The following is a 72,089-nucleotide window of genomic DNA, read 5'->3' as shown; positions in this document are numbered from 1 at the left end:
CCGATTTGTGGCCAAGGAATATTCACAAGTCGAAGGTTTGGAATTCGGTGAAACCTATGCACCCGTAGCTAGGCTTGAGTCAATTCGTATATTATTGGCCTATGCTACTTACCATGGCTTCAAGCTTTATCAAATGGACGTGAAAAGTGCCTTCCTCAATGGACCAATCAAGGAAGAAGTCTATGTTGAGCAACCTCCCGGCTTTGAAGATAGTGAGTATCCTAACCATGTATATAAACTCTCTAAGGCGCTTTATGGGCTCAAGCAAGCCCCAAGAGCATGATATGAATGCCTTAGAGATTTCCTTATCACTAATGGATTCAAAGTCGGAAAGGCCGATCCTACACTCTTTACCAAAACACTTGAAAATGATTTGTTTGTATGCCAAATTTATGTTGATGATATTATATTTGGGTCTACTAACGAATCTACATGTGAAGAGTTTAGTAGGATTATGACACAAAAATTCGAGATGTCAATGATGGGGGAGTTGAAGTATTTCTTGGGATTTCAAGTAAAGCAACTCCAAGAGGGCACCTTCATTAGCCAAACAAAGTACACTCAAGACATCCTAAGCAAGTTTGGGATGAAGGATGCCAAGCCCATCAAGACTCCCATGGGAACCAATGGGCATCTCGACCTCGACACGGAAGGTAAATCCGTCGATCAAAAGGTATACCGGTCGATGATAGGCTCTTTACTCTACTTATGTGCATCTCGACCGGATATTATGCTTTCCGTATGCATGTGTGCAAGATTCCAAGCCGACCCTAAGGAAGCTCACCTTATGGCCGTAAAACGAATCTTGAGATATTTAGTTTATACTCCTAAGTTTGGGCTTTGGTATCCTAGGGGATCCACATTTGATTTAATTGGTTATTCGGATGCCGATTGGGCGGGGTGTAAAATAAATAGAAAGAGCACATCGGGGACTTGCCAGTTCTTGGGAAGATCCTTGGTGTCTTGGGCTTCAAAGAAGCAAAATTCTGTAGCTCTTTCTACCGCCGAAGCCGAGTATATTGCCGCAAGCCATTGTTGCGAGCAACTACTTTGGATGAGGCAAACCCTTAGGGACTACAGTTACAAATTAACCAAAGTTCCTCTTCTATGTGATAATGAGAGTGCAATCCGCATGGCGGATAATCCCGTTGAGCATAGCCGCACTAAACACATAGCCATTCGGTATCATTTCTTAATGGATCACCAACAAAAGGGAGATATCGAGATTGCATACATTAATACTAAAGATCAATTAGCTGATATCTTTACCAAGCCACTAGATGAACAAACCTTTAACAAACTTAGGCATGAGCTAAATATTCTTGATTCTAGGAATTTCTTTTGATGTCTTGCATACACAGCTCATAAATATACCTTTGATCATGTCTCTTTTATATGTTATGACTAATGTATTTTTCAAGAAAATTTCAAAACAAGTCATAGGTGTATTGAAAGGAAATTGGAGTCTTCGGCAAAGACAAAGGCTTCCACTCCGTAACTCATCCTTCGCCGTCGCTCCGAGCATCTCTCCATCTTTGGTATAATCTTCACTCATGTTTTATTTGCCAAAGGGGAGAAAGTAGATAGAAAAAGGGCTTATATTTCACTCAAAGTATCCGTTTTTGGCGATTCATGCCAAAGGGGGAGAAAGTATTAGCCCAAAGCAAAAGGACCGCACCACCACCTAATTTTAAAAACTAATGATTTTCAATTGGTAAATTTCAAATTGGTATCTTATTGTGTTCAAGAGGGGGAGAAAGTAGTATTTTCAAAATCGATATCTTAAAACCCTCTTGAACACTAAGAGGAGAATTTCATTGAGGGGGAGTTTTGTTTAGTCAAAGGAAAAGCATTTGAACAGGGGGAGAAAATTTCAAATCTTGAAAATGCTTCGCAAAATCTTATTCATTTACCTTTAACTATTTGCAAAAGAACTTTGAAAAGGATTTTCAAAAGAATTTGCAAAAACAAAACATGTGGTGCAAGTGTGGTCCAAAATGTTAAAAATGAAGAAACAATCCATGCGTATCCTATAAGTATTTATATTGGCTCAATTTCAAGTAACCTTTGCACTTACAATTATGCAAACTAGTTCAATTATGCACTTCTATACTTGCTTTGGTTTGTGTTGGCATCAATCACCAAAAAGGGGGAGATTGAAAGGGAATTAGGCTTACACCTATTTCCTAATTGATTTTGGTGGTTGAATTGCCCAACACAAATAATTGGACTAACTAGTTTGCTCTAGTCTATAAGTTATACAGGTGCCAAAGGTTCACACTAAGCCAATAAAAAGACCAAGAAAAGGGTTCAAACAAAGAGAGCAAGGGATAACAGAAAGCACCCTGGTCTGGCGCACCGGACTGTCCGGTGTGCCACTGGACAATGTCCGGTGCACCACCGGACAGTGTCCGGTGCACCAGAGGACTCCAAGCTGAACTCCTCACCTTCGGGAAATCTCAGAGGCGCTCCACTATAATTCACCGGACTGTCTGGTGCACCACCGGACAGTGTTCAGTGCCCCAAGGAAGAGCAACTCTGAACTCGCCAGCATCGGGAATCCGCTCCGCTATAATTCACCGGACATGTCCGGTGCACACCGGACTGTCCGGTGAGCCAGCGGAGCAACGACTACTTCGCGCGCAACGGTCGACTGCAACGCATTAAATGCGCGACTGCGCGCGCAGAGGACAGAGCACGCGCGGGTGGCACACCGGACAGTCTACAGGACTTGTCCGGTGCGCCACCGGACAGCCAGGCGGGCCCACAAGACAGAGCTCCAACGGTCGGAACCCAACGGCCAGGTGACGTGGCTGGCACACCGGAAAGTGTCCGGTGGCGCACCGGACTGTCCGGTGCACCATGCGACAGCAGCCTCCACCAAACGGCTAGTTTGGTGGTTGGGGCTATAAATACCCCAACCACCTCCACATTCAAGTCATCCAAGTTTTCCACCTTCCAACTACTTACAAGAGCTCTAGCATTCAATTCTAGACACACCCAAGTGATCAAATCCTCTCCCAACTCCACACAAAGCTTTAGTGATAAGTGAGAGAGATTTGTTGTGTTCTTTTGAGCTCTTGCGCTTGGATTGCTTCTTTCTCTCATTCTTTCTTGCGATCAACTTAATTGTAACCGAGGCAAGAGACACCAATTGTGTGGTGGTCTTTGCGGGGAAGTTTGATTCCCGTTTGATTGAGAAGAGAAGCTCACTCGGTCCGAGGGACCGTTTGAGAGAGGGAAAGGGTTGAAAGAGACCCGGTCTTTGTGACCACCTCAACGGGGAGTAGGTTTGCGAGAACCGAACCTCGGTAAAACAAATCCGCGTGTCACACTCTTTATTTGCTTGCGATTTGTTTTGCACCCTCTCTCTCGGACTCGATTATATTTCTAACGCTAACCCGGCTTGTAGTTGTGATTAAGTTTGTAAATTTCAGATTCGCCCTATTCACCCCCCCTCTAGGCGACTTTCACTAACCCGAAGTATGTGCTACTGATTCTGTTAAGCGTGTGATTCACACAAACATGTGAAGAGATTATACCTGAACAAGTTTATCTTATAGTGCCATGTACTTGCCTTGTGTGTCCCACAAAACTGAGCTGTCGATGGACGAAAAGTAGAATAAGAGGTGCCACTGTAGCAATATGGTACCACAGTTTGTTGTTTTGAAAATTTGTAAGTTAACTCTCCCGCGTCTGGAATGATTTAACCTGTGTGCTTTGGACTGATGGCCAAAGTATGCATATGTTGTGTTTGCTGACTTTTTGCCCCCATTGTTTGGATAACACAGTGATCAGTGATATCGTGCCCCAATGGGACCAACGCAGCCACATTAGAAGGCAGTACATGTATTCGACAGAACATGTGAAGAATGGTATTGTTTGCAGGACTTCGATAGGCATGCCTAAACTTGCTATGCATTGCCACTGTATTTGGCATGCCTATAACTACTACACAAAACTTGTTGTGTATTTTGTCTAAAAAACTATATCTTTGATATATGCTTGCTTGATCTATTTTTTTCTGCTCTTCTATTTTTGTGTGGGTCTATCAAGAATGAGGCAATTAGATAAGGATATATGTGTTGTCAATATTGTCTGAGTCTTTGAGCGTAGCAGCAAAAGACTTGGCACACCATTGTTTTAGTTATTATGATCTGAATAACCCATTTTATATATGGAGCTTGTGGCAATGGCAGGCCCCCAATAGGACAATGGAACTCGTGGCGTCGAGTGGTGGCGTGCTCGGGCTTGCGCTCCTCTGCAACAAGGCACTATTCCTTGTGAGGGTTCCTATCACCATTGTACTCACATCACTCGTCGCTAGGGCCCTGAGCCGTTGGAGGCTCGTCAATTTGTGTTCCGTGGCATCGCACGAGCACATACCTAGCAACAACTATGCATCTATATCAATAGTCCAATACTACATAAAATTTCCTCCATGTCAACTCATATTTCATGGACGCCTTTGAAGCCATCTGGGTACAATGATGTTGGGGACCTTCGGCGTCCGAAGGTCCTCAAAAACAGGATCTAATAGTATTTCTGTAGTATAATGTGTGAACAGGTACCCTCAGACTAAAGTCGGCATTGCAGCAGACCGGAATAATACGAAGCTTGATACAGAGCCGAAGGTGTTGAGCAGGAAAGCTTCGGCGTAACAGCAAAGAGTGGAACCGACTTAAAGATGAAAAGGCTATTTAGACCTCGATAGACTACTATAGAGTTATTATCAAATGTAAAGGGCATGAATGTAATTTTGTAAGGGCTGTGTCCCGTGTCTATAAATAGGTGAACAGTATCCCCGTACTGGACACGCTGACTTGGCATTCGCTTTTTGCGTCACGCTTGTACTATCATTTCCTTCCGATTGAAGGTACACTTATGGTTCAATAATATTTTTGTTTATGTTCAATAATAATAAACGATTGTTCATGTGTTCTTTTACATTCTTTATATTTTATCCTTCGTCATTGTTTGATGAATTTATGAAGGTATGTCCTTCATAACCTTCGTCCGCAAGTCATTATAGCCTAAGGGAAATAATGCTTCGGAGGACGAAGGGCGTTAACGATTAACATTTTCTATGTTGCCTTGTTCTTAACTCTTAGCACTTGAGAACAAGTCCCCAACATTGGCGCCCACCTCCGGTGAACTCACTTCCATTTCTTGAGCTTTTCAACATCTTCGGCAAGCATCACCTTCGTCATGCCGCCGAAGAAGGCTTCAGCACCAGGGGCTGGCACGCTGCAGCCGCTGGACCCCAATCAAGACGTCCTTTCTCTTAGAGAGGCACGAAGCCAGAAGAGGAAAGCTACCAGTCCAACACCTCCGGAGGATGATCTAGATCAGGAGATTCAAAATCTGGAAATCCTTCAGCAGCAGGTTCAACGCAAGAAGGAGAAGATGGCCAGGCTAGCTGAACTGCAGAGGCAGATAGACGAAGCCTCTGAAGAAGTTCGCCATCTTGCTCAGGATGAGCAACACCGAAGGCCTCAGCATCAAGACCTTCATCAGGAGGGCTTTCCCAACGAAGATGACTGGTATGACAATTTCCATCATGGGAATTTTGTTTTTGATGATGCTTCTCCCCTGTCCGCTGAGCTGCAGGCTACACCTTGGCCTCCGTCCTACAAGCCGCCTCAGCTCCCTGTATTTGATGGCCACTCAGACCCGAAGCAGTTTTTGATGAGCTACGAAGCAACAGTGTCTTCGTACGGTGGCAATGCTTCAGTCATGGCCAAATCTTTCGTTATGGCTGTCAGAAGTGTTGCTCAAACCTGGTATTCCTCCCTTCGTCCAGGAACGATCACTTCATGGCAGAAGCTGAAGGACCTGTTGTTAACTAGCTTTCAAGGATTTCAGACGAAACCGGTCACTGCTCAGGCTCTCTTCCAATGTACCCAGGACCATGAAGAGTATCTTCAGGCATATGTCCGAAGGTTTCTACGATTGAGGGCACAGGCGCCAACAGTGCCCAATGAGATTGTCATTGAGGCTATGATCAAGGGGCTTCGGCCAGGGCCGTCAGCACAGTATTTTGCCAGGAAGCCACCACAAACACTGGAAAAGCTGCTCCAGAAGATGGACGAATACATTCGAGCTGACAATGACTTTCGTCAAAGAAGGGAGGAGGCTTTCAGATTTTCTGAAATGACTAGGGGCTTCGGAGGAAGGTTTTACCCGAGGCATGTCAGGTCAATTCACAGTTCTACCCAGAATGATGATAAAGGGAGTCAGCAACAAAGGCCACAATACTCCTCACAGGCTTCAGGGCAACAACAAAGTTCCTTCCGACCTCCAGCTCCAAGAGGCAGAGGCGCCAGGGGCTTCGGAGGAAGATTTGGCGATCAACCGAGAAGAATCTTTTGCTTATTCTGCGGTGAAAACAAAGGCCATACTACCAGGATGTGCCATGTTACTATTCAGAAGCAAAAGGAAATAGCTGAAGCAGCAGCACAACAGGCTCAGCCGAAGCAGGTCATGCATACAGCTTCGTATCATTCGCCCTACATCCCAGAATATGTGGGTAATCATCCTGCAGTTTCTGTTGCTTCGGCGAGTCAGCCTCAAGCTTCCTGGCAACAGCCTCCGCCTCCACCTCCGTTGCAACAAGGCCAGCAGCCAGAAGGGAGCCAGTATACTCCACACCAGAGGGACTTCAGAGAGCAGTCCGAAGCTCGTACAGTCAATAGCACTGTGCCAGAGTCAAAGCACATCTATTGACTAATATCCTACCTTAATAGCAATCTTTTTCATTCAGTTTTATTTTCTGTAATAAAGGACATTGTTTAGGTTTCGTGTAATTAGTTTCGTTAATTCCTACAAAAAATATGTTGTTTTCTCCACAGGCTTAAATTGATCGAAATTCAAAGACTTGTGATAATAAGAAGGACTTTCGAACTATCCAAAATTCTTCGAAGCAACAAAAAGTCGTTCTAACGAACGCAGAGTAAGTTTGACGAAGTCACAAAAAGCCGCTCCGAAGGGAGCGCAGTGTAAGTTTTCTGCTCCAAAGTCGTTCCAAAAGGAATGCAGAGCATACAGCGAAAAGTCAACGCTGATACCGCCTAAGTAAAAGGCGAAGAAGCTCCAAAGACGTTCCTAAGGGAATGCAGAGCTTACAGCGAAAAGTCAATGCTGATTCCGCTGAAGTAAAAGGCGAAGAAGCTCCTAAGGGAGGCTTATAGCGAAAAGTCAACGCTGATTCACAAAAAGATTATGTGTTTTATCGCGCAGATATGCGTGTACCTTCGGAATATCACCTTACATAGCATAACATCATCACATCATCTTTGCATAACATAAGCATCATACATCATATTGCATGTGGCATAAGAAAGAAATATGATATCAATCTTCGGGAAAACGCTTTGAAAAAGGGGCAAATCATGCCAAGTCACAAGGAGCAACAATATTGATTTCTGAGGTATAGTCTTGAAGCATGTTTCTACGAAGCTTCAACACTCTTTCAGGATACTTCGGATATTGTTGTGATAAATGGTAATTTTTCTTCACGAAGCATGAAAAGAAGGGAAGGTGTTTTTTCGCCAAAGACTCAAAAACGGTACGTGTGTAAAGTTTCATGCATCGTAAAGAATTGAGTAACAGAAATAGATATATTACATTCGGGGTTACAAAATGTTACGCTATATTACATTTCAGAAGTTTTTTACAAAAATGTTTACTCCTCTCTCAAAACGACTTCTGTAGCCTCATTCAGGAGCCGATTGACGACTTCGTCCATAATATCTTCGGCCATCTTTTTAATTTCGTCGTCCCCCTTCGGCTGAGGGTCCGAAGGCGCTTTAGTCGGATCTGAAGCAGGATACAGCTACATTGCTATTACAAATCGCAAACAGATCTTAAAAGCCTAAAGATTACAACACGATAAAAACTATTATTTAGTACCTAATTGACCTTCGGCTTCTGCGCTCTTGACAGCAGCCTCAGCTACTTCTCTAGCATCGTGAATGCCCTTTTCACTTCTTCGAATAATTTCTCCGGACATTTCTCGGCCACCATTATCCCAGATATCGGTAAAAAACTTTCCACCAATTATGCTAGCTTCGGCCGAAGGATCTTTTGTATCTTCAAAGGACAAAGCAGCTTCGGACTGTGCTAAAATTTTTACATGTTCGCAGCCCTTCTTCTCTAAAATGGTGGCAATCCCTCTGGCGCCAGAAAAGGCGCATATATCTCCTCGGCTATTTAAAATTTCTTCAAAGGCTTCAGCTTCGTGGTCAATCCATTCAATGACACCTTCGGGATTGCCTCTCGAAAAGTTTTCCTCACTTGAGAATGCGCCGACCTTGGCGAAGCTAGCCTTTAATTTTTTAACACAATCTATAGATTTATTGTAGCATCTCTTTTTGGATGAACGAAGCTCTTCAACAGTCACTTCTAGGTGATCTGCCCATTGATCGCTGAGTTCACGCTTTGTTTCTTCAAGTATACGTTCTTCTTTGGCTCTGGCCAGTTGTTTCCGAAGGTCTTCAATTTCGCGTTTCTGAGCTTCAGCTTGACTTTTAAAAGTAGCTTCGTTCTCCTTTATTTTATCTATCAATGAGTATAATATTTTGTCTTTTTCGAGACCTTCGTTCCTCAGTTCAATTACTTCGGAACGAAGGTTGCTCAGGGCTATAGTGCAACCTTCGTCTTCAGCATCTTTTTGTGCCCTAAGGGCATTGCTGAGTATCAGGCCCTGCAAACAGGAACATGTCTGTGTCAATAGTTTTAAGCAAACGAAAAATTTTGAATTCGACAAAAAACACAAGAATTCCATTTGTCGCACCTTTAAACTGTTGTAAGCTAGGCTGTCAGCCAGATCGTTTTTTGACAGCACCGAAAGTCCGTCTTCTAAAGTTGGGAATCCGAAGCTTCTGCTCATCTCTCGACAGACAGAAATTTCCTTGCTGTCGGGGAGACAATACAAGAAATCTTCTTCTCCACTGCCATTAAATATCAACGCCCCCTTCGGATATTTCAACTTTTGGGCATAGTGCTGGGCCTCTTGTTCTTCTTTTTCTGATAATTTTTTCCCCGAAGCATGACGAAAAATATAATCACGAATTTTGGGGGATGCTTCGGGGGTAACAACACCAGTTTCTTCAGCAAAGGCTGGCTTTGTTATTTTTTCTGCCTCACTTTCCAAGGCTTTTTCCTTTGCGGGCTCTGAGGGTCCAGCTTCGGCTTCAATTTCTTGCTCTGGAGCTGTAGAACCAGAAATTTCAGTTGTTGTTTCAGAGGCAACAGCAGCCTTCTTCGGAGGTGTGCTTGAAGATTTGATTGTTTCCAGTACATCTAGCACATTGGCCATCCTCTTTCTTTTCGGAGTCATGGCTGGCACTTTTTGATTCTTTACTGTCTCAATGTTTGCTGCAGGACTCAAAACTCCGGATGTTTTGGAGCCCTCAGTTGCTTCTTTTACCTCTTCAATTTTTTCTGTGGACGCCGCTTCGGCTTTCTCTTTTATTTCTGACAACAAAATGTTTGATTGTTCCGATTCTATCTTTGGTGGCACTTCGGCCGTTTCTACGATCTCTGGCAACAAGGCTGGCTCGGTTGGTTTTTCAGCTTCGGTGGCCGAAGAAGTTTTTCCGGTAAACTCGGGCACCGAAGCTGGTTCAATATAACGCGGCCGATGCGTAAGAACCTTTATCTTTTTCCTTTTCGGTTCTGGCTCGCTAGGAGCAGCTGCGGCTTCTTCTTTTGCAGAGGTTGTGTTTTTTCTCTTCTGCCTTCGAATGGGATAGCAATAGTCAGGGTAGACAAACCCGATGGCATCAAATACCCGATTCAGTCTCTTCTTTTTTCGGCCTCCGAAGGCTGCTGACATTGCATTATCTTCGGCCTTCGAGTAGGTCCCGAGCAGCTCATCACTTAAATTGTCAATGCTTTTCAACCACTCATCATCTGGCTCAATAAATTTATCTCCAAATTTAAAAGTGTACTTAAACCTTATAAGTCCACCTTCGTCGGCCTCTTTAATGGTTTCTTGTGGCATTTCCCATTTCTCCGCAAGCGGCCACACCCTGAAGGCGATATGCTCTTGTACTAAGTCCCTTGTTCCTATAAAAGAACAGACAACGCCGAAGGCTCTTTGGCACTCTTCGGCGGCTTCATTCATTTCAACCTTCGGCCTCCGAAGGCCGAAGCTTTGCCAAATAGGACGCATGATTATACCTTTGATGTCTTCCCGTGCTTTCAGATCATTTTTTACATAAAACCATTCTGTCATCCAGCCGCTAGGCCACCTCTTCCGAAAAGTTGGCACGGGGCAGCTTGACCCAGACCGAGAAACAAAACTGTAGCAGCCAAAGTTATTGTGATACTGTTCCTTACCCCAAGGTATTGTCTCGTATGATAATTCGTGCATATTGCAAAAACTTTTTGCATCAGGCTTCAGACCTTGGCTTCACACGGCCCACACGAAGATGTTCAGCCTTATGATTGCCTCCGGGGTAAGTTGGTGAAGATAGACTTCAAAAATCTTCAGCACCTCCACGACGAAGCTGCTCAGGGGCAATCGCAGCCCAGCCTTCAAAAAGCTTCGGAACACTACGACTTCATTCTCTTCAGGGTGTGGGCAAGTCTTCTCCCCTTCGTCGGCCCTCACAACGGACAAATCCCGGAAATACCTTCCTCTCATGTTAACAAGATGATTCTCTTTGATAGTTGATTTACCATAAACTGAATGGCTTGGTCGCCAGGGGCGATCTTCGGAGTCTTCGCCACCGCTGTCCACATCATAACTTTCACTGTCACCAGTATCTTCAGACAGCCCTTCCAGAATCTCCTTGGTGATTTTTTCTGTATTGGTCTTTGACATCGCTATAAGAAATCCTAAGTTCTTCTCTTCATCAAGACTCAGCTTCATCTCAGCAGCAGCCTTCTTAGCAGCTTCAGACATCTTCGGAAACACTAAAAAACTGTTTTCAAAGCCGAAGCTTCAAAGCTAAAAGCTTAGCAAATCACAGTGCACAAGAGCTAAAAATTGAGTGAGCGGGAGTGGTTGGCCAGAAAGCGTGCAAAATGAGTTTGCGGTATGGCCGTATTTATACGCTCGGTACGTTGAAAGTTGAAAGACCCCACTTGTCATTGAATGTTGCTATTCTAGCAGAGGGAAGGTGTTTTTTCGGACCTTCGGCGTAAAGCCTTCGTCCATATCGCAATCTAAATTTATTATTTCAAACAAATTAATATTGCGAGGGGCTACTGTTGGGGACCTTCGGCGTCCGAAGATCCTCAAAAACAGGATCTAATAGTATTTCTGTAGTATAATTGTGTGAACAGGTACCCTCAGACTAAAGTCGGCATTGCAGCAGACCGGAATAATACGAAGCTTGATACAGAGCCGAAGGTGTTGAGCAGGAAAGCTTCGGCGTAACAGCAAAGAGTGGAACCGACTTAAAGATGAAAAGGCTATTTAGACCTCGATAGACTACTATAGAGTTATTATCAAATGTAAAGGGCATGAATGTAATTTTGTAAGGGCTGTGTCCCGTGTCTATAAATAGGTGAACAGTATCCCCGTACTGGACACGCTGACTTGGCATTCGCTTTTTGCGTCACGCTTGTACTATCATTTCCTTCCGATTGAAGGTACACTTATGGTTCAATAATATTTTTGTTTATGTTCAATAATAATAAACGATTGTTCATGTGTTCTTTTACATTCTTTATATTTTATCCTTCGTCATTGTTTGATGAATTTATGAAGGTATGTCCTTCATAACCTTCGTCCGCAAGTCATTATAGCCTAAGGGAAATAATGCTTCGGAGGACGAAGGGCGTTAACGATTAACATTTTCTATGTTGCCTTGTTCTTAACTCTTAGCACTTGAGAACAAGTCCCCAACAAATGAGGGAAGATCATAACCACCAGCATCAGGCATCGGTATATTGCCTGAACAAAAGACGACAGTCCTTCTGAACCGCTTTATGCTTGATTGCATAAGCTGATAAGCATCTTACCACCACAACTATCACCCATAGGAGTAGCCACAGCTAGGGCTGCCCATAGTTCTTTTTAACATGCCCAATAGTTGACAGACTGACTCCGACTTAAATGTAACAGGTCTAAGGCTACTTATTGTTTCACTCTTGCTAACATATACTGTGTGTAAAACAACTTAATATAAGATCCGATCAGATATGTGACGATGCTCATCCCAGCGTACTCCCGTTGCAACGCACGGGCACACACCTAGTTATTTTTTAAAATATCTAGATGTCGTTCACATACATAACGAACTTTGGAAATCGTTCGCGAATAAATTAACAAAGTAGTACGTATTATGAAGATTTCCATGGGTCGCTGCTGCCTCGCCTGGAACGAGCGTCTGGTCGAGTAACGCGCATAGGGAAGTCGCCCATGGCGCCAGGACGAACTGGAGGGGGCGTGTTATCGCCGCCGATTAGATTTGTGTGGATCTCGTCTCCTGCGTCGGGAACTACTCCATGGACCTGGCCACGCCCGTTGTCGCCGGTGGGCTGGCCGCGGAGCTCTGCATTGTTGACGTTCCCATAGCCAGGGATGCGATGGCTGCTGCCGCCGGTGGGATGGTAGCCGTCAACTCTGTCCGCCATCGTGAAGGCTCGTACACGATATCTGTGTGAATGTGTGAAAGAATGGAGAAGATAACGATTTATAGATTTGGTGGGTATGGTTTTTTATAAAAATAACATGATCCGACTCTAAGTTTTATACTATAAAATTTAAGTATCGGTTCAAATTAGGATTTTGCTCTATTTCTATTTTAAACTAAAATATTTAAGGGCCACAATGAATTGTGAAAAAATATTTTAGATCGTGATTCATTACCATCCCTATCTAAAGTTGTGCAAGCCACTTTTGGCTTCACCAATCCACTAGGTATATGCATGTAGGTTGCTACAGAATCAATATGATAAAATACAATAGTACACAAAAACATTAATTGTTATTCTGTAATTTTGTTAGCATCACTAAAAGTGGATGCTTACATGATATAGTAAAATGCATGTGCGTTAATAAAGAAATCAAAAAACTTAGTGACGCATGAACACCTTATTATATCTTTTAAAGTATGTAAACATTCATTTTTAATGACGTTAACAAAAGTATAGAATAATAATTAATGTTTATGTATATCATTGTGTTTTATCATATTGACTCTATAGAGGGCATATATAAACTAACACCAGAAGATCAAACATAAAGGAAATAAGAATGATTACCACCACTTTTGCAAACTGAAAATATTTGCAGGGAATGTTCCTAAGAGTGGCATAAAGAATAAGTTGTATGTCTGCGGTTTTCAGGGCCATAAGAGCAAGACGTTTCACACAGTAGTAAAACTACATGGTTGTCCTATTTGAAAACGATATTATTACATTTGTAATCTATGCAAAGAATTGTGCAAAAACTATAACGATATCTCATTAGAGCCAAAACTGATTCCCATTAATTTCCCACGAAAAATGCCCAGAAACCACTAATACTGCTGCTGTTCGTCCACCCCCTAAAATTCTGGACAACCCTTCTACCAAATCGCATACGCAACAACTAATCAATTGGATTGCAGCACAAATGAACAAGAGATAAACACAAAAATCACCTTGGATTCTCCCCCTTTCCTTCCTCCCTTCTTCCCTCCACCGAAAACAATTGGAGATTTGCACCACGCGACGTAGATCCGAGCGGCAAGTAATGGCACCTTGGTAGGAGGAGATGGGGAGGGGCGGCTAGGGTTAGGTGTAGGGATGGCAATTGGGCGGGTAGTACACGGATATATAGTTCACGAATCCATACCCACGAGACAAAACTCAACTCATACTTGTACCCATAAACGTTCGTAGGTATGGATCTGTATCCATACCTGTACCCGCCGGGTATCCGCTATCCAGTGGATACCCGTTACCCGCCCGCCCACTACAATTTTAGCATTAAACACCAAACAACAATTTTATTACATTTCAAAATAATTATCATTCCAATAGCATTAAATGATAATTTCAGCACCAAACAACATGTTATGGATAAAAATTGAAAAATAAGAATTTACGATAATATATAAATCCGGATGGCCCACATGTTAGATATCCATTGGGTAACGGGTATGGATACTGGATATCCATACCCGCGAAAAAATATCCGCGGATACCTTATTATATCCATAACTGTACCCGTGGATATTAAATTCCACCATACCCGTATCCAATGGATAATTATCCACGGTTATTTACCCATACCCGTACCCATAGCCATCCCTAGTTAGGTGGGGTTTGAGGGAGGAGGAGATGGGAGGGGGCTGCACAAAGGAAGGGGGGTTAGGGGGGAGGGCGGCTAGGGTTAGGGGAGGTTAGTGGGCCGAATCAAGATTCGCGACCCAACTCGCCCACGCGACAGCTCCCGATCCCGTTGCAAGCGCCTAACCAAATTCTACTGCCCTACTGGTGAATGTTTTCCACAAATTCCAAATCCCCAAAAATGCATCAAATGAATGGGAAAAAACAAAAAATAGAATAACCTCCAACTTCTCTTCTTTGCAAACCGGGTATCACACTCTACCCCCCTTAAAAAGAATTCGACCTCAAGTTCTGACGCTTCTATCGGAACGACAAAAGGAAAGATTAAAGAATCAACAACACTTACCCACAACGAAAAGTTCCGGATACTTCTGCCGCATCAGGTCCTCAAGTTCCCACGTAGCCTCGCGCTCAGACTGATTAGTCCATAAGACCTTGACATACTTAATTGATCTCTTCCTCAATACACGCTCCGAGAATTCCAATATACGCACCAGACGACACTCCAAAGTCAGATCCTGCTGCACAGCAATTGGTTCCATCTCAATCTGATGGTCCGGATCCCGCAAGAACTTCCTCAACATAGAGACATGAAAAACCGGGTGTACCCCTGCCATGGAATCCGGCAGCAGCAAGCGATAAGCTAGGCTGCCCACTCGGGCCAAGATAGGGAACCGTCCAATGTATCTCGGGCTGAGCTTTCCAGAGACACCGAACCGAACAACTCCTTTAGTAGGTGATACCCTGAGAAGGACTTGGTCACCCACTGCAAATTCCAAATCCCGCCTCCTCACATCAGCATAACTCTTCTGACGGCTCTGAGCTGCCAAAATATTCTGACGAATTTCCCGAACCTTTTCAGAAGTCTGCTGAACCCAATCAGGACCAACCAGGGATCTCTCTCCCAAAGTCTCCCAGCACAGAGGGGAGATACACCGCCTGCCATACAAAGCCTCAAATGGTGCCATCTTGATGCTAGTCTGGTAGCTATTGTTATAAGCAAACTCTGCCAATGCAAGATGATCCTCCCAGCTACCCTTCCATGACAGAACACAAGCACGCAACATATCTTCCAAGGTTTGGATCGTTCGCTCTGACTGACCATCAGTCTGAGGGTGAAAAGCGACACTAAGTGAAAGCTTGGTGCCCAATGCACTATGAAGACTCTCCCAGAATTTGGATACAAATTTGGAGTCTCGATCAGAAACAATGGACTTAGGTACCCCGTGAAGCCTGACTACTTCCTTCATATACAAGGGAACCAAATCTGAAGCTGAATTTGTGGTCTTCATGGGAATAAAATGTGCAGACTTAGTCAAGCGATCCACTACCACCCATATAGCATCCCTGCCCCGAGGGGAACGAGGTAGACCCACCACAAAATCCATGGTGATATGCTCCCATTTCCACTCTGGAATTTCTAATGGCTTCAGTAAACCTGCAGGCCGCTTATGCTCGGCCTTCACGCGTTGACATACTTCACAGGCGGCCACATACTTAGAAACGTCAACCTTCATCCGCTTCCACCAGAAGTTTTGCTTCAAATCTCGGTACATTTTGGTTTCGCCAGGGTGAACGGTGTAAGGCGTTTTATGAGCTTCTCTCAAGATATCCATCTTCACCTCTAATTTCTAAGGCACACAAAGATGGCCCCTGAAACGAACCAAATCATTCTCATCAATGGTGAACTCCCGTGGTTTACCATCACCAACCCTCTTTCGAGCTTCCTGCAATAGACGATCCTGCTGCTGAGCCGCACGCACTCTCTCCATGAGGGAGGATTGAATAAGCATCCGAGTCTCCTCGCTAGCGGTGCCGACATAACACAAAGCGATCCCCAAACGGTCCAGATCAACGATCAACGACAAGGCCACTTTTGGAACCCCGGACCTGCTAAGGGCATCAGCCACTACATTAGCCTTCCCCGTGTGATAATGAATGGACAAATCATAATCTTTAATCAATTCAAGCCACCGACGCTGCCTCAAATTCAGCTCCTTCTGAGTAAAAATATACTTGAGACTTTTATGATCGGTGTAAATGTCACAAGCCTCGCCATAAAGATAATGCCTCCACGACTTTAGAGAAAAAACCACCGCGACCAATTCAAGATCATGAGTTGGGTAATTCCCCTCATGCTTCCTCAACTGCCTTGAGCCATAAGCAATCACCCTGCCTTCCTGCATCAACACACAACCAAGACCAATACGCGAAGCATCCGTATAAACTGTGAAACGCTTACCGCTCTCAGGGTAGGGGCGTCCACCAACTTGCTCTTCAATGTCTGATAACTAACCTCGCAATCGCCGGACCAGATGAAGAGAACACCCTTCTCCAAGAGTCTAGTCAGAGGCTTAGCAATGCTGGAAAAATTTGGTACGAAGCGCCGATAATATCCAGCGAGCCCCAGGAAACTTCGGATTTCAGAGACACTAGAGGGTCTCTTCCACTCCACCATAGCCGCAACATTCTTGGGATCAACCGCAATGCCCTGTTGATTAATCACGTGCCCTAGGAAAGCCACTTCGGACAGCCAAAAGGCACACTTCTTCAACTTGCCATAGAACTAATTCTTCCTTGGGGCACCCAGAACGAGACGGAGATGCTGCTCATGCTCGGCCTCGGTCTTTGAATAAATCAGAATATCATCCAAGAACACGACCACAAAGTCATCCAGGAATTCATGCAACATCCTATTCATTGCTTCCATAAAAGCAGCAGGGGCATTAGTTAAGCCAAAAGACATGACTATGAACTCATAATGCCCATACCTGGTGCAAAAAGCGGTCTTCTCAATATCCTCCTCACGAATCCTCAATTGATGATAACCCAAGTTCAAATCAATTTTGGAGAACACCTGGGCACCCCTCAACTGTTCAAAGAGGACCTCAATACGGGGAAGCGGATATTTATTCTTGATTGTCACTTGATTCAAAGCGCGATAATCCACACACAGCTGCTTGCTTTTATCCTTCTTCTCAACAAACAATACTGGGGAAGCCATGAAGACCTGCTAGGCCTAATGAAACCCTTAGCCAGCAGATCATCCAATTGCCGCTTCAATTCAACCTGCTCCTTTGGGGCCATTCGATACGGGGCCTTATGAATAGGCTGCGTACCCAGAATCAGCTTAATCTCAAAAGCTGCATCACGCTCCGGAGGAATGCCTGGAAGCTCTGCCGGAAACACGTCAGCAAAGTCACACACCACCCGGATGTCCTGCACCCGCAAGGCAGCCTCACCCTCCACCACCATGGAGAAAAAGATCCCCGACTTCCTTGATCGGTGATCTAGAAGCAATTGCGCCAACAAGGATAACGTGAACTTTGGGGAACTTCCCAAGAATACCACCTCCTTACCCGACGGCGCCTGCAATAACACTGTCTTCCAAAAACAGGATATAACTGCGTGATACTGGGATAACCAATCCATACCCAAGATAACATCGAATGCCCCCAAGGAAATCACCACCAGATTGGCCGAAAAGACCTCATCAGCAAGAATGACGGAACACCCCTGACAAACTAAACAGCTACTAATGGAGCCATTAGCAGAACTAACCAAAATTGGGTGACCCAACCTCTGCACCGAAAGACCAGCCCGCGACACAAAATCCTCCGAAACAAACAAATAGCTAGCGCTAGAGTCAAAAAGAGCATGGGCCGCAAACGAATCAACTGAAATCGTACGTGTCACCACGTCTCCTTGCTCTCTGCCATCCGCAGCGGGTAGCACATAAGCTCCAAAAATACTCGCAGAAGAGGAAGCTCCCGGAGTGAAATTAACAGAAGAACCCCACTGAGCCGTCGGGTGAGGCAGACGCGGAGCTCCAAACTGAGACGACATAAGAGTAGACGGTGCAGGAGTAGGCGCGGCCAGATACTGAGGAAAACCCTGCATCGGCATGAACTGAGGAGTCCCAGGCACATAAAGCTGCTGCGGAGGAAGAGGAACTGAAAACTGCTGCTCAGCACTTGACATCATGTTGATAGTGCCCTGAGAAGAGGAGGAAGTCACCGGCTCCCATCTGAGCTTCCCATTAGGATTCCTCCTACACACCACATCCTTGTGGTCCTGACTGCAGATAGAACACCTGCCACTCCACTGGCACTCTGCACGGCAATGCGCATCACCACAGCGGAAACACACCAACCCTAGCCCGGGCTTAGGAACAACCCGAAACCTCTGAGTACTTCCTCCCGAAGTACCCGAGTTAGAAGATTTGCCACGATAAGGATGGTGGCGCTGATGCTGAGACTTGCCCCTCTTGTGGGCTGGACCTCCCGTGTTGCCCCTCCTCGTGTCCTGGCCACGAGGCTGATCAACACCCGAAGACTTCTGCGACTCCATGGTATACTGGTGTTGCATCTCCACACCCAGTGTCTGCTCCACCGTAGTACGGAAGTCCACCAACGGAAAGGCTCCCAGTGCATGCCTGATAGAAGGCTTCAGACCCTGACGGAACTGGCTCGCCTTCTCCATCTCATTATAAGCCACATGAGGGACAAAGCGGACCATCTTGTTGAAGCCCACCTCATACTCTATGACAGACTTCTTCTCCTACTTGTAGGACTGCAAGTCAATCTTCATTTTCTCCAGGAAGGTGACCGCGTAGAATCTCCTTTCAAACTGCCTGGTGAAGACATCCCAAGACATGACTCCTAGTGATGAGGAGTGCGCTCCATGCACGCCTCTCTACCAAATTTGAGCCTCTCCCTTCAGCAGCTGTGTGCCAAAGCAAACCCGATCTCCATACACAATCTCGAAGACATTCATCTTATCCTCCATGTAAGTCAACCAATCTGCCGCCTCCACCGGAGTACCATTGCAATCAAAAGAATCCAACTTCATGCCCATCCACTGCATCAGAGAAAAACCACTGACTGGAAGAGGCACCTCGGCCTCGCCACCTGGAGCAGCACCCGCAGGGACAGCGCCCCTGGGCATTCCTCCACCACCAGCACCCTGAGCAGCACCCGCAGGGGCAACAGGAATAGCTTGCCTCAGAATGGCCAACTCCTGCTGCATGGCCTGCATCGCGGCTAACATTGCCGCCGGACTCATCGAGTCCCCACTAGGAACTTGCGGACTACCCCGAGCCCTATGAGGCGGCATAGCTGCAGCCACAGGGGTGAGAATAATAAGTAAATAAGATTGTCATAGCATTTCTTCAGATAATGTCAAACTAGCACAGACAATAACATAACATATCAATAGTAAAGCAGAAATCTCATCCTACATGTGCAGTGTGTCAATTTATTATTACTCCACTTGCTAGGACCTACAGCCTATTCCTCTGATACCAACTGTAACACCCCACTGGTCCCACACATTGGATGTTACCAAAAACCCTTCCCACTAAACTTATGAAACACAAGAAATGGAATAGAGAGAGAAAGAATTGTAAAATCCGGCAGCACCTCCCTTGAAAGAAGCATAGCGGGGGGGGGGGCATGGAGTTCATACAGGATATAAAAGACAGATAATTCACGTAGTAGAATCTAAATGCAAAAGTGGTGAAACACATTCATGACCAAATAAAAGGATAGGTAACTCAGCCCACCCCAAAAACAGCTCAACCACCATGAAAAGCTAGAACATATTAATTCCCTAGACTTGACCCTCCCTGATTAACAATATTATTAAGCAGTGGTTCCTTTGTTAAAGGTTTAGTGGCCGTGCTACTACATCCCTCTTTTCCCAAAGCAGAAATCAGGTGCCTGCATTAAACAATGCAAGAGTGAGATGACACATCTCAGCAAGTAAACAGAGCAAACCACAATTGGACAATGTAAACCAACTGTGCTTAAACAACCACGTAGTTCAAAACTTCCTTCTTGAATAATAATTTGCAGCAAGTAAGCAAGTAACTAATTACTTAACGCCAAGAAGAATCACAATGTAAAAATCCACACTATCCACATCCACATAATAAATTCCACACCTCTCCCATGAATGCACATGGCTACAGATGCAGTAATGACTTCTGCCTTCATATCTCTGAGGATATGAAGCTGCATCATACCCCTTCTCAGGCAACATATGATGCTCAATGTACCGGTATGGTCGGACCATAAGATCACGACGAACTTCCATGCAATGAATAATGAATGCATTATGCATGACAACAACATGAGAAATGAAATGTGCTAGACATATACTTCCACCCATTCCACATAATAACCACTTGAGTAACATGATCAAACCACAAACTCAACATATATAATCAATAAAACACGAATATCTTCAAATGATGGTACTCAATTAAAAATATGAATACGAACACAATAGCACAACATAATCAAGTATAAGACTTTTCATTCGACGGACGGAATAATCATCACTGTTTTACTTGCCTTCACCAGAAGTTTGGGCAAATCCCTAAGTACGATCCGGAAGTCCACCACCTGTTTTTGACACCCAACTTAGTGCACCAAATTCACATAATAAGCCTCAAAAACAACGCCGCACCTACGCGCAGTCTCAAACCCCGCCGCGGGTAACAATTCTCCCCACACCCACCAAACTGCAGTGGCGCTGCTTAACAATTCCATAACTTTAAAATTAAGACAGCAGTGATGACAAACTAAAACTCCAGAGACAACTACATAAAATTCCCCATAAGTTTTGTATACAATTTATGATTAAATTCCAACATCTAACTACCCCAAAACGGTCCACAAGATAAACCCTGCAGTCTGTTTTTTTCTCTTTTGGGCAGCGACATACTCGGATTCAAACAGCGATAACTTTTAAAATATAATTCCGAATCGAGCGCATAAGTACTTGCTGGAAAGGTAAGAAAAAGACCTACATGATTCTCATACTGATTAACACTAATAACTCACGAAAAAACCCCAGAAACTGCTAATACTGCTGCTGTTCGTCCACCTGAAAATCTGTTTTTTTGGACAGCCGCATACCCGGATTCAAACGGTGATATCTTTTAATTTATAACTCCAAATTGAGCGCATAAATACTCGTTGGAAAGGTATGTCAAAGTTCTACATGATTCCAAAACTGATTCCCATTAATTTCCCACGAAAAATGCCCAGAAACCACTAATACTGCTGTTGTTCGTCCACACCCTAAAATTCTGGACAGCCCTTCTACCAAATCGCATACGCAACAACTAATCAATTGGATTGCAGCACAAATGAACAAGAGATAAACACAAAAATCACCTTGGATTCTCCCCCTTTCCTTCCTCCATTCTTCCCTCCACCGAAAACAATTGGAGATTTGCACCACGCGACGTAGATCCGAGCGGCAAGGAATGGCACCTTGGTAGGAGATGGGGGGGGGGGGGGGCGGCTAGGGTTAGGTGGTATGACTGCAAGGGTTTGAGGGAGGAGGAGATGGGAGGGGGGGGGCGGCCAAAGGTTAGGGGAATGGGGGGGCGGCTGCACAAAGGAAGGGGGGGGGGTTAGGGGGGAGGGCGGTTAGGGTTAGGGGAGGTTAGTGGGCCGAATCAAGATTCGCGGCCCAACTCGCCCACGCGATAGCTCTCGACCCCGTTGCAAGCGCCTAACCAAAGAAATTCTACTGTCCTACTGGTGAATGTTTTCCACAAATTCCAAATCCCCAAAATGCATCAACCGAATGGGAAAAAACAAAAAAAAAAGAATAACCTCTAACTTCTCTTCTTTGCAAACCGGGTATCACAACAGTCCGGTGGCACACCGGACAGTCCGATGAATTATAGCGGAGCGTGCTGGTTGAAACCCGAGAGTGGCTGTTTAGACTCTGTACGGTCCTGGTGCACCGGACACTGTCCGGTACGCCAGACCAGGGTACTCTTGGTTTCTTTGCTCCTTTGTATTTGAACCCTATCTTCAATCTTTTATTGGTTTATGTTGAACCTTTATGCACCTGTAGATCATATATTCTAGAGCAAACCAGTTAGTCCAATATTTGTGTTGGACATTCAACCACCAAAATTAATTATAGGAAAAGGTTAACCCTATTTCCCTTTCAATCTCCCCCTTTTTGGTGATTGATGCCAACACAAACCAAAGCAAATATATAAGTGTAGAAATGAACTAGTTTGCATAATGTAAGTGCACAGGTTACTTGGAATTAAACCAATTAATAATTTCACTAGATATGAATGGATTGCTTTCTTTTATTTAACATTTTGGACCACGCTTGCACCATTTATTTTGTTTTTGCAAATTATTTTTGGAAAGTCTTTTCAAAGTCTTTTGCAAATAGTCAAAGGTATATGAATAGATTGCATGAAGCATTTTCAAGATTTGAAATTTCTCCCCCTGTTTAAATGCTTTTCCTTTGACTAAACAAAACTCCCCCTGAATGAAATTCTCCTCTTAGTTTTCAAGAGGGTTTTAGTAGATACCAAATTTGAATATATTCTAATTGAAGAAATTGCTATCACAATATACCAATTGAAAAACAAACATACCAATTAAAAAAATTCGAAACACAATTTAAAATTTGGTGTGGTGCGGTCCTTTTGCTTTGGGCTTAATATTTCTCCCCCTTTGGCATTAATCGCCAAAGACAGAGACTCTTGAGAGCCCTTTTACTTTCTCCCCATTGGTACAAGTAAATAAGAGTAAAGGATTATACCAATTTGGAGAGTGATGTGGAGTGATGACGAAGGATAAAAGATACCGGTAGAGTGGAGTGGAAGCCTTGTCTTCGTCACATACTCCATTTCCCTTTCAATCTACGACTTAGTATAGAAATGCACTTGAAAACACATTAGTCTTAGTCATGAAAGAGATATGATCAAAGGTATACAAATAAGCTATGTGTGCAATGGTTTAATCAAAATTCCAAGAATCAAAAATATTTAGCTCATTCCTAAGTTTGCTAAAGGTTTTCTCATCTAATGGTTTGGTAAAGATATCGGCTAATTGTTCTTTGGTGCTAACATAAGCAATCTCGATATCCCCCCTTTGTTGGTGATATCTCAAAAAGTGATATCGAATGTCTATGTGCTCAGTGCGACTGTGTTCAATGAGATTATCCGCCATGCGGATTGCACTCTCATTGTCACATAGGAGAGGGACTTTGCTCAATTTGTAGCCATAGTCCCTGAGGGTTTGCCTCATCCAAAGTAATTGCGCACAATAATGGTCTGCGGCAATGTACTTGGCTTCGGCGGTAGAAAGAGCTACTGAGTTTCGTTTCTTTGAAGCCCATGACACCAGAGATCTTCCCAGAAACTGACAAGTCCCTGATGTACTCTTCCTATCAATTTTACACCCTGCCCAATCAGCATCTAAATATCCTATTAAATCAAAAGTACATCCCTTGGGGTACCAAAATCCAAACTTAGGAGTGTAAACTAAATATCTCATGATTCTTTTCACGGCCCTAAGGTGAACTTCCTTAGGATCGGCTTGGAACCTTGCACACATGCATACGGAAAGCATAATATCCAGTCGAGATGCACATAAATAGAGTAACGATCCTATCATCGACCGGTATACCTTTTGATCTGCGGATTTACCTCCCGTGTCGAGGTCGAGATGCCCATTTGTTCCAATGGATGTCTTGATGGGCTTGGCATCCTTCATTCCAAACTTGTTAAGTATGTCTTGAATGTACTTTGTTTGGCTGATGAAGGTGCCGTCTTGAAGTTGCTTGACTTGAAATCCTAGAAAATACTTCAACTCCCCCATCATAGACATCTCGAATTTTGTATCATGATCCTACTAAACTCTTCACAAGTAGATTTGTTAGTAGACCCAAATATGATATTATCAACATAAATTTGGCATACAAATAAATCTTTTGCAATAATTTTAGTAAAGAGTGTAGGATCGGCTTTACCGACTTTGAAGCCATTAGTGATAAGGAAATCTCGCATGCATTCATACCATGCTCTTGGGGCTTGCTTGAGCCCATAAAGCGCCTTTGAGAGTTTATAAACATGATTAGGGTACTCACTATCTTCAAAGCCGGGAGGTTGCTCAACATAGACCTCTTCCTTGATAGGTCCATTGAGAAAGGCACTTTTTACGTCCATTTGATAAAGCTTAAAGCCATGGTAAATAGCATAGGCAAGTAATATATGAATTGACTCAAGCCTTGCTACAGGTGCATAAGTTTCATCAAAATCCAAACCTTCGACTTGTGAATAACCTTTGGCCACAAATCGGGATTTGTTCCTTGTCACGACACCATGCTCATCTTTCTTGTTGCAAAATACACACTTGGTACCTATAACATTTTGATTAGGACGTGGAACTAAATGCCATACCTCATTCCTCGTGAAGTTGTTGAGTTCCTCTTGCATAACCAGCACCCAATCTGAATCTCTTAGTGCATCCTCCACCCTGTATGGCTCAATAGAGGACACAAAAGAGTAATGTTCACAAAAATGAGCAACTCGAGATCTAGTGGTTACCCCCTTATGAATATCGCCAAGGATGGAGTTGACAGGGTGATCTTGTTGAATTGCTTGGTGGACTCTTGGGTGAGGCGGTCTCTGACCCTGTATTTCTTGATCATCTTCCTTGTCTTCATTCTCTTCATCTCCCCCTTGATCATTGTCCTCCTCTTGAGGTGGCTCATCCTCTTGATCTTCATTTTGAGCCTGATCCTCATCTTGAGTTGGTGGAGATGCTTGGTTGAAAGATGACGGTTGATCTTGTGCTTGTGGAGGCTCTTCGGATTCCTTAGGACACACATCCCCAATGGACATGTTCCTTAGCGCGATGCATTGAGCCTCTTCATCATCTAATTCATCAAGATCAACTTGCTCCACTTGGGAGCCGTTAGTCTCATCAAACACAATGTCATAAGAAACCTCAACTAATCTAGTGGATTTGTTGAAGACTCTATATGCCCTTATATTTGAGTCATAACCAAGTAAAAAGCCTTCTACGCCCTTAGGAGCAAATTTAGATTTTCTTCCTCTTTTAACAAGATTAAAACATTTGCTACCAAAGACTCTAAAATATGAAACATTGGGCTTTTTACCGGTGAGGAGTTCATATGATGTCTTCTTGAGGATTCGGTGAAGATATAACCGGTTGATGGAGTAGCAGGCGGTGTTAATCGCCTTAGCCCAAAACCGGTCCGGTGTCTTGTACTCATCAAGCATGGTCCTTGCCATGTCCAATAGAGTTCTATTCTTCCTCTCCACTACATCATTTTGTTGAGGTGTGTAGGGAGAAGAGAACTCATGCTTGATGCCCTCATCCTTAAGGAAGCCTTCAATTTGTGAGTTCTTGAATTCTGTCCCATTGTCGCTTCTTATCTTTTTGATTCTTAATCCGAACTCATTTTAAGCCCGTCTTAAGAATCCCTTTAAAGTCTCTTGGGTTTGAGATTTTTCCTGCAAAAAGAATACCCAAGTGAAGCGAGAATAGTCATCCACAATTACTAGACAGTACTTACTTCCACCGATGCTTATGTAAGCTATCGGGCCGAATAGATCCATGTGGAGTAGTTCCAGTGGCCTGTCCGTTGTCATTATGTTCTTGTGTGGATGATGGACTCCAACTTGTTTTCCTTCTTGACATGCGCTACAAACCCTGTCTTTCTCAAAATGTACATTTGTTTGTCCTAAAATGTGCTCTCCCTTTAGAAGCTTGTGAAGATTCTTCATCCTAACATGGGCTAGTCGGCGATGCCAGAGCCAACCCATATTAGTCTTAGTAATTAAGCAAGTATCGAGTTCAGCTTTGTTAAAATCAACTAAGTATAGCTGACCCTCTAATACTCCCTTAAATGCTACCGAGTCATCACTTCTTCTAAAGACAACAACACCTATATTTGTAAATAGATAGTTATAGCCCATTTTGCATAATTGAGATACAGAAAGCAAGTTATAATCTAAAGAATCTACAAGAAAAACATTGGAAATAGAATGGTCGGGTGATATAGCAATTTTACCAAGTCTTTTAACCAAACCTTGATTCCCATCCCCGAATGTAATAGCTCTTTGGGGATCTTCGTTTTTCTCGTAGGAGGAGAACATCCTTTTCTCCCCTGTCATGTGGTTTGTGCATCCGCTATCAATTATCCAACTTGTGCCCACAGATGCATAAACCTGCAAAACAGTTTTAGGCCTTGTTCTTAGGTACCCAAACAGTCTTGGGTCCTTTTACGTTAGAAACAAGCACCTTGGTTACCCAAACACAAGTCTTTGACCCCTTGTGTTTGGCCCCAACATATTTGGCAACTATTTTGCCTGATTTGTTAGTTAAAACATAAGATGCATCAAAAGTCTTAAATGAAATGTTAGGCTCATTTGATGTAGTAGGAGTTTTATTTTTGGGCAATTTAACATGAGTTGATTGCCTAGAGCTAGAAGCCTCATTCTTATATATAAAAGCATGATGTGGAACAGTATGAGGTTTCCTAGCATGAATTCTCCTAATTTTTTGCTTAGGATAATTAGCAGGATATAGAATGTAGCCCTAATTATCCTGAACCATGGGTGCTTTGCCCTTTACAAAATTGGACAATCTTTTAGGGGTATTAAGCTTGACATTGCTTCCTTGTTGGAACCAATACCATCCTTAATGCCAGGGCGTCTCCCACTATAGAGCATGCTTCTAGCAAATTTAAACTTTTCATTTTCAATTTCATGCTCATTAATTTTAACAGATAATTGAGCTATATGATTATTTTGTTGTTTAATTAAAGCAAGGTGATCATTTATAGCATCAACATTAATATCTCTACATCTAGTACAAATAGAAACATGTTCGACAGTAGATGTAGAGGGTTTGCAAACATTTAATTCTTCTATCTTAGCATGTAATGTGGCATTCTCATTTTCTAAGACAGGAAATTGATTTTTTTTGCAAACATTCAATTCGTCAATCTTAGCAATTAGACTAGCATTTTCATTTCTAAGATCAAACATTTAACTTTTCAACCTTAGCAATTAAATTAGCATTCTCAGTTCTAAGGTTAGAAATTGATTCATGGCAAATGCTAAGCTCCTTAGATAAATTTTCACATTTCTCTACTTCCTGAGCATAAGCATTTTTCTATTTAACATACGTTTTGTTTTCTTTAATAAGGAATTCCTCTTGGCTATCCAAAAGTTCATCCTTCTCATGAATGGCTCCTATCAATTCATTCATTTTTTTCTTTTTGTTGCATGTTAAGGTTGGCAAAAAGAGTAAGCAGATCATCTTCATATTCACTAGAACTACCCTCATCACTAGATGTAGTATATTTGGGGGTGGTTCTAGATTGTACCTTCTTCTTTTTGCCGTCCTTTGCCATGAAGCACTTGTGGCGACGTTGGGGAAGAGGAGGCCCTTGTTGACGGTGATGTTGGCGGCATCCTCGTCGGAGGAGGAGTCGGTGGAGCTCTTGTCGGAGTCCCATTCCCGACACACGTGGGCATCATCGCCCTTCTTCTTGTAGTATCTCTTTTTCTCCTTCTTCTTCCCCCTATTGTCGTCGCCCCTGTCACTATCACTAGACATTGGACATTTTGCAATAAAATGACCGGGCTTACCACACTTGTATCACACCCTCTTGGAGCGGGGTTTGTAGTCCTTCCCCCTCCTTTGCTTGAGGATTTGATGGAAGCTCTTGATGATGAGCGTCATCTCCTCATTGTCGAGCTTGGAGGCGTCAATGGGGAGCCTACTTGATGTAGATTCTTCTTTCTTTTCTACCGTCGCTTTGAATGCGACGGGTTGCACCTTGGGTGTTGAGGTGGCGCCTTGCTCCAAATTGACAATATGTTTGGAGTCTTTGATCATAAGTTCAAAGCTCACAAACTTGCCAATTACTTCCTCGGGAGACATCTTTTTATATCTAGGGTCTCCACGGATTAGTTGCACTTGAGTGGGATTACGAAAAACAAGTGATCTAAGAATAACCTTGACCATTTTATGGTCATCCCACTTTGTGCTCCCAAGATTGCGCACTTGATTCACCATGGTATTTAGCCGGTTCTACATTGCTTGCAGGTCTTCTCCACGGTTGAGGACAAATCGACCGAGCTCCCTCTCGATCGTCTCCCGCTTGGTGATCTTGGTCACCTAATCTCCTTCGCGCGCGGTCTTTTGGACATCCCAAATCTCCTTGGCACTTTTTAACCCTTGCACCTTATTATACTCCTCTCGACATAAACATGCGAGGAGTATAGTAGTTGCTTGGGAGTTAAAGTGTCGTATTTGGGCGACCTTGTCCGAGTCGTAGCCCTCGTCTCCCACCGTAGGTACCTGCGCTCCAAATTCAATAATGTCCCAAATGCTTGTGTGGAGTGAGGTTAGATGATGCCTTATTTTATCACTCCACATACAATAATCCTCACCATCAAAATATGGTGGTTTGCCTAATGGAATGGAGAGTAGAGGAGCGCGCTTAGAAATGCGGGGATAACGAAGCGGCATCTTACTATACTTCTTGCGCTCATGGCGCTTAGAAGTGACGGACGCCGCGTCAGAGTCGGATGTGGAGGGCGATGAAGAGTCGATCTCGTAGTAGACCACTTTCTTCATCTTCTTCTTGTCGCCACTCTGATGCGACTTGACACGGGGAGGGGATCCCTCCTTGGTTTTGGTGCCGGACTCCCTTGATGGAGCCTTCCCGTGGCTTGTGGCCATCTCGCCGGTTTCCATCTCCCTCTTGGCAGATCCTCCCAACATCACTTCAAGTTGTTAGACTCTAAAGAAGCATCGGGCTCTGATACCAATTGAAAGTCTCCTAGAGGGGGAGTGAATAGGCGGAATCTGAAAATTATAAACTTAAGCACACACTACAAGTCGGAGTTAGCGTTAGAAATGAATTCGAGTCCAAAAGAGAGGGAAAACAAATCAACCAAGAAATAAAGCGGATAAACACGATGATTTGTTTTACCGAGGTTCGGTTCTAAAGAACCTAGTCCTCGTTGAGGTGGTGACAAAGATCGGGTCTCTTTCAACCCTTTCCCTCTCTCAAACGGTCACCTAGACCGAGTGAGCTTTCTCCTTAATAAAACGGGTCACTTAGACCCCACAAGGACCACCACACACTTGGTGTCTCTTGCTTTGATTATAATTCACTTGGGAACAAGAATGAGGAAGGAAGAAAGCGATCCAAGCAACAAGAGCATAAAGAACACGAACAAACTCTCTCTCAAGTCACTAAGTGATTGGAGTGGATTTGGCACTTGGAGAGGCTTTGATTCTTTTGATTTGTGTCTAGGAGTGAATGCACTAGCTCTTGTATTGAATGAGAACCTTGGAAAACTTGGATGCTTGGAGTGGTGGTGATTGGGGGGTATTTATAGCCCTCAACCACCAACAAACTGTTGGGGGTGGCTGTTGTCGATGGGCGCACCGGACAGTCTGGTGCGCTACCAGACACTGTCCGGTGCGCCAGCCATGTCACCCAACTGTTAGGGTTCGAGAGCTGTCGACCATTGGAGGCTTTGTCTTCTAGTGGCACCGGACAATCCGATGCCGCACCGAATAGACACTGTTCAGTGTCCGGTGCGCCTCAGACTCTACGCTCTGCTCTGCCGCGCACTTGCGCACTGTTCCTCTGTTCTTCAGCTTTTGCAGGCGACCGTTGCGCGAAGTAGTCGTTGCTCCGCTGGTGCACCGGACAGTCCGGTGGCACACCGGACAGTCCGGTGAATTATAGCGAAGCGCGCTGGTTGAAACCCGAGAGTGGCTGTTTGGACTCTGTACGGTCTTGGTGCACCGGACACTGTCCGGTGCGCCAGACCAGTGTACTCTTGGTTTCTTTGCTCCTTTGTATTTGAACCCTATATTCAATCTTTTATTGGTTTGTATTGAACTTTTATACACCTGTAGATCATATATTCTAGAGCAAACTAGTTAGTCCAATATTTGTGTTGGGCATTCAACCACCAAAATTAATTATAGGAAAAGGTTAACCCTATTTCCCTTCAGAAGTCCCTTGTTGATGGCGATGTTGGCGGTGTCCTCGTTGGAAGAGGAGTCGGTGGAGCTCTCGTCGGAGTCCCATTCCCATCCCATGTGTGCCTCGCCACCCTTCTTCTTGTAATACCTTTTCTTCTCCATCTTCTTCTTCCCTTTCTTGTCGTCGTCCCTGTCCCTGTCACTTGTATATGGACATTTTGCAATGAAGTGGTCGGACTTACCACACCTATAGCAAACCCTCTTGGAGCGGGGTTTGTAGTCCTTCCCCTTTCTTTGCTTGAGGATTTTCTACAAGCTCTTGATGATAAGAGCCATCTCCTTGTTGTCGAGCTTGGAGGCGTCAATTGGGAGTCTACTTGATGTAGACTTTTCTTTCTTCTCTTTCGTTGCTTTGAATGCAACGGGTTGCACCTTGGGTGTGGAGGTGGCGCCTTGCTCCAAGTTGACAATGTGTTTGGAGTCTTTGATCATAAGTTCAAAGTTCACAAACTTGACAATAACCTCCTCAGGAGACATCTGTTTATATCTTGGATCTCCACATATTAGTTGCACTTGAGTGGGATTACGAAAAACAAGAGATCTAAGAATAACCTTGATCATTTCATGATCATCCCACTTGGTGCTCCCGAGGTTGCATACTTGGTTCACCATCGTTTTGAGCCGGTTGTACATTGCTTGTGGCTCTTCTCCTTTGTTGCAGACGAATCGACCGAGTTCTCCCTCGATAGTCTCTCTCTTGGTGATCTTGGTCACCTAGTCCCCTTCATGTGCCATTTTGAGGACGTCCCAAATTTCTTTGGCATTTTTCAACCCTTGCACCTTATTGTACTCCTCTCGACACAAGGAGGCGAGGAGTATAGAAGTTGCTTGGGAGTTAAAATGCCTAATTTGGGCGGCCTCATCCGAGTCATAGTCCTCGTCGCCCACCTGTGGTGCCTGCGCTCCAAACTCAATAATATCCCATATACTTTCGTGGAGTGAGGTTAGATGATGCCTCATTTTATCACTCCACATGTAATAATCTTCACCATCAAAATATGGTGGTTTGCCTAGGGCTACCGAAAGTAGAGGAGCGCGCTTTGGAATGCGAGGATAGAGAAGAGGCATCTTACTATACTTCTTACGCTCGTGGCGCTTCGAAGTTGTAGACTCGGCACCGGATGTAGAAGGTTATGAAGAGTCGGTGTCATAGTAGATCACCTTCTTCATTTTCTTTTTCTTCTTGTCACCCTTCCTATGTGACTTAATGGAGGAGGAGGATTCTTCCTAGTATTTGTCGCCGGACTCCTTTGACAGAGTCCTTCCCGAGCCTATGGCCTTGTCGCCGGTGACAATCTCTCTCTTGGTGTGATCTCCAGATATCACTTCGAGTTTGTTAGACTCTTAATGAAGCACTGGCTCTGATACCAATTGAAAGTCGCCTAGAGGGGGGTGAATAGGCGAAACCTGAATTTTACAAACTTTAAACATGTACTAAGACCGAGGTTAGCGTTAGAATTAAATCGGAGTTCGAAAGATAGTTCTCATTGCTTGGAGTTGCTCAATCAATGCGAATAACGTTTGGGAGCAAACTCAAATAATATTAGCAAGGGAACCTTTAGAGAGAGGAAAGAGGGGAAACAAATCAAGTGAAGATCAACAAGTGAACACGGCGATTTTTTTTACCGAGGTTCGGTTCCAAAGAACCTAGTCCCCGTTGAGGGCTTGTTCGGTTTTACCCCAATCCATATGGATTGAGGGGGATTGAGAGGGTTTTAATCCCTAGTAAGTCAAAATCCCTCTCGATCCGTATCAATCCCCTTCAATCCATATGGATTGAAAATAACCGAACAAGCCCTGAGGAGGCCACAAAGGCTGGGTCTATTCCAACCCTTTCCCTCTCTCAATCGGTCACACAGACCGGTCGAGGCTTCTCCTTAATCACTTGGGTCACTAAGACCCCGCAAGGATCACCACACACTTAGGTGTCTCTTGCTAGCTTTACAGGGCACTTAGAGAAATAAGAATGAGAAGGAGAATGCAATCTAAGCAACAAGAGCTACAAAAGAACACAAAACACCCTCTCTCAAGTCACTAAGGAATTGAGTTGATTTGGAGGCTTGGAGAGGATTTGATCTATTTATTGTGTCTTGGAGTGTAGTCTTTTGCTCTTGCAATGAATGCGGAGTTCAGAAAATTTGGATGCCATTGAAGGAGGTGGTTGGGGTATTTATAGCCTCTAACCACTTCCTAGATGTTGGCTGTTTTTGCTGTTGATGGGCACACCGGACAGTACGGTGGTGCACCGGACAAAGTAGGGTTGGCAATGGATAAACTATCCACGGATAGTGTCTCTGGACATACATATTCGCGACTTATATCTGATATCCGAACCCGTATCCGTTACCCGCTACGAATAAAAATTAGTATCCACATCCGTTACCGCGGGTAATGGATATCCATGGATATATACGTTTGCCCACTACACATACAACATATTTAAATCTAGTAAATTCAAATATGATAACATATTTGTCCAACAAATTTAAATATTATAAAAACACGATTGGGGATTTGGGGAGGCTAGACGGTCAGGAGATGGGTAGGCCGCGACGGGACTTGGGCTGGCTGTGGTTCGTGAAGTGGTTCCAAACTCCAGTGACCCTACATGTCAGGTTACTTTAACGGATATTCGGGTATTCGGGTATGGATACTAATTTTTCGTACCCATTTTAAAAATATCCACGGATACCAAATGCTACCTGTATCCGTATTCATAGGTACAGGCTCGTACCCAAAACCGTGCCCAGCGGGTTTTTTATCCGCGAGTACGCGGATAAATCACATCCATTGCCATCCCCATGTCAGAGTACTATTCACTGTCTGGTGCGTGCCACGTCAGCACGCCGTTGGAGTTTGGAGCGGTTGACCGTTGGAGTCCTTTGTCATGTAGTTGCACCGGACAGTCCGGTGGCACACCGGACATGTCTGGTGCGTTCTGACTTTGCAGCCTGCCATCTGACTTTGCACTGTACACTTTTGCAGTCGACCGTTGGCGCCAGGTTACCGTTGCTCCGTTGGCTCACCGGACATATCTGGTGCACACCGTACAGTCTGGTGAATTATAGCGGAGTGCGTCTGGAGAAACCCGAGAGTGAGCAGTTCGCTTGGTGCTCAGCCTGGTGCACCAGACACTGTTCGGTGCGCCACTTGCAGCACACTCTCAAGTCTTTGCTCTAAATTTATTTGAGTCTCCAACTTACTTACTTTCTTGGTTTATGTTAAACCTTATGCACATGAGATAAGAGACATTTTGGCAAACTAATTAGTCCACGTGGTTTGTGATGAACGTCAACCACCAAAATCGATTATAGGAAATGATTAAGCCCATTTCCCTTTCAGTTACACATGTCTAATTTCATATGACATGGTCTTTTTTAAAGGGCTTAGTTCAAAATTTGTTGGATTAAGTTTATAATCCCAAACAAGCATTCCCTAAGTATACGAGCTTACCCATTATCAAAAAGGGAATACATCTTGTCGGTACCCTGAAACAAGGGTACCCCTTACTACAGTGTGAAGACGCGGTGCCCACGCGACTATCTCTGGTCGCGTGGTAAACAGCACCCGACCCCACCACGTGGACAGCTCTGGGGTCGCCACGTGGCTAGACAAGATGATATACTCCAAGATATCAACAGTGAGTCCGGACCCCCATGGGAGAGTGCCGGACCCCTGTATATGCAGACCGGACCTCCGAGAGAGGTCTGGGACCTCCACGGGCGCAAACCGGACCCCTAGGATGGGTTCCGGACCCCTCTGTGTGGGGTCCAGGCCACTCACAGCAGGGTCCGGGGATTCTGGGACGAAGAATACCTAGGCCTTAACCAAGGGCAGGCGGGGGTTCGGAGCCGACACGTGTCCGGACCATACCGTGTACGCTTGTGCTCCCCGCTCAATCGGAGAACCGATGCCGCCACGTGGCCTACTGCCCGTGACGTAAGCCAGCGGGCGGAGCCTGACGTAAGGCGTTTGGGCCGCGCGGCCTCTGCATTTATTGCGGATAAGGCGCGCTGCCTGTCAATTCCACTGGCAGGTGATGGGCCGCCTCGGCATTTAATGAGCTCTGTCCATTCCACTGACAGACGATGTGCTGCCTCAGCATTTAATGTGTCATGTCCACTCCGCTGGCAGGCGGCGACCAGGCCATCCCGCAGGCGGCGTGCCTGTCCATTCCATTGGCAGGCAGTACGCCCGTGCTGCGGCATACACTATGCTCATCATCACTCGCGTGTTACCGAGGAAGCAGCGCGGGATATCAATACTATATGCACTACGAACATTATGGCGCTCGGAGATCACCCTGGCGTGACAGGCGTTGGTTACTTCCATCTGGTTTGCTCCTGTGCCCACATGTCGGGGCTCAACATCCTTGTATGTGCCCCCTTGAGCTATAAAAGGGAGGACACGCAACGTTACAAGACAAGTTCTCAAGTCCACAAGTTCTCACACACTCACTCAAACTCACAAGTTCATACAAGCTCTCAAGCTCAATACAGCACACAGTTGAGTAGGGTATTACGTTCCGGCGGCCCGAACCACTCTAAACCCTTGTGTGTTCTTGTGTTCATCATCCATCTAGCAAACAGGCAAAATGCTTAGGCCCCCTCCTCATCTTAGGATTTAGGGCGAGTGCGTTCCGCCACCTGGCCGGAGAATTTCCTCTCCGATACATCTGGTACACATGAGACTTCGGTGTATATAAAGTAACAAAATAAAAAAAACTGGAAAAAATTCATACATATTATTTCCATTATACTTCAATTATATAAAAAATTTAAGTTTAAATTTGTTAAACTTTAGGTGTAATAAAAAAGAATATTTTAGCTGATTTTCTAATTTAAACTTGTAAATTTCATTTTTTGTTATAGATATAGTGCAACGAATTTAAACATGGAATTTTTTATATAACTAGGTGAGTACCCGTGCGTTGCAACGGAACCGTATAATAACACGATAACTTATGTACATATGTGTGTTATAGTATGATGCCCGTGCGTTGCGACGACACACAAATTATTCGGTAAAATATTAGAGTGCAACGATTAAATAAAAACAATCAACATACATATTATCATTGACCTCAATATCTCAAATTCTTTAACAACAACCAATACTGCATTAAACTGATACAAGTAGAATTATACTACAATAGGTATGTGTCCGTGCGTTGCGACGGAGTAATTTTTTTAGTATGAAATATAGATACGGGCGACAAACACCACTACGATATACAAAATCCGTGTGGCAAACATTATCAATATCATAAATTATTTCTAAAGAGTCAATTTAAAATTTTTAATGACAGACAAATCTATCGATAAACATACACTAATCTAATTCTTTTTAACGATATCGTCATGAGCCCTTTGTCGCCTGTCAGCGAGCGTAGACATACACTCGGTATCGGAGGAGGGGAAAACAAATGTGTGCTTCTTGTGTGACACAAGCGGGGAGGGGAAACAGATGTGCGCTTTGCACGTGATGTAGTTGTCAGGCGATAAATGGGCGAGGAAGATACAGATGTGTACTTCGCGTGTGACGCAGGACGACCGGGCAAGAAGCGAGGGACAGATGTGTGCTTCCGGTGGATGCCTGTTAACCATCTGCCCACTACAATTTTAGCATTCGACACTAAACAACAATTTTATCACATTTCAAAATAATTATCATTCCAGCAGCATCAAATGATAATTTCAGCATCAAACAATACGTCATGGATAAAAATTGAAATATAATAATTAATGATAATATATTGAATCTGGCTGGCCCATATGTCAGATATCTATTGGGTAACAGTATTCATACTCACGAAAAAATTATCAGCGGATACCTTATTATATCCATAACTGTACCCGCGAATACCTTATTATATCCATAACCGTACCCCAAATTCCACCATTCCCATATCCAATTGATAATTATCCGTGGTTATTTACCCATACCCATACCCATTGCCATCCCTAACCTTACCCCTATATTTTGCAGAGATGTTGTATCTTCTAAAAATGAAAATGTCATATGTTAAGCAATCCCAAAACCAGATTAGACACTTACCCAACTCTGCAGATACCAGAATTATTTGGCCTCTGAAATCTGACCTCAATTAGCAACAATTGTAACAGTGGGTTCAAATATTCACAGTCAAATATACAACTACAGAGACAACTTTTTACCAAGTATTTCATTAGAGTGAAAACAATACTTATTGTCCTAAGGCATAATATAAGTCATCTTGCTTGCACGGTAAATGTAAACATCCTCCATTAACATCATCACTGCATCTAATATGTGGTCTGAGATAACTCCAGCTACATGACAAACCCTACTGACTCGGCTTTCCCTGCCACAACCATGAGTGAGACCAGAAGCTATCCTTAGCTTGTGTAAAGTGGCATGCGAGAAGAATGGGATCGTTGCTGCCTCATGTAGCCTCCGTGTTGCACAAAAAATCTGGTGTCAAGTAGAACATTAATGAGAAAATCTATTATGTCATAACAACACATCATATAGCAGGAGATGCATTTCATATAGCGGTGCCCATGGAATAAAAGGCACAATAACTTCTATACCTGACAAATCTCTGCTAGATTATCCCCGCCAACATCAACAATAGACTCCAAAGAACTATTTGGAATCTCTTAGTTCAATGGTGCTCGAGAATCTCCTGTCATGGAAGGCATTTTCAATGAAATCTGTACATGTAAAATTAAAATTATGTTTACGAAGGAAGGCCTCCAAAGTCATACCCAGTAGCACTTGTTAGTCCTCTATAATCCTCCAGTCCATAAATTTGTCCAGCAACATGTGCAGTGATAAAAACTAAAATATATACAAAACTTGAGATTTTCTGATAAACATAGATAACATCAAGAAAAATAGATTGAAACTAAAAGGAAACAATAGATGCATGGTATGAAGAATTGAAGTTAGTGTAAATAACTTACACTACAGTAAGGCATGTTGCATGATTGCTGCTTGACTGAAGAAGCCGAACACCACAATGTAATAATCTAAAATGAATGGGGATATCATCTAACCATTGTGCTTGAATAGTTGCACACATGTCAAAGCACTGAACAACCCTCGCCCCTCTGTACAAGTATGTTGCAATAAGATTAAATGCCAAATTTTGGAGAAAGAGTGCATATGTGCACAATAATTTTCTTCACGGTCAATGTTTCAGGATTCCTTATTCGTCTATATGCTACATTAATTAGTTTGTCTATGTGTTGTTCGCTTGTTATATTAATTACTTTATCAATTGAGAACTTTGATCTTCATATAAAAATTCAAAATAGCAGACAACATTTAAATAACTCAGATCTCGAAAACACAAATCATAGAAGTATAGAAAAGCTCTTAAGGTATTGTGGCAATGTGGCAGCATGTGAAAGGTCGGGAACTTTTCTTTAGGCAACTTGGCAGCTACAGCTACACAGATACCCAACCGTAAGTACATCAAGCAGTTCCTGTTGCACAAACAGTATGTCAAGGAACTAAAACAATTACAATACGATGCAATCTAAGATGCACTGTGATAAACAGACATGGTAAGGTTATATATCCCCATTGTTGCAAATAGAGTAGCCAGTTAGAAACCAATTAATTAATTAGGATAATTTTGGTGCTATATGTTTCAAAGGGGCATTTGAGCCACAAAATTGATATGCAACAATAAAAAACACCGATGAGGGGGGAAGTGGGCAATAGAGTGCAGAGATGCTAACACTAATTTATTTGGAACAGAAGGAGTACTTTTGAAGTAAAAATAGACTTTCTAGAACGTGGATGTGATTTCCATTCAAAGAATGAGTAGATGTGTCTTAGAGATAAGCAATCTCCACCAATGTCATCCAAAATTTGCTTTTAACATATAATCAACTACGAATACATCCACCTTGCCTGTTGTGTCCTTCTAGATCTCAGGTCCTGCGTTTATGAACAGTAGAAAACAACAAGATAGCATTAAGCTACATGTCCTGACCAATGAAGCTACATGTCCTGACCAATGATTGCTACTATTCGTTGAGAAATAAGAACAGGTTGTAGAAAACATGTAATACAATGTATGGATAGTTAACCCGTAAATGACAATGAGGTACAAAATTAATTCACAAGGTATTGCACTTTTTGTACTATAATGCCAAGGATCAATCAAGTTTATCAGTTTCTATGTAAACTATCAGATTGCATTCTACAATATAGAAGTGTTATATTCTATAAAATACATGCACTAAAGACCAGAACACTGCATCTAAACCTTGCAACAAAAATACTCATGCACAACTAAGCATATGAGCATATCGACATTCCTAAAGGCTTGTTGCAGACACACTAAAGCTCAAGCACAAACACCAGCTCGACACTAAAGGTTGTCACTGGATGAAGACCAGTGATTTAGAAATGTTTGGTGACTTCTTATCCATTTGTATTATGGGCTTCTCTAAAGGCAAAAGAGGAATAACATCACAATATGAATTGAAAAAAAATGCATCATGTTTTATAGAAATGACAAAATATTTTTTTCTTGTCACCTGGGTGCATAAATGTATTATAGAAACTTATTTCCCACTGAACAGATTTATGTTGTTACATATCCATATGGCTATTTCACGTGTGGAACTGCATCATAACAAAAAAAATGTTTGATTAAATAGAGATCTGGATTGAGTGGTTTGCTCCACAAATTTTAGATTTAGTTCCATTTTGGACACAAACAACTATCAAATGAATTGTTCTTCCACCGGTTCATACGCCCATTGTTCAAAACAATAAAAAAGAAAGAGTCCTCATAAATTTTGAATACTATTGTACTAAAAAAATACATACACACATACAGCCTAACTCTTGGTAAGAAGCAAGTTTAGACTTACTACTCATATCACCTAAGGACGGACCTTGTAAAGAACATGGGTATACAGATGCACACCCTATAATATGCATGTATATTTGTAATAGATCATATCCGAATATAAATAGTATGTCACAACTCACAACTGAAGGGCGATGAAGGACGATTATTGAAGAGGTGGACCGGCCGGTGGCTGATATTGAAGAAGGCAGTACCGGTTCAGAAGATAGAGAGCGGATTCTATTCTAGAAGGACAGATCATGTAATAGGTGTGGGATCTGCTGATCCCTATAAGGGCAAATAAATCATGCGGTAGACCTGCCCAAACGCACCGGCCTCGATGAGCTCCCACTTACGCCACCAAATCGATGGGTTCTCCTCTCCGCCTCCGTCATTGGCCCCATCCCCTCTGCTGCCGCTGCCCGACTGAACAAGCCATGTTTGCTTTCAGTATCTGTGTCATAATAATACTTAAATAAATGACATGGTTTTTGGTGCATCAACATGTAAAGCATGGGGTATTTAAGTTGATGTCCTTTTACAAGGGACTTCAAGTTCTTGCATTTGGATAAAGAAGCATGCCTCACAAGAAATCTCTTAAAACAAGCAATAACTAATAAAAAATATATTTCAAATTAATTATTAAACACATCAACAGACTTGATCGCTATACATCACAATGTCTCTAGTTGTCTGGCGTGTGACTTGGCTTACTACTCAAATCCAAAGAGTACATATTTGGTGTCTGATAGTGTAATGCATGTGGTATACATTGGCTACATTTCCTTTGTTGATTTACATCGTTGACAGTGCTATGGTAGGTACATGCAAAAGAATGAATGCACATTATTTGACTCTTTTCCACATGGTGGTAGACTGAATTTCTACCACCTCAAGTACCTTCCTTCACTGGACAAGCAGAAAGAATCCAGACTTCCAAACCAAAGTTTCACCCTTGGACCCTAGATAAATTGCATACCTTGGTGTTGTTCTTAACGCTCATCATTAGGACTGACAGAGGGCAAGTGCTAAATTCCTCTTCCACTTTCTTCCCAGCTTCCAATAAATAGTCAGAAAAGAGACTGAGTTAGCCATCGCTATGAATTGATAGAGGTTAGAAAAGCAACATGCATGTTGTGCATTCAATGATTCTACCAGATACATCAAGCAGTAGCTCTTCTATGTACCTTCTGTGTACCATTTTTATGAATTTTCCTCAGACACAAGTCTGAGGCTTCTAGCATAGCCTTGATGAAGGACACCCTTGTGGCTTTGTCATCCTAAATGGCTACCTGTGGCCCATTCCACAAAGCTGGGGATGGTGAAGGAGCGTCAACCTCTTTGAACATCACTCTAGAAGTAGGCATAGAGAATTCATCTGCAACAACATAAAGTTTCGTTTTATTACTGTTATTCATAGAACAACAGTAAGCATAAATTTTTATTTTGAGTTCAACACCTCAAAATAGAGTTTTGTTCTATTATTGTTTATGAAAAATAATGGTTACCTGTTATTCAATTACTGTTTATAGAACAACATAAAGTTTTGTTCTGTAGAACAACATCACAAGCTACAAAGAAAAAGCTTGCATGCAGTAGAATTTTCAGCAAGCACAGATCCAAGATATTCAACACCAGGTAAGCATTATTTTTTATAAAAGGTGCAATATTTACACTGCTCACAGGTCAGATCACAAGCTACAAAGAATTTTCAGCGACTAAGAATTTGCATATTAAGGCTGGAGTATATAACATCAAGCCAATATATACAGGTTAACAAACATTTATTATTAAGCATTTCCCTTCATAAACATATAGCTAATAAATCGTGTGGGCAAGCACGACATCATGATCAGCAAGGTAGCTAGCATGCTTGCATGCAGTAGGCATCTAGTCAGTTAAGGTCTAGTAATAAGCAGGAACAGAAAAGATAGTTATGCATGCAGCCATGGAGCAAGCTGAAGGAAATATGCATACATTAAAAGTGTTTTATAGGAGTACATGACATCAACACTTCATGATTTCTTTTTTTATTTTGACATGCGAGAACATCACTACATCTGTCAGCCAACACGTAACAAAACTCAACCTTTAAGAAAAGCAAACTGGTTATAAGTAACAAGATATTGACATACATAAGTTTACAAAATTTTAGTAAAGAGTTTGAACTGAAAGTTATACCAGCCAACTTTCGCTTGCATCAATAGCAACACAGTTGGCCCATAAGCTTTCAAATGTCTTGCTCTTTACTGGATGTATAACCTGAGTGCACTTCTGCAATTTGCAATGTCCAGAAACAGCACGAGCAGACATGGCCACAAAAATTCAAGCACTTGTAGCCTTTAAATGGCAATAAATAGTCTATATCTTAAACAAAAATGAGTAAACAAGATATTATGTGCATGAAAGAAAGAAAAATAAATTAACAAATACTCAGTAGAACAGGTTGCTAGCTTATGTTCATGTTTTTCTTCTAAATATATAAACTTCTTGCCATTTTCCACTTGAATTTGAAAATCTCTGTTAGAATTTAGATAAAAGAAGAAAATCAAGCTATATATGATGCAGAAAACAAGAAAATAATGATGGTTGGAAACCATTGCGCACCCCAGATCCTAGCAGTCCCAACCGTTGCTAGATGAACCTTGATACATTAATGGACCATGAAAAAGTGGTAGTACCTCAACTACGTCGACAGATGAACGCTGCAGATGGAGTCTTCATAAGATGTGCCCCTAGACCAAGTTTAACTTCCAGCCGCATGAGAGCACATCAACTTGGTAAGCATTCAAAGCAATCTATATATGGCAAAACAAAACTATGACAATAACCATCGGTGGTTCCAAAACTGAGAACTGTGACTTACGATTGGTGCAAGAAAACCACCGAACACCATTATCCCAACTATGATGGTGAAACGTGTGGCATAGTAGACCTTTAGGTTAGCTGCACTCTGTTCACATAAGGTAGAAGTTTATACCTTAGTAACAATCAAGCATCTTAGTATCTGAGTGCTAAAAGGCACACATACATACCAGAGGAGGTAAGAATGGAATAAATGATGGAAAATCGGGAAATTCTTGGTCACGCTCTTCATCTGAAAATCCGAGTTCCACATTTTTATTCTTTGATGTATTCTCAATCGTCGAATCTATGAACAGAGCACACAAAACTAAGGATATAAGACCTAGAAATAGCTTATGATGCATTTTCTGGTACCACTGCAACCAGAACCAACTATAAGATTGATTAAAACACTCAATCAGATTACAGAATCAAAGAAGCTGCACAAGACATGCAAACATCAATGTATATCTCAAGCTTTGTTTTTTGAAAGGTCTACATTACCTCTTTCACCTCGGCCTGGCCCTGCACCCACGCATGGTGCCCACATCTGAATCTGGTTACCGGACACGATGTGATATTTCGTTCCTTAACTAATCCGTCAGCGCCGTAGAGATCCTCCTAATCTCCTTCTCCTCCTCCGCGGCTCTGAAGGTTTCTGTAAATCTCTCGCTCTTTCTTTTCTTGTAGTTGCAGGTGAATCCGCCATCTTGCACCCCCGGTCCCCACAACCCTTCCTCCTCTTCCTCTCCCTAGATCTCACATGCGCACGACACCGACTAAGGAAAGAAATCAACATGTATTAGTTGTCGCGTGATTAGGCTATTAATCAGGATTAGGGAAGAAATAAAATAGAAGATACAGATACAAACAAATTACTCCACTTATCTGAGATGGACTGACACCACTTGTAGTAGGGCGTGGTTGGTCGAAGATGCCTTGTCATCGTAGATGAATTGGATGCTGCTGCGCCGATGGAGGAAGGGGTACTGGAGCCGCATTGATGGAGGATGGGGTGTCGAGAAGTCGGTCGAAGATGCCTCGTCGTCGCAGATGAGCTGGCCGATGTCACGCCGATGGAGGAAGGGGTGTTGGGGAAGTCCTTCGGCTCTAGATCGATACCACACTTCTCACCATGGGTTCGCAGGCGGCGCGGTGGCGTTGAGCGCCCGTCGCTGGTCGCCATTGCCACATCGGGATCTTGTGCGAGGGTGGCGTCGGGAAGTCAGCTTGGGGGTGGGGCGACGTGTCAGCGAGGAGGTTCATGGTAAACATTTCAATGTCAGAACTCATAAATAGATGAAACAAACTTGGCTAACTCACCCAACATGCAGAATTTGGAACACAAATAGCAAAAAAATGATTTCCACCAAAAGATACATTGTAACCAAATTCTATGACAGGAAGCAACCCAGATCTAAGATACCAAGATTCATTTTCACCCCTTCCAACATACTAATACAATAAACATATTCTATTAGACGTCATGCAAATCTTAATGTATTCCGCGAGACAAATTACTTGTAAGAATGAATAAGAGCATTAGTATTACGGAAATGAATGGAGAATGCTTTGGCTAGGGCAGGACAAAAGTACCCTGACAATACAATAGTTAGAAAACAACAAATGCATAAAAATCTTGGTCTGCGCCATGAAACCAACTCAACATCAGCAACACTGATCTTACCCGGTCTGCAAACATAATCTTCCAAATCAATCTCATCACTCAAATTCACCTTAGCAGTGCAGACTTGAATTGAAACAGCAACCAGCAAAACCGTTCAGAGAAAAATATAATCCCAGTGACAAATACAAAAAATCAAATCAAAACATATAAAGAAGAAAACAATTTAGTTTGCATTGACCACATATGGTTGACAGACCATATGACATTATCATAATTGAGCATGTGCATCTGTGCAGAAAAAGTTGGCAACTGATATGCAATATGACATGGTTGAAAAATTTAATTAATTACCAAATAAAGAAACTTGAGCAGCTTAATAGTTATTTGCACGAGATAAAAAAATATGATCCCACTTTCCAGTTAGCTTAAATTTGGTGCATGTGAATCTAATGCATGACTACATGATTCTCAAAGCTTTGAAAGGAAAGCAATATGCCACAAATGTGTCATTTGCTATTGCAGCATATGCCGTAATCTGCAGACCTACGTAATATGGATATTTATTGCATAGAATGGGTTTCTTGTAGCTAGTACAAAAATTACTGCTAAATAGCCTTCTAAGAAAATTGGTGTTGGTAGTAGAGAAATCACAATGCAAAATGTGGGTTATAACGCCTATGTTCCAAAAGGCAACAGGTGCGAGGAGTTTGAGATGTCAATGTAAAATGGCAGGGAGAAACTTTTTTTAACATACAAGTAGTTTATTTTGTAACATACACAGGTATTTTTCACTCAGCAAGGGGTCATCAAAGAACAAAGCACATTAATCCCAATAAGTTGAGGTAATTCTCCAATTGAACCAATTAATAAATAAAAGAATAGCAAAACCTGTATCATCCCTATTGGTAGCCGCGTGGACCGCCGCTGAACAAAAACATGAAAGAGGTAATTTTCTAGATAGTTCTTTTGCTATAAAACAAATATTCAGTTTGACCATTAGATAATCTGTAGTTTGGGCATTCGTCATAAAACCAAGAATGATCCAAAAATTGAGACAACTTTCGTTTGAAAAATTCTAACAAATTGAAACAATTAACCCCTGCCAAACTCACCATTCTGTATCTGCTCTATCATAGAGATGAATGATAACATACCAAAATAGCAGAACCCATCACCCACAGCCAAAGTTTCAGTTGCAATCGTGCTTAAGGTATAATCAAATCTCTTCAAAATGTAAGCAGCTACATATCCCTTATTCCCCCACACAATGCATACAGCCTCGAGTAGCACCTGGATCATCCGGAAGGTGCGGGCGAGGAAGGACTCCACCTCGTCGATGCGGGGCAGGGGGCAATGCTAGGCGAGGTCCCCGAGATAGAGCAGTGCGGCGAGGAGAGTCGCATTCTTGGCGGCAATGTTGAGCACGGTCTGCCACCATAGGCCGAGGGTGAGGACGACCTCGCCTGTTGATTCACGCGAGTGGGACAGGGGAGGAAGGAGACTCCTCGGCCGGGGCATCGACATTGCGTCGGGTGAGGGTGGAGGACGGTGGGGACATCGCGGGAGGACAGGGGTGAGGGTACGAGCATGGACTCACGGGGTTCGTTGCTCCACCTAGGGCATGAGGGGGATGTGCCCGCTGTCGCCGCCGAGCTCCGGTGCCACACCGTCGGGGATCACGGGGTTCGTAGCTCCACCTAGGGCTCTGTGGTGGAGCACAGCAATAGAAGCAAGCGAGGCGAGGCTGTCTGCCGAGGGGAGGCCACCGGCGATAGAGGCGTACCGGCGGAGGGGAGTGGAGGCTCGCCGGCGGGGATGAGGCCGCCGCGCGACTGCCTGTGGGGAGGAGAGCCGCTGCGCACGCGCTCGAGGAGGAGCTTTTTGGAACCGTGATATCCCGAACATTCGGGCTTCTAAAAATTGGTATCCCGAACAGAGCAATTGGAATTGTAGTATTATAATCCATTGAAATTCGGAATTTTAGTATCCGAGTCAGTTTTAGCCCAGTAATCCTTGTTGTTACGGCAGTCTGTTTCTTACGACGGATCCACGGGCGCAAAATCTCTCCAGAGCGCGAGAGTTCTCCACGACCGTCGCTGGCGGCGAGGTGGGCACGGCTGACGCTGCCACGGTCGGCGCTGGGCGACGGCGCGCTGTCGGACATCGTGGGGCAGACGAGGCAGGCCAGGATGGAGCTGCAGTAGGTGATGTGGGAGTATGTCGGCATCGTGCGCTCAACGGGGCGGCTGAAGGGCGTCGAGGTCTGCGAGATGCGCAACCTCTTCTGCTGCGCCAAGCTCGTCGTCAGGAGCGCGCTGGCCAGGCGCGAGAGCCGCGGCCTGCACTTCACCGAGGACTTCCCGTACCTGGAGGAGAGCAGGAGGAAACCTACGGTCATCTTCCCGGCCGCCGTGCAGGAGCTCACGTGGAGCTCCAAGCCGTTGCAGAGGCAGCTGCAAGCAGATGACAATGCATGCAGTTCATCCGGCTGGGCCTTGGGGATTCGTTAATTCATTAATTTTTAAGAACTCTCAGTTAACAGCATACACAAAATCCAGATAGTTAGGCTGTAGTAGCCTGCGTATCTTTGCAATTCTTGCCAGTTCCAGCTGTTGCAACTTGTAAACGGTGTTGTTGGAGCTGCATTATGGTTTATGAACCTTGATCCGTAGTATATGTATGTGGTGATTGGCTGATTGCACACCAACTGATGACCATTGTGATGTCATGCTCGAGCAGTTCGCCATGTTCGGGAAGGAATCGCTCCCCCAGTTCTCAGTCAAATCACTTGCTCGAGCAGTTGCTGATGACGATATCAGAAGGTATGCTAGCACCTGAAACGGCAAAAGAAGAAGTTACCATCGGCACCCACCTGCAGAGACTGAATTGAAAAGCAGAAAGCATCAAGAGAGCAAGCTCGTCCCTGGAGGAGCGGTCGTCGAGGAGGAGCGCTCGTCGGGGAGAGCTGGATCGCCCAGGGAGAGCAGCGCTCGGGGAGAGGAGCGCCCGTAGATCCGTTGTAACAAACGGAATGCCATAAAAACGAGGATTACTGGGCTAAATGTGACGCAGATACTACAATTTCGAAGTTCAATGAATTATAATACTACATTTCCAATTGCTCTGTTCGGGATACCAATCTTCAGAAGCCTAGTATTCGAGATATCACGGTTCCAAAAAGCTCCTCGAGGAGAGCCGCCGCGCGACTGCATGCGGGATGAAGTTTTTCCTACATGGGCCTTATGGAATTTATTTGATAGATGGGCCGCGTACGTTAACTAAATAACGCAACCAAGTAGGCTACCGTGGCACAAATATAATGTACCATATCGCTCAGCCAAAGATAGCGGTAGCAACTTATAAACCATGCTGCTACAGAGGAAGCAGTCAGCTCGTGTAATCAGCTCTTGGTATTATCAGCTTGTGTAGATTTTTTGCGCGCGGATGGGGCGGGGTGAGGAGGATCCAGATTGAACAACAGCGATGGACGATCCAGATTGAACGAAGGCAGAACGGCAGGCTACGCTTACAGCCTTAATAAGTAGTAGAGATTAGAGTAAGATAGTAAGAATATATATGATTTTTTTATTTTTTAAACTTCTTTAGTTTATGTAAACTCTATATGCACCAAAGTTTATGTGCAGCCGACATGTTAAATATGAAAAGAGCACAGCAAAACCTATCTCGGGTTACTTCCCGTGTTCCGTCATCCCTCCCCCAGTCATCCATCACTCCGCAGCAGCTGCCTGCCCGCCTCCGCGTCTGCGACGAGATCCGGCGCCGGCAGCGAGCTCTGGCAGCCCAGGTAAATCGACTACAAGCTGATTGCATGTCGGCGGCTAGTTTCTTCTGTCCCATGGACGGGGATCCAGCCGCTACACTAAGTCAACCTTGGCTGGTTTGCATATATGGAAGAGAGCAAAACGGAACGATCTCATTGCTGAATATATGGCGATTTTTATGTTCCTGCTTTGTTGCAACTGCTTTTAGAATATAGGGCAATTTTAATCTTCCCGCCATGTCTCCGTATGATGTTTTCTGGGGAAAAAAGTATATGGGAGAATCTGATATTTACTATTATAACGAAACACCTTCGTAAAATGGGAACGTATCTGGTGCTCAAAGGGGTACGGTGCTCATGCGCACATTTTAAATCTGGTGCATTCATTTCACATCTAACAGCAGCATCAATTTTGTGAAGAACCCCTTCCACCTTCTTCCCCTGGTGGGAGGGGTTCTTCGTAAAATTGCTGGTGTCGTTGAATACAAGATGGATCCACCAGATTTAAAATGTGCACATGAGCACCGTACCCCTTTGAGCAACAGATACGTTCCCTCGTAAAATTGCTATCGGACCCATGTTTCATAGACACAGATTGACCCATAATTCATAGATTATAACAAGGAGGCAACGTTTCAAGTGACAAAATACCAATTATTTCACAGAAATACCAGCATCCTTCTGATATTGTGTCCATATCCGTACATACATATAATATGCTACGTAGTCGCCTGTCGCCTCGAACCCGAATTGCTATTGTTTAATTATTTCGTGCCTATTATTAGTTGTTTTACAGAACATAAGCTGTGGTGTCCTGATTGCAGATCTTAGTTTAACGAGACTGCACCCTGAGTACATCTAAGACACATGATTTTCACTTCACTTTTTATTAGCCTTTTCGCTTACAATCCTGTGAAGTGTGGTGTAAACAGTGGAATAATGTATCCTTGCAAATAATACTTGTTAATAATTTCTATGTATCTTTGGTTCCTGACAACTATAGTGGTTAATAACTTATTTGCTACTGATTTCAGAGTTTTCAGTTTAGTTTGTTCTCATGTTTCTGTGTAAATTCTCACTAATATACTCACACCTTCACATTACTAACACACTCATACCTTCGCAGCAGGAATAAATATTGGTATTGGTAGTGTGATCTTCATAAGGAGTCAAGATGGTGAAGTTCACAGCTGAAGAGCTCCGTGCCATCATGGACAAAAAGAACAACATTCGTAACATGTCTGTTATTGCTCATGTGGACCATGGTAGGTTCAGAACACTGCCCAAGACATTTTGATGTCAATTGTTCTGTTTCAATATTTAAGCTTTGTACTGTTCTTGATTGCCGATGCTTCTATTCATGCTGCAGTATGTACTACATGGCTATATTCACCGATATTTATCCCATGTACGAATGAGGCTTATTGTTTTTTCACCTTGCATTTAGTGTATTGGTTTCTCTAGGTATTGTATTATATATATATATATAATCTGTTGACTCTATGTTTTTTATTGTAATATACTAGTGTGTTATTGTTTTCGATATTTAAGCTCTTATTGTGCTTTACAGCTGATGTTTTTTCTTGCTGCACTATCTATTTTAAGCCTAGGCCCCATTTGGTTAGAGGGACTAATCTTTAGTCCCGTTTAGTCTCTATTTTGTCAAACGGAAGGACTAAAGTAGGGACTAATTGACTTTAGTCTCTAGTCCCTCACATGAGTGCTAAAAGGAACTAAAGGGCACATTTACTCCAATTGCCCTTGCCTAGAAAACTGGCTTCATACACAGGAAACAAGAAAAAAGGTATTTCGGTCTTTATGTGTTCCATTTAATGTATTTAGAATATGTTCAGTCCCTACAACCAAACAGGGGCCCTAGTTATGTTCAGATATTTACCCCATGTAGGAAATGGACTTATCCTTTTGTCATCTTGTAATTAATGTACTGGTTCTCTAAGTATTGTATTATACAGTAGCTGTTAGCTATATACACTAGATTGTAATCTACTAGTGTATCTGTTAACTTTTGATTTGGTTGTCTGTTCCTAATGTTGTACTAGTCAATGATGCACATGTTGAAGTTCCACACTGTTTTTATATGCTACTATTAATTCTTTGCAGGCAAGTCTACACTTACAGATTCCCTTGTGGCAGCTGCTGGGATTATTGCCCAGGAAGTTGCTGGCGATGTTCGCATGACTGATACTCGTGCAGATGAAGCAGAGCGTGGCATTACGATCAAATCTACTGGTATCTCTCTTTACTATGAGATGACTGACGAGTCACTGAAGAACTACAAGGGTGAGAGAGATGGTAATCAATACTTGATCAACCTTATTGACTCGCCTGGGCACGTTGATTTTTCTTCGGAAGTCACAGCTGCTCTTCGCATCACCGATGGTGCTCTGGTGGTGGTTGACTGTATTGAAGGTGTATGTGTGCAAACGGAAACAGTGCTTCGCCAAGCCCTTGGTGAGAGGATTAGGCCAGTTCTTACCGTGAACAAGATGGACAGGTGCTTCCTTGAGCTTCAGGTTGAGGGCGAGGAAGCTTATCAGACTTTCTCCCGTGTGATTGAGAATGCCAATGTCATTATGGCAACGTATGAAGATAAGCTCCTTGGTGATGTCCAAGTCTACCCAGAGAAGGGGACTGTTGCCTTTTCTGCTGGCCTGCATGGTTGGGCATTTACCCTCACTAACTTTGCCAAGATGTATGCATCTAAGTTTGGAGTTGATGAATCTAAGATGATGGAGAGGCTTTGGGGTGAGAACTTCTTTGACCCTGCCACAAAGAAGTGGACCACCAAGAACACAGGTTCTCCTACCTGCAAGAGAGGATTTGTTCAGTTCTGCTATGAGCCAATCAAGCAAATCATCAAGACCTGCATGAATGACCAGAAGGAGAAATTGTGGCCCATGCTGCAAAAGCTCAATGTTACCATGAAGGCTGATGAGAAGGAGTTGATTGGCAAAGCTTTGATGAAGCGTGTTATGCAAACGTGGCTTCCAGCTAGCACTGCTCTGCTTGAGATGATGATATTCCACCTTCCTTCCCCAGCAAAGGCTCAAAAGTATCGTGTGGAGAACTTGTACGAGGGACCCCTTGATGATGTGTATGCAACTGCTATCAGAAACTGTGATCCAGAGGGTCCTCTTATGCTGTATGTTTCAAAGATGATTCCTGCATCTGACAAGGGCAGGTTCTTTGCCTTCGGTCGTGTCTTCTCAGGGAAGGTTGCTACTGGTATGAAGGTTCGGATCATGGGTCCCAACTATGTCCCCGGGCAGAAGAAGGATCTGTATGTCAAGAGTGTCCAGCGTACTGTTATCTGGATGGGAAAGAAGCAAGAGTCGGTTGAGGATGTTCCGTGTGGTAACACTGTTGCTATGGTTGGTCTGGATCAGTTCATCACGAAGAATGCTACACTCACTAATGAGAAGGAGACTGACGCTTGCCCAATCAGAGCAATGAAGTTCTCCGTCTCTCCTGTTGTGCGTGTTGCTGTTCAGTGCAAGGTTGCCTCTGACCTTCCCAAGCTAGTCGAAGGTTTGAAGCGTCTAGCAAAGTCCGATCCTATGGTTCTCTGTACAATGGAAGAATCTGGTGAGCATATCATTGCTGGAGCTGGTGAGCTTCATCTTGAGATTTGCCTGAAGGATCTGCAGGAGGACTTCATGGGTGGTGCTGAAATTATTGTTTCCCCACCCGTCGTCTCCTTCCGTGAAACGGTTCTTGAGAAGTCCTGCCGTACTGTCATGAGCAAGTCTCCCAACAAGCACAACCGTCTGTACATGGAAGCGCGCCCCTTGGAGGAGGGTCTCGCTGAGGCCATCGATGACGGCCGTATTGGCCCACGTGATGATCCGAAGGTGCGCTCCCAGATCCTCTCTCAGGAGTTTGGGTGGGACAAGGACCTGGCCAAGAAGATTTGGTGTTTTGGACCTGAGACCACTGGCCCGAACATGGTTGTCGATATGTGTAAGGGAGTGCAGTATCTCAATGAAATCAAGGATTCTGTTGTGGCCGGTTTCCAGTGGGCATCAAAGGAGGGTGCACTGGCTGAGGAGAACATGCGTGGAATTTGCTTTGAGGTATGTGATGTCGTTCTTCATGCTGATGCTATCCACAGGGGTGGTGGACAGGTCATTCCCACTGCCAGGAGGGTCATCTATGCTTCTCAGCTCACGGCCAAGCCAAGGCTGCTGGAGCCAGTGTACCTGGTGGAGATCCAGGCCCCAGAAAATGCACTCGGTGGTATCTACGGTGTTCTGAACCAGAAGAGAGGTCATGTCTTTGAGGAGATGCAGAGGCCGGGCACCCCGCTCTACAACATCAAGGCTTACCTCCCTGTCATCGAGTCCTTTGGGTTCTCCAGCCAGCTGAGGGCTGCAACCTCTGGTCAGGCGTTCCCCCAGGCTGTCTTTGACCATTGGGACATGATGGGCTCTGATCCTTTGGAGGCTGGCTCCCAGGCTGCTCAGCTGGTGCTGGATATCCGCAAGAGGAAGGGTCTCAAGGAACAGATGATCCCACTTTCTGAGTTTGAGGACAAGCTCTAAATTTGTGGTTGTTGGTTACACTGTTACAGCTGCCGGTTCAATCGTCAATTGGTTTTACTGTAAATGCAGTGTGTGCTGCTGTGCGGACAGTCTGATGCTCTATTTTAATATCTGTTAAGCTATCTCCAGCAGCTTACTCATCCCACCCGTTATCTTAAACTCCATGCTGATGAGACAGTTGGTATATGTGGTCTTGTAAGTGGTTGTATACTTATTCCCAGTGTGTTGCTCACTTCTAATGCTCTGCCTGATCTGTCCGAGAATTTCACCCTTTTGTTGGTTTGTTTCCTTGCCTTTTCCATGTGAAGTGTGTAGTCATTTTTGCAGCACTATTGGTTTATGTATCGATGATGAGCTAGGCATATGTATGACTCATATAGTGTAGCGTAGAATTGAGATAGATTTTAAATAGGCCAACATTTTGTGCTATCTACCCCAAAATTAGCAATCGATGATGAGTTCAGCTAGCGCTAGTCTTGTTCGCAAATAAGGAAGCAAAGCACCATGTTTTTATGTTCTGGTATTGGTTCCGGAGCGGGAAGTTCCAAGTTTTCGTTGCTTTAGATGTGATGTGACGGCTTGGATGGTTTAGGTCACCCCGGGTTGTTTGTCAAAGTACCTGCCTACCTGATCGGGACGAGACGACTCTGGTTGCTTTGCTCCTGCCGCCCATATCATACTGCCATCGATCTCCTTTTCTCCTCTCGGCCGCTACCATGCGCGTGGACCGCTGGTCCCGGCGGGCCAGCGATAGTGTTAGGAAATCCCACCACTTTTTTTCCCGCTCTATGTCGTGATTGACCCTTCCAACTTCCATTTGCATGGAAAGGCCGGGGTACACTAGGCTAGACTACTTTAGTTCCTGCCAAAGTCACGCCACGTATGACATGTATGTGGACTTGTGGAAGCAAACTTTGCTCACTCACGCAGTACTCGCACTCCATGATTAGAACCCTTCTTGACCAAAAGGCAAGTACTCGGCGTTTGCTTACCTTGCAAGTACTCGGCGCGCAATACCGTGCATGCCCAGCCCGGAGCTGCAGCAACCACGGGGAAGGAAGGGACGCTTGCCAGCTAAGGTTTGAGTAGCCAGCCAGCCAGCCATCTCATGATTCCAAAGCCGATAGTGCCCCTTCTTCATCCTTCAGGGATCAGAGCTGCTCTTTCAGCAGAACCACAGAAACTTCCCAAAGCATGCAGGATCTCTCGACGTTCCAGTGAGTGTACTGCCACTGCCACTGCCACTCGACCTGCTGTGCTGCAATGGCCTACGTGCCGCCATTATTTACATCGACACAGCCGGCACTACAACATTCCTAGCATGTAGTCATGCTGAGAAGAGAGAAACCAAGTCATCAACACCAACGATTCCATTCGGTTCTTTGCGCATGAAGTTGATCGACAAAATGGCACGTTTACATATTACATTGCCTGACGACGCTGCTACGCTAGATCACTAGACACTCACCAATGGAGTTTGTGTGTCCTAGTAAAGGAGAAATGCACCAGGACGAGGAGCAAGGGAAGGAACGCACGCATCTTACTACATAAACAAAACAAACAAACAATGCGCTTCCCCTGTTCCAGACAGCACCATCTATTCCAGTTCCACCCTCGCCTCATTGAGACGACGGATGACAAACAACAACTTTGCAGATGCAGAGCAATTCATACTCAAAACAACTGTCTGTTCGGCTCACCGATTGAAGTATCCACCCACCAAAACTAATAAAGAATGCTGAACAATTGAACTCGGTCATCGATTGATTGATTGGTCGCGATCTTCCCTAGTATATTCGTGGCCGAACTGCACAAGGTTGCCGCAGCCTCCGGTTTGCCCAATACTGCACTCACGAGGCTGAGCCGCCCACCACCACCACCACCATGGAACAAAAGAAATACAAGTACTTTTTTTCCCCTTCTCCCCTTGTTTCTATCTACAGAGGGACAAAAATTGAAAAAAGAAATATGGGCACAAAACATCTGCAAAAATACTTCTTCGACCACACACTGACGGGGAAGTCCACGTGCTGACCTCCTAGTTGCAATCCAGACCACACTCCTCCAACAGGGGACCATCATCCTTCGCAAGGAACGGGTCGATCCGGACCCAAAGCAGCGAGAAGATCGAAGCCAGGAGGATGGACCAGACAATGACAATCGTTGGCGTCCTGTTCTGCCTCCCAACCAGACCCTTGAGGAACGGGTAAAGATGGACGATCACCCAAAATGCAAAGAAGAGCTTCCCGAACAGGGGGCCCCATGATTCATATCCGTTGTTGATCGCATTGGAGATGCCAGCTACCACTCCAATGAAGTTCAGTAGGAGCAGGGTTGTCGGAGGTATCAGAAGGGTCGTCCATTTGAATGTGTACAGCTCTGAGAACTCCTCGTCGTCTCCGCCCTTGGATGTCACAGTGAAGCTCGTGTCTACACCAGCTATGACCTTGAGGAGTCCCTGGAACACAGCAAAGAGATGTGAAGACACGCCTCCAATGACCCAAAACTGCTCGTTTCTCCACCAGTCATCGATGCCTACACCACTCCATCTCATTTCCAGGATGCTCGTAGCAAAAATGCAGATGAAAAGTGACATGAACCACAGGCTGGCAACATTGTTAAGCTGCACGATAAGAGAATGATAGTAATCGTAAGGTGTCATAATCTTCCACCGGTTCAACACCACAATACAACGGAATTAGAGACTGAATAAATGGGTACCTCTGGCGTGATAAATTTCCCTGTCAGCAAGCAGATGGCAGGCAATGTGCAATAGGCCAAGAGCGGGATAGATGTCCAAGGGTATACGATGGAGTTAATGTACGAAAACCTTTCCAGGAACTTTAGTCCACCACCATACCCATACCAGAGAGGGCAGTGGTTGCTGAAGAAAATTTCAATTGAACCAAGAGCCCACCGAAGAACCTGGTGAAGACGATCGGAAAGATTGAGAGGTGCGGAACCTTTGAAGGCGGCCCGTTTAGGTATGCAGTAAATTGACCGCCAACCATGGCAGTGCATCTTAAACCCAGTAAGAATATCTTCTGTGACTGATCCATAAATCCAACCAATCTGTAACAAAACGTATGATTTAGTATGTGATAATTATTTCGACCATACACGTTGCAACCAATATGCAAATACAACAAAACGTGATGCACACTTACATCTTTTCCCCAGCCTGTTTTGTCTTCATATCCACAGCTGATGACATGTATAGCTTCCTTCAGAAGAGAAGCTGGACTGGCACTCTTCAGGGTTCCACCATTCTCAAGAAGTGTGGATGCAACAAAAACTGAAGACTGGCCAAATTTCTTTTCCAACTTCTGTTGATTTACAATACTAGCCTTTTCATTTTCAGCTCCTACAGGAAACATTGCGGCAAGGTTAGGTATTAAGGACGCTTGTGGGAAAATAAAGGCAAGGCCTCCTTTTGGAGGTTACGTGATACCTGGAGCAGCTTCATCAATTTCACCAAGAGCATATGCAGGGGCTTGATTTTCCTTTTTCTTAAAAAGTTTCTTTATCTTCTCAAATTTAGGTTTAGAGGTCTTGGTCTTCTTCTTGGTCTTCCTGTTACCAAAACAGCAACAGCAAATGCACCACTTTGGCCAGCAGTTGCAAGTTCTTGATGGTGGCTTCTTTGTTTTGGGAGCATCGTAGCCATATAATGCCTGCCTTCTGAAGACACATCCAGTACCCACATAAATTGGGCCCTGGATACCATCCAAACCTTTCATGTTGATCTGTATGAATGTAACATTAGGGAAACAGCATTGTAAGTTCAATGTATCATGTTAGACAAGGGAACTTCTTAGAAATTTTGATGACAGATCTTACATCGAAAAAGACAACATTTCTGTTAGCATATCGATCATGGCGATCAATCCCATCAAATCTTTGAGGAAACTGCACATAGCAAACTTTATTTCCAAGCAAAGGATCCATCATAAAACACATTGCTTCCTTTATAGCCTTACTATTATTGATATAGTGATCACAATCCAAGTTCAGCAAATAAGGAGCATTAGTTAGTACAGCAGAGACTCGGACCTGTGGAAAAGCCAAAATGAGGAAAACCATCTACAGGCTATAGTGACAGAAAATGCATCAACCAAAATATATTTACCAATGCATTCATAGCACCAGCCTTCTTGTGATGGTTGTAGCCTGGCCGTTTTTCTCTTGAAACATAAACCAATCGAGGCAGCTCATTTCCTTCCACATCATGGCCACCACTTTGACCAAGGAAAACCTATTGGTGGAAAATAAATAAATATTTTCTTGTGGCACAGTGAAGAAAAAAAACATCCCACCACATGCACTGTTAATTAGTAACTGTCAAAGCATACCTGAATCATTCCAGGATGATCACGGACATTATTTCCGGGCCATGGAGTTCCATCCTGCATTGTCCATCCTTCCTCAGGAACCTTTTGGGCTTTAGCAACCAAGGCATTGATTCTGACCTTGAATTCCTCATACTCTCTCTGGGAAAATAATAAGACTGCCCTAAATTAGCACAGTGCTTACAACATAAAGGATTGTATCAAGAGGTAATAAAAAGGTACAAATAGTGCACCTTCATTGCTCTCCGTTCTCTAACAAAGTTTGGCGCCACCTTGTCTTTCAGGTAGTCTATCTTCTGTTGGAAGTACCACTCTGGAGCACGAGGCTCAAGGCTATATCTTTTGCAGAAAGGAACCCATTTCTTTGCAAATTCAGATGTTTCAGACAATGCTTCAAATGTCAGCATGGCAGCACCATCATCAGAAACGTAGCATGAAACCTTATCAACTGGATAATCCACCGAAAGGATAGATAGAACAGTATTAGCAGTGACCAATGGAGGTTCCTTCAAGGGATCAACCGTACTGACAAAGAAATCGACAGGGGCGAGTTGAGAAGGATGCCCTTCCTTGTCAAACCTATTGAGACAAGAAATTCACAACAAAAAATCAGCAAAGATGGGAAGGGGCAAGTAATATACTAGGTGACAGCAGGAAGCCAGCCAGTAACCAACCTTAAACTCAGCCGGTCAAGATAGGTTTCCCTCTCGATAGGAAACCACTTTGGAAACTGGTCAAGAATCCAAGACATGGCAAACCAAATTTCACAGATCACAGATATGAGCCATAAAGCAAATGCATCAGGCACCGGATGCATCACTCGGTAGTGGAAGAAGAAACACAAAACCACTAGCCGAATTATTATAATCATCCTATAGGGGTTGATTTGGCTTGAAGGAAGCGGGATCTTTCTGGACAATGGCTGTCTAGCTTCATCCATTCTGGTAACAAAGAAAAAAAACAAGAAACATCTGGTGTCTGAGTCCAGTAGAAAGTCGTGCAAAGAGAAGAGCAAAATATCTACTTAAGAAAATAACACATGGAGGTTTTCCCATCCAGTCCAGTCAGAGATACAAGTACACAGAAAGCAAAATGAATTCAAAGTTTTTTCTTTTTCAAAAAATAGCTATTTTGTCATTCCCAGTTTGGGCTCTCTGCTATTATGTCACCTCGTGTCCATGACTTTGGGACCATCTGTGTCTATGACTTGACCGATGGTAAACTAGAGAAGCCAACAAGTGAGAGTGACAAAATAGCAAATGGCTCGTTTTTTTTTCAAAATCTTCCGCAAGTCTTTTTTTAGGCCTCCACTAAGTACAGTTATAGCACCTGTTCAAAGAATTCTTACTAACCAGTTGACAGGTTACTTATATTTTTCGTTGTTACGTGGGCCAGGTTATAAAACTTCAAAGTTTACCAATCCACTGTATAAAATAGCATGACAGCTAGTAGCCAACCATTAGAGGTCAGCCAAGTTTCAGGGTCATACAGTGGTAGATCTGCATCATCACCATCATCGCCGCCGCCATCGTTCCTCGTCTGGTGCATCCTCTCCTGCTTCTGCTTCCAGCTCTCCATCCTCTCCTTCCATGCTACGCTCCCGTAGCCATATGCGGCGAGATCCTTGGAAGGGTCCATAGACCTCGGTTGCACTGCAGGTCGCACAAGCCGTTATCTGATTGTACTGTATTGTGTTGAGGAGGTAGCCATGGCAGCCGAATGGTTAGCTGATAGCGATGAGAACACGCACCAGGAAGGTTGGGATCCGCGTACGGGAGAGGGTGAATCCTCTTCCCCCCGCCACCCACGAACGAGGGCACAAGGGCGTGCTGGTCCGGCGGGATGTCATCGACCTGGAAAGCAAGCAATTGAATTCAGCACCCTGGCAAAGCAGAAGCCCGTGGAGGAGGAGGGGGAGGAAGCGGCGTGGTGTGGGTACCATCTGTCCGTTGGTGAGGAGGGGAACATTGGGGATGGGGTGGAATGGCTGCGGCACGCCGTCGAGGTCGGCGCCGCGGCCGTAGCTCATGTGGGCGTGGAGCATGGACTCGGCGAGGTACTGGGAGTCGTGCTTGTCGCTCCAGTTGAACTCGTTCTCCAGGTCGTCGACGCCGTCCTCCTCCTCGTCCCCGGGCACGCGCGCGCACCCTGCAAACAGCGGCAGAGGACAAGTTGAGGGCGCGGGACGGGAGGCCGAGAGTCGCGAATGCGGTTGCGGAAGCGGAAGCGGAAGGGGAGGAGGGGAGAGTTGACTTCACTTGCCCTTGAGGCGCTTGAAGCGGGTCTTGCACTGGGGGCAGTTCTGCGTGCCCTCGCGGCGCTCGTACTCGTAGCAGTCCCGGCAGATGGGGAAGGCGCACTCGTTGCAGGCCACGAACGGCTCCCCGTCGGGGTTGCGCCCCACGTCGTCGCCGCAAATCTGGCACACCTGGCCGTTCCGCTGGTCCATGGGCTTCGGCTGCAGGCAGGCAGAAGAATCAGCGGCGAGGAACGAAGGGAGGAGGAACGGAGCAGGGCGAGGCGAGGCGGACGTACCCCTGGCTCGCCATCGCGGCGGATGACGACGAGCTCGTTCCGGTTGTGCGAGCCGGCGACCAGCCCGGCGCTGGCCTCCATCCCCCTGGCGCTACCAGATCTCCAGATCCCGGGGCAAGCGTGCGTGCGGCGGCGGCGGTAGCGGCGTCTGGGGGGGAATGGAATGAAACGGGAGTGAGGGAGGGGGAGGGACACGCTTGCTAGCTTTTGCTCCTCCGGCTGGGGTTTCCCTTTGTTGCGTTGCGCCTGCGCGGCGCGCTTCGCTGCCCGTGTCCCCGCCCGTCCCGTGTGGGGCTTTGGCTCCTGGTGGGTGGGCGTGGCCGTGTGGGGCAGGCGCCTGCCTGGCGAGGCCCGGGGAGCGACTGGGATGGTGTATGGTAGTAGCACGGAGGAGGAGGAGGACGAGCCGCCTGTACTGCTACTGCTTGCCCTCCCACGCACAGCTCATCGGCACCACCGGTGTCTCCCCGCTCACATGCGCACGCCCGCCGCTGTCCCTCTCCCTCCCCTCTGTTTCTTTGCTAGTCGCCTCGTCTGCTCTGGACTCTAGTGCTAGTGCCTGCTGGCGCACTCTATCTATCTACGATTCTTTCTTGGAGCTCGATCGATCCATCCATGGACCATGGCGTGGTGCCGTGCCGTGCCGTGCCGTTAATACCTTGCTTGCGAGCCGTGAGCTGTGACCACAGCTCAACCACCGCTTCTCTTTCCCTTCCCTTCTAGGAGGTAGATTGGTGGCGGCGGTACATGTTTTATTATATCATATAAAAAAAGTTAGTACAGTGTAGTAAAATGATTAGAGAGGGGAGAGAAAGGCGCGCGAGTGTCGGTGACACGGCCGTGTCACTGTTGACTCTACTCTAGTTGTTAGGATGTCTGCTTTAACTAGCAAGTTTGTTATACATAGCCTGCCTGGCAGAGCACAAAAAACGCCCTATCGGTTCACGGCGACAAAATCGCTCCCCTCCTCATCCACGTCATAGGCGATTTTATTTCATCTTTTTTACGTAAATAAAAAAAAAGAGGTTCGAGGGTGGAGCGCAGCGCAGGAGATATATCGCGTATGACTAGTGCAGTTTTTTTTTTTTTTTGCGGGTCTGGAAACACGAAAGGGAGTGCCAAAAGAGACGAAAGGTACCCGCTAACTAACAAGCAGGAAACACAAAGCAGATATACAAAATAAATAAATAAATAAATAAATAAGAATTTGGGAAGCAGGCCAAAAGGAAATAAAGGCGGTAGGTGAGGTGCTATTAGCAGCCCAGCAGGCAGCAGGGCATGTTCACTGATTGTTCCTTGGCCCCAAAAAAAACCCTCCAGTTTTTTTTATTTTTTTACAGGTCTTCCCGCTAATCTTTCTCCTCGCGTTCGGTGACGACGAAATAGCGACCACGGGGGGTTGTTAATTAGGGCAGGGGGCGGGCGCGGCAGGTGTCGCTGTCCGTGGACCCGCGCCACGGGGAGAGTCGATTATTTTATTTATTGCGCGACGACGGCGTCCGACCCACCAGCCCGGTTAGGTTATTTCTCGCTCCACGTCACGTGTGCTGCCCTGGGAGCGGGGAGGCCCCACATGGCAGTGATGAAATTATCGTGCAAGATCTTCTCGTTGCCTTGCCGTAGCTAGCTCTCCCTGACAATAATGGTAACGATCTACTGCTTCTACGACTGCGAGTAGTGGTGGTCACTGGCCAGGATTTAAAGGAAGTCGCGGGCCCGCCCGTCGTTACAACACCACACCACCCATGTGACGGGACGCCATTAGTCCGGCATTGAAAGCCGTTAGCGACCCCGAGGGTCCGTAAAACGCTTGGTTACGTTTCGTTTCTGCCGCTCGGTTGACCGATTCGCTCTCGTCGGCAGAGGCAGAGGCACAGGCAACGCGCAGGACGACCGGACTGGAGTGTCCGTCCACTACTGTATCACTGTGCCACGGGCGGGAGGTGGATGGGGAGCCGAGAGCCGCCGGTGCGTGAATGCGTCGGCGTTAACGATCCGTTCGGGTATGTGAATTCGCGAGCTATCCTATATATATATATATATATATATACTAACCGTTCGATTGCTATCCTAATTTGTAGGGTTAATCAGACAGGTAAATATTAAACAACGAGGTAAATTTATTGAACTAACGTCGGAAGGAATAGCTTGGGAAGGATCCTAAACCTCAAGAACTATATATATATATATATATATCTTGTATTTATCCACGTAGATGTTGACTATCTATCACGCATGGCATAGCTCAAAACTGAAAAGATAGTATAGTATAACTATTTTTAAAGTGTCAGGAGCACAAATGTAGTAGTGGTACCTCCTTTTCCCCCTGTTGTTTGGGTGAGTGGTTCTTGCTCTGTCTTTCTTTCTATTTTGGCCTTCTCTGTTGCGTTCTGCACTCTGCAGTATGCCATATTCAACAACACACACATTCCCGGCTTATTATATGTTGGATTTTGCAGTTATGTGTTGCCGCTAATCCTGCTATCGTGTGTTTACTTCCACTGTATCGAATTATTCATCAATCCAATATGTAAAACAGTGTCACATCACATGAATGTTTTACTTAGGGAGGAGGGGCAGGCGCAGGGGCCCCGGTCACTGAAACACATCGCGATCCCGTGTGGCCACCGAGTGACCTGGCCGCATGTACGTGCTTGTACCCTCCCGTCCCGTCCCGTCCCGTCCGGCCTCCAGCGATGGCAAGTGGAGTGGTGGTGGGCAGTGGGCACTGGCCTCACTCTGCTTGTCTCCGGCTGGATCTCCGCACTGGATGGATGCTGTACTGCTGTTTGCAAATTGCAATGTTGCTACTACACCGGCCCGGACGGCGGAGTGCAAGTGCAACGGCGAGAGCACACGGACACGTGGGGGACATACCGACACGTAGGCCTGGGCAAAAAGAACCGGAACCGAGGAACCGAACCGAAATAACCGAGAACCGGAACCGAACTAACCGAACCGAAGGAACCGTTATGAATTTCGGTTCTGGTTTTTTGAGAACCGAAATAAATGAGATATTTTCGGTTCTGCACTCCAAAGAACCGAAAGAACCGAAAGAACCGAAAAACCCAAAAGTATTAGATTCAATTTGTTACATGTGTTTGTAACTTCGGATGTTGTGTTATCGACTTATGTTGAACCTCTAATCATCCATGTATTATCTATGAAATTATAGTCATTGTGCACTTGTCGTTGTTTGTGGGGAGATGTTGCTGAAATTTCTCACAAAAGTTGTCGTTATTCATAATTTTAGAGTGCCTGTTACAGTTAGGTTAGAACCGAGGAACCGAACCGAAGAACCGAGAACCGAACTAGTCGGTTCTGATTTCTTTATCTTGCTATTTCGGTTCTAGTTTTTGAAGAACCGAATTTCTACAAGAACCGAGGAACCGAACCGAACCGAACCGAAGAACCGAATGCCCAGGCCTACCGACACGGACCTTTGTCGTGGCGCAGGCGCGGGAGCTCAGACTGACGTGGTACCGCTCGCTTCAGCTACGGTTCAACTTCAACAGCATTCCTTGCTAGGCCCCTCAAACGGCCCGTCAGAATGGAACTATACTGGGCCTTTAGTCGATCACCACTGAACGGAAGCCCATCAGCCCAACTCGCCCCGGACATCACAATGGCATTCCTTAATCCTTACGCAACTTTTTTCGTTTTTTATATTTTAAAATATTCAAATTTTCAAAACTACATCTTGACCCCCCCCCCAAAAAAAAAAGAGAGGAGATGGCAGGTACTCCCTCCGTTTCTTTTTATTAGTCACTGGATAGTGCAAAATTGCACTATCCAGCGACTAATAAAAAGAAACGGAGGGAGTAATTAATTGTACTTTTTTCCACAGAACTGCCGCCCGGAGAGAGGCCAAGGGTTTTAAGTTTCAAACATCTCACATTTTGAAGTTTGAGAGCGTTCTGAGGGAATGAGCATGTTCCCTGCTTGCGCAGTTGGCAGCTGCACCCAAATCTGAGCTGAGGTGAGGCAGCGAGCTCGTGTATAATTCTGAACCGACTTTTTATATGCTACGTTGTGAAATCAGAATCTGTCTGTTCAGTATTCTCAAAGGAAGCTGACAGTGGGACCGAGGGTATGGATGTATGCTTAGATCACACACGAGAATTTCGGCGTCTATTTCATTTCTAAAATAAAATGCCACCTATAACCTATTTGTGTGCGCGCGTATGTTAATCGTAGCATAAAAACAACAGGGTATAAAGAGTAAAAAAAAGGAACAGAAATTTTATGAGATAATGGGACGTAGATCGACGATCATGATGAATTTGAAGAGTGCAGTATCTATCTAGTCTCCCGGGTCTGACTCCTTAAAACGTTACTCTGCTAATTCTTTATAACGCAAGGGAGGATAGATGTCCTTCAATTCTTTGGATTCCATCAGTTAAGACCCTACTGCTCTGTTCTTTGTGTAGTGCCCATGGCCATGCCATTTGTCATGGCACACTATCGAAGATGTCCTTCATCAATCTACCGACATACATACCTAATGCAGGAAAGATATGATATGTCGCATCCACGGACATTGTGTCGCCTGAGTGTAAAACTCGACATTCTTTGTATGGTGATTGTACTTTGATGGAGTGATAGAAACGATGGAGAAGCTTACAAGATTAGAAGGGGTTTGAGATAGGGGCCCAATTAGTTTCCCATTATTTTGGTTCTGGTGAGAGTTTTAGTCAATCCTAAAGGTTTGAGAATTTTGTCCATTTGATAGCCTAAAAGTTTGAACCTAAAGGCCTCCCTAAGGTCTATGTTGACCTCCTTTTCTACATTGCTCTACTTCTTCCTTTTGTAGCACAAGGGAGGAGACTCATGGCCCCCACCTAGCAGGGCCATAACTTCTCTTGTTCGGTCGTGGACTACATCTGTACACAATTCATGCCTTGGTCGTGCCACAATATTGAGAATGACATGTTACAGCGTTAGATATGTCCTCTCATAATGGAGGCATGAGAGCCAGCGCCATCGGTACGACACAATTGATATGTCGTGTAGCACTATGTGTTTTACAATGCTTGTAAGTACGCATATAGCCTTAGCCTTAGGTGTGGCTATAATGTGCCCCACACCTGCTTGTCCTACACAATAACTATAAGTACATGTGATTAGAAGCGTGGCTATATGAGCCCACTTTTAACCATAACATCGATCATCTCATTCAAGCCGATGGATGAAAGTCTTATCTTATTATCCTTGCATCCCATGGTTATACTGTGTTGTAATGCACAAGACATTGTTACTGTGACCTCTAGAGTCGTCCTACCCAAGGGTGTTTGGAGGAATCTCTGGGTAGCTCTTGGAAGGCTTCGGACGCTTAAGACCCCCTAGAGGTTCAGAGAGCCCCGAGGGCATTGAGCGACCTGGTGGTCCAGAGGACCCTAAGACTTAGCTAGACTGTCACACCCGGATTTTAGGGGTCCAAAACCCGGGCGTGAACATAATCACCAGGTGTGCTGGGACCAAGTCTCACACATATGATGAATCATGGCACAGGATCGAATGTCACATCTTTACTAAATAACAAGAGTTCTATACAAAATAAATAAATAATTACATTATAAGGAGACAACGGTCCAGCAACCCAAAGTTGACTGGGAGACGACGACCTAGATCTCTCTCACGAACTCATTGCAGCATCCTCCATGCGCCTCATCCTGCGGTACCTGTTCTTGACCTGTGGGGGGGTGTGAGACAGCAAGAGTGAGCTCACATACGTTCATCGCTCAACAAGTTGTGGGGAATAATGTGCATGAACTCGCCAAAGGTGGGAGCTCACGTGAAGTGTAAGGCTTACCAAAGAGGATGGTTAGAGCTGAGCATTGCTTTTAAAGTTGGTCAAAATTTTATTAGCAATTACTAAGTATAAGTAAATACCAACCCAATTAAATAGTAGAACAAAAGTAACAACTTGCCTGGGACTTGAGATTCCAGGTACCAGGATGATCTTCAGGTGACACGTGTCCTCACTGCTAAACGTAGCAATACAGACAAACATGGTATATACAAAATTAACATCACACCAAACATAAGAATAAACTACGTAATAATAATCTACGCGTTTCTACGAGAACAAGAATCACTAAATTCGGAGCTACAGTTAAGAAGTTATGGTTTATGGAAGAAAAATGTGATTTAAATATTAAACTATATTATAAATTGGTTAATATACACCGTATGAGAAAATATACTCCTAATAGTTAAGTAAACTTTAATCCAGATTATAATTTGTTTAGAAATCATATTCTAGTGAAATTATAATTATAGACTTGTCAACCCTGGTTATTAAAAAAAATCTACTACTAAAAGGGTAAACAAATATTTAATTATACAAGTATGTGACACGGTAAAAAAATGTTACTACTGCGTAGACAATTTTATTATGAGACTAACGCAATTTAAACGGGTTAAATCGGAGTTAAAACAAATTAAATATGAAGTAAACATGTTTCTAGAATTATTTCTAAACTAGAAATCATTTTCTGAATTGTTTTATCCCTTTTATTCTTTTCCTGGGCTGCGGTCACCATTTACTAAAAGCACAGGGCGGATTCTGCAAATTCCAGGACTACCTTGTGATGGTTTTATAACAGACTGAGGCTGCGGGTTGATTGTTTGGGAACTTGAGGACTCATATGCAAAACGCACAGGCCGAAAGGGTATGTTTCGACAGAGCCGGACGATCCTACATCTACGGCCAGGATTAGATCGCATTTTCCCCTAAAGCGCTACGTCACGATAGCCGCCGGATCCCGCATCTACGGCACATATTCTAAATACACGTGATCAACCCGAGGCCATCCGATCACGATCCAACGGATCTTATACCTCGCGCGAAGCCCTACCCTTTCTTCTAATCTGAGACGTTCATATGAGATCAACGGTCAAGATCATTACCAGGAAATGTTTGCCTGTGTACGGATCTCTGCCGTCTGTTTCCTAATCTACGGACGCCCTGGCGTCTTCAACCTCGCGCCTCAGCAGCGAAGGTGTCGCACCCGCTCCCGAGGTGACAATCTCACCGGCACAACCCGGTATCTTCCTCTCCCCGGTCCCCAACATCATAGCCCAGAAGGTACTATCGGCATGAACGAGTAATATAGCAGCGGCTAGGTGGAAGGATGGGTCTCACCGAGGTCCTGGCGCCAGCGTTGTTCAACGCCGAGATTCCGGTCCGGTGAAGATCCGGCCACCCCCAATTCCGTTGCGCGCACGGCGACACTTTCCGAGGTGCGAGCCCAGCCACACTCCCTGCTTCCCAGTGGACGCGCGACGGCGGCGCGCGAACTCCCGCAGCTCGGATGGCGGTAATAGCGGGTTAGTTGGCAAATGCGCGGGTCAGGGCATGCTCGTCCAGGGGCGAGGCTACACGACATTATGGAGATGGCAAGGAATAGGTCGCGAGGCACTCCAAAGATCGGGTCCTTAATACTCCACCCGAGCTTGGTTAGTTGGCGAGAACTCCGGGTGGCAGCCATGGCGGCTCCGGCTTGCTCGCGGTTGTTACGGCGAGGAGGTTAGGCTGACAGGGGCTCCCAGGTGTCAGCGACGCACGCGGCACGGCGACCCGATCCGTGCTGCCAACCCTGACCGACAGGGCCCACCTGCCGGCGCCGAGAGCCCAAGGCGCGCACGCGATTGCGTCATGCGGTCGGGGCCCACACGGCAGGGAGTGAACGCGCATCCCTGGGACAACGTAGGCCGGTGACGCAGGGGATCAGGTTGGGCCGAAAATGGCGTCCCGGCCCAGTAAAGCTCCCTATTTGTTTTTCTTTTTATTTTTCTTTTATATTTTCACTTTCCTTTCTTTTGCTTTCAAATTTAAATTCCAATTTCAAATCCAAACTTCCTAGTTCATTTATTTTCTCATAAAATGTACATCTTAAACATGGTATGAGGGAGTTTTACTTATTTATTTATTTTGATATCTATTTTGTGGTACTCGTGCTCTTCTCTAATTCCCAAAATTCCAATTTAAGTCTTACTTCCAATTTGGGTACAAACATATTCCCTTTTACTTTTATTTTTATGTTATCACAAAATGCACACAAAATAAAACTTCAGCATGATGCATATTCCATTTTTGTATCATTTGTTTTAATTCATCTCTCTTAATTATAGGTATGCTCTCTTATGATGAACATATGACACACAAACTAAGGAGATCGAATATACTCTCTTGAATACATTTTTGGGTATTACAAATTCTACCCCCCTTAAAAATAATCTCGTCCTCGAGATTTGTAAGGGCAGGGATGTAAAAAGCTTTTATTTATAGTTTAACCTTTAACTTCTAATTAGTTTAAGAATAATAAGTTTCATGTTATTTAGAAAGTGGTTATGAAAGTATGGGTATATATATGTATAGTCACCTTATTGTGTAGTGTAAAAGATAGGTTAGGGCAAGAATAGCCTTGGGTGAGAAAGTTTATAGTGGGAAAGAATTCTGTATTGAGTGGTAAAGCATCTGAAGATTGAGTTTGACTTCTCTATCCTTCCTTGTCGATGTTGATATTTTCTTCTTTGGTCTTGGTCTCATTGATTCGAGGTTAGTGTATATCATCGGGGTTGGGGAATATGGTTAAAATAGATATGGATGAGATAGACTACATGATGTAGGTCAAAATCTTGTTTGATGTTTGGTGGAGATAGACGAATTATATAGTCCATCGTGACTATTCGTTAGGTTAGCTCAACTTAAGGCTAGACTTCGTTAGGTTAGATTAACCTATTAGATTGGATCAGATCTAGAATAATTGATATGACTATTTTAGACTAGATAAGATCTAAATAAATTCTTTGGATTAACTCACGGTTGTTACTTAAGTAAGGTGATTAGGATAAGATGAATCTTTCAAGATAAGATGAATCTATTAAGATAAGAGAGAATCTTTTAAGATAAGATGGATATTGTTAGGCTAGATACTTTAATGAGGGATAATCTAGTTTGTCTAGTTATTTTAGGAATTTTATTTATCTATATTTATGCTTATATGTATATGCAGATGTAATTATGGACATTACTCCACAATTCATCACACTCAATCAAAGATCCAAATCATACAAATATCATAAGAACAAACATTCAAGTTCATAGATATCTATAAAAATAGTTTTTTTTTCTAAGAGTAGGTCTCCTATTCCTAAAGGTCACTTTAGGTACGAGATTTCAAAGTGTGAAATCCACATTTGTCTTCAGAAGAAAAGGGTAAGAATAATCAGAGTAAAGCGGAAATAGATGAGAAAAGATTAAGATAAGTTTAGAAAAGAATCAGAGTAGCAAAGGTAAGTAAGTATTGGTTGTCCAGTTCTATCTAGGTTTCGTCCTACAGTCAACATTCCTCTGATACCACTTCTGTCACACCCGGATTTTAGGGGTCCAAAACCCGGGCGCGAACATAATCACCAGGTGTGCTGGGACCAAGTCTCACACATATGATGAATCATGGCACAGGATCGAATGTCACATCTTTACTAAATAACAAGAGTTCTATACAAAATAAATAAATAATTACATTATAAGGAGACAACTGTCCAGCAACCCAAAGTTGACTGGGAGACGACGACCTAGATCTCTCTCACGAACTCATTGCAGCATCCTCCATGTGCCTCATCCTGCGGTACCTGTTCTTGACCTGTGGGGGGGTGTGAGACAGCAAGAGTGAGCTCACATACGTTCATCGCTCAACAAGTTGTGGGGAATAATGTGCATGAACTCGCCAAAGGTGGGAGCTCACGTGAAGTGTAAGGCTTACCAAAGAGGATGGTTAGAGCTGAGCATTGCTTTTAAAGTTGGTCAAAATTTTATTAGCAATTACTAAGTATAAGTAAATACCAACCCAATTAAATAGTAGAACAAAAGTAACAACCTCACCTGCGATGCAATGCACATGACAAATTGAGTTTAAGTTCCATAATTTAATCATCAGAGAGTCCTGAGCTGCTCATGACCGTGAGCTCGGCTAGTATACCAGTTTTACACTCTGCAGAGGTGGTACCCTTTACCCACAAGTCATGTTACCCATCTGCCAAGGGATCGCGACTTCCCATACACCTCTACCGAGGAGGCGAGGCAGGGTAACACTACGAGGCCTTTACAAAGTTCCACTAGCTTCAGAAAACCCGCTACAGTTTATGGGAAGCTCCAATGCAGGGTTCTTGCCTGACCGCCATCGCAGCTAAATCAACCAAGGACCTCCCTACACTGACCACTCCCCTACTGCCCTTGCCCCTTTCGGGTAAGGTAGTCCTCCACTAGCTTTCCTAATTAATCAGCCAAGGGCGTCCATAAACCCTTGTGGTGGCACGTGTTTCTCAAGTTAAGCTCTATGTTCCAATTAACATTAATGATCTTGACATGAACAGTAAATAACAACGGATAACAAAAGTATAATCATGAATAATGTGTATCTCAATGCCCAAAACCACATATAGCACTAGCAAGTACTACCCAAAAAGTTCAGTGGTAAACAAGGCATAAAGATAGACAAACTAGGGTAACCTATTAGGTCCCATCAAAATTAACCTATGTAGATCATTATGATTAATTAGAACATGAGTGGGTAAAAGAAGTGATCAAGGGCACAACTTGCCTGGGACTTGAGATTCCAGGTACCAGGATGATCTTCAGGTGACACGTGTCCTCACTGCTAAACGTAGCAATACAGACAAACATGGTATATACAAAATTAACATCACACCAAACATAAGAATAAACTACGTAATAATAATCTACGCGTTTCTACGAGAACAAGAATCACTAAATTCGGAGCTACAGTTAAGAAGTTATGGTTTATGGAAGAAAAATGTGATTTAAATATTAAACTATATTATAAATTGGTTAATATACACCGTATGAGAAAATATACTCCTAATAGTTAAGTAAACTTTAATCCAGATTATAATTTGTTTAGAAATCATATTCTAGTGAAATTATAATTATAGACTTGTCAACCCTGGTTATTAAAAAAAATCTACTACTAAAAGGGTAAACAAATATTTAATTATACAAGTATGTGACACGGTAAAAAAATGTTACTACTGCGTAGACAATTTTATTATGAGACTAACGCAATTTAAACGGGTTAAATCGGAGTTAAAACAAATTAAATATGAAGTAAACATGTTTCTAGAATTATTTCTAAACTAGAAATCATTTTCTGAATTGTTTTATCCCTTTTATTCTTTTCCTGGGCTGCGGTCACCATTTACTAAAAGCACAGGGCGGATTCTGCAAATTCCAGGACTACCTTGTGATGGTTTTATAACAGACTGAGGCTGCGGGTTGATTGTTTGGGAACTTGAGGACTCATATGCAAAACGCACAGGCCGAAAGGGTATGTTTCGACAGAGCCGGACGATCCTACATCTACGGCCAGGATTAGATCGCATTTTCCCCTAAAGCGCTACGTCACGATAGCCGCCGGATCCCGCATCTACGGCACATATTCTAAATACACGTGATCAACCCGAGGCCATCCGATCACGATCCAACGGATCTTATACCTCGCGCGAAGCCCTACCCTTTCTTCTAATCTGAGACGTTCATATGAGATCAACGGTCAAGATCATTACCAGGAAATGTTTGCCTGTGTACGGATCTCTGCCGTCCGTTTCCTAATCTACGGACGCCCTGGCGTCTTCAACCTCGCGCCTCAGCAGCGAAGGTGCCGCACCCGCTCCCGAGGTGACAATCTCACCGGCACAACCCGGTATCTTCCTCTCCCCGGTCCCCAACATCATAGCCCAGAAGGTACTATCGGCATGAACGAGTAATATAGCAGCGGCTAGGTGGAAGGATGGGTCTCACCGAGGTCCTGGCGCCAGCGTTGTTCAACGCCGAGATTCCGGTCCGGTGAAGATCCGGCCACCCCCAATTCCGTTGCGCGCACGGCGACACTTTCCGAGGTGCGAGCCCAGCCACACTCCCTGCTTCCCAGTGGACGCGCGACGGCGGCGCGCGAACTCCCGCAGCTCGGATGGTGGTTGAAAGTCGCCTAGAGGGGGGTGGATAGGCGAAACCTGGAAATAAAAACTTTATCCCCCAACTAGATCCCTTGATTAGTGGTTAGAACAATATAAACAATTATCGGAGTATAAAAGCTAAGTCCTTTGCTTGTAAAGAATGTTGCTTTGAAATAATGCGGAATTGATAATCAATACAACTACTAGATATATGGATAATAAAGCAAGAAGGCTTAGAAGAGAAGAGCAATAAGTCAAGTTTCTTTCTTGAGAAGTGTTGCTTCACTAAATGAGAATTTAACTTGAAACAACACCAAATGATATTGACAAAGAATAGCGCAAGAGAACTTAGAGAAGGAAAAACAAACAAATCACAAGCAATAAACACAAATGACACGGGTGATTTGTTTTACCGAGGTTCGGCCCTCGAAGGCCTAGTCCCCGTTGAGGAGTCCACTCAAGGACGGGTCTTTTTCAACCCTTTCCCTCTCTCCACCGATCACACAAGGATCGGTGAGCTCTTCTTCTTCTCAAGGATCACTCTCGATCCCACAAGGACCACCACACTCTTTGGTGTCTCTTGCTAGCTTTTACAAGCCTCCAACACTTTGGAGGAAGTTGAATGGGAGTCAAAACTCCACGCACAAATGAACACAAGGATGAAGCACACACTATCTCTCAATGAATCTCACAAGGCACTAGGGCTAAACTCAATTGAGTAGCTCTCAATTGCTCGCTCTTTCTCTTGTGGCACTTGTGTTGGTTGTAGTGGGCTAGATCTTGTGTATAGGATGTATCAATGAATATAGGTGGTTGGGAGGGCTTGAGTATGTCAACTAGATGACTTGGAATGTTGCTTGGGCTCCCACCCTTGAAGTGGCCGGTTGGGGTGGTATTTATAGCCACCATCCAATTTTGTAGCCGTTGGAGAAGCTGCTGGCGATGGGCGCACCGGACAGTCCGGTGCACACCGGACATGTCCGGTGCACCAGCCACGTCATCCTATCCGTTGAGATTGGAGCTGGTCGACCGTTGGAGGCTTTGTCCTCATGTGGCACCGGACAGTCCGGTGCAGCACCGGACAGTCCGGTGCCCTTCTGACTTCTGCTCTGACACTCTGAATTCAACTGTACACTTTGCAGAGTCGACCGTTGCGCGCAGATGACCGTTGCTCCGCTGGCACACCGGACAGTCCGGTGTACACCGGACAGTCCGGTGAATTTTAGCGGAGCGACCTCCCACTTTCCCGAAGCTGGCCAGTTCAGAGCTGCTTCACTCTGGAGCACCGGACACTGTCCGGTGGTGCACCGGACAGTCCGGTGAATTATAGTGGGCTGCGCCTGAGAAACCCGAATGTAAAGAGTTTGAAGGCAATCCTCCCTGGTGCA

General features: G+C 44.3%; 3 protein-coding genes and 1 long non-coding RNA gene across 5 annotated transcripts; 2 read left to right on the top strand and 2 right to left on the bottom strand.

Annotated features, from left to right (window-relative positions):
• Positions 1–36,251: 36,251 nt before the first annotated feature.
• Positions 36,252–42,256, bottom strand: LOC103644299 (uncharacterized). Its single transcript, XR_002266598.2, has 12 exons — positions 42,212–42,256; positions 42,060–42,121; positions 41,891–41,977; positions 41,706–41,774; positions 41,206–41,298; positions 40,212–40,402; positions 40,004–40,080; positions 39,168–39,478; positions 37,118–38,102; positions 36,920–36,992; positions 36,743–36,837; positions 36,252–36,623 (listed from the first exon to the last, which is right to left on the bottom strand). It is a non-coding gene; the product is annotated as an uncharacterized lncRNA (long non-coding RNA).
• A 116-nt stretch (positions 42,257–42,372) lies between these two features.
• LOC103644300 (L-aspartate oxidase, chloroplastic) lies at positions 42,373–46,226 on the top strand. Its single transcript, XM_008667507.2, has one exon. It carries the CDS (start codon positions 45,703–45,705, stop codon positions 46,003–46,005), a length of 303 nt encoding a protein of 100 aa, XP_008665729.1. The 5' UTR covers positions 42,373–45,702; the 3' UTR covers positions 46,006–46,226.
• A 910-nt stretch (positions 46,227–47,136) lies between these two features.
• Positions 47,137–52,126, top strand: LOC103644298 (elongation factor 2). 2 transcript variants are annotated; one of them, XM_008667506.3, is made up of 3 exons: positions 47,137–47,300; positions 48,403–48,541; positions 49,398–52,126. In XM_008667506.3, the coding sequence occupies exons 2-3, from the start codon at positions 48,451–48,453 to the stop codon at positions 51,836–51,838; spliced, it is 2,532 nt and encodes an 843-aa protein (XP_008665728.1). In that variant the 5' UTR covers positions 47,137–47,300; positions 48,403–48,450; the 3' UTR covers positions 51,839–52,126. The 2 variants fall into 2 exon arrangements, with proteins under 2 accessions (XP_008665728.1, XP_020402628.1); XM_020547039.2 differs by having other exon boundaries at positions 47,141–47,300; positions 48,406–48,541.
• Positions 52,127–53,574: 1,448 nt separating this feature from the next.
• Positions 53,575–58,981, bottom strand: LOC541804 (cellulose synthase 6). Its single transcript, NM_001111486.2, has 14 exons — positions 58,723–58,981; positions 58,450–58,645; positions 58,127–58,335; positions 57,938–58,040; positions 57,677–57,839; positions 56,862–57,128; positions 56,421–56,766; positions 56,191–56,328; positions 55,968–56,093; positions 55,679–55,891; positions 55,290–55,584; positions 55,006–55,202; positions 54,560–54,910; positions 53,575–54,461 (listed from the first exon to the last, which is right to left on the bottom strand). Exons 1-14 carry the CDS (start codon positions 58,801–58,803, stop codon positions 53,877–53,879), a joined length of 3,270 nt encoding a protein of 1,089 aa, NP_001104956.2. The 5' UTR covers positions 58,804–58,981; the 3' UTR covers positions 53,575–53,876.
• Between the last annotated feature and the right edge of the window lie 13,108 nt (positions 58,982–72,089).

This window comes from Zea mays, chromosome 1 (genome assembly GCF_902167145.1).
Source record: "Zea mays cultivar B73 chromosome 1, Zm-B73-REFERENCE-NAM-5.0, whole genome shotgun sequence".
Taxonomy (NCBI): domain Eukaryota; kingdom Viridiplantae; phylum Streptophyta; class Magnoliopsida; order Poales; family Poaceae; genus Zea; species Zea mays.
This window is presented reverse-complemented; position numbering and strand designations above follow the sequence as displayed.

Bases quoted from the DNA above. Each gene is read 5' to 3' on its own strand.
- LOC103644298 (XM_008667506.3), top strand. From the start codon at position 48,451: ATGGTGAAGTTCACAGCTGAAGAGCTCCGTGCCATCATGGACAAAAAG. The intron at 48,542-49,397 runs GTAGGTTCAGAA...AATTCTTTGCAG, and splicing joins TATTGCTCATGTGGACCATG to GCAAGTCTACACTTACAGAT.
- LOC541804 (NM_001111486.2), bottom strand. From the start codon at position 58,803: ATGGAGGCCAGCGCCGGGCTGGTCGCCGGCTCGCACAACCGGAACGAG. The intron at 58,336-58,449 runs GCAAGTGAAGTC...CGCTGTTTGCAG, and splicing joins CCGCTTCAAGCGCCTCAAGG to GGTGCGCGCGCGTGCCCGGG. The intron at 55,892-55,967 runs GTAAATATATTT...GCTTTTCCACAG, and splicing joins CTGGTGCTATGAATGCATTG to GTCCGAGTCTCTGCTGTACT.
- LOC103644300 (XM_008667507.2), top strand. From the start codon at position 45,703: ATGTGGGAGTATGTCGGCATCGTGCGCTCAACGGGGCGGCTGAAGGGC.